Source organism: Camellia sinensis, chromosome 10, assembly GCF_055761805.1.
Source record: "Camellia sinensis isolate YWXY chromosome 10, ASM5576180v1, whole genome shotgun sequence".
Lineage (NCBI taxonomy): Eukaryota > Viridiplantae > Streptophyta > Magnoliopsida > Ericales > Theaceae > Camellia > Camellia sinensis.
In genome coordinates, this window is record NC_138970.1 from 23,903,587 (window position 1) to 23,975,675 (window position 72,089).

Genomic DNA, 72,089 nt, shown 5'->3' on the forward strand with positions numbered 1-72,089 from the left:
TCAAATCTCCAATCGCAATCATACACGTGGCAGTTAGCATTAGTTATTGTGGATCTGCATAGCACTGGATCAGCGAAGAGATGCAAGATGACGTGGCTTAACGGTTATTCATACATTTAAATTCAAAATCAGGAGGAAAGCCTAACTGTAAAGGGTGGCGTAATGGCATTGACTATGAGGCGACATGTTCAACAATCATGGGAGGATTGTTCAACGATTGGAAGCCTACTTCGACGGTTACTATGGGACAGTATAAATAGCAAAGAAGGCTTCAGAGTAGAGATCTAGATTCAAATCCAAAAATCAGTTTTATCTACTTTATTTTCCTTTCAATTTTTACAGTTCTTTACATTTCTGTCTTTCAAATTCTTGTATTGCATTTCATTCATAGGAGTAGTTTCAAATAGTTTGTTACTGGAAACCTCTACGAGACTGGGTCAGATCATTATAAGTTTTTCATTTTTACTTAATGAAATGCTGCAATTATTCTTTACTTAATTGTTGTTTACTGAATTCTCCTAAACAAGTCACCAGTAAAAGTCCTCTTCATTGAGGCTGAAAGAACTAAAACACAGTCGTCTGATAATTGGTTGGCAATTAATCTTTTGTAAGGACTTATTGATCCTTGCTGGCACGCTTAAAATTACAATATTAACCTTCGAAAGCCAAAAAATCAACATATATTTTTGGCACACCCAGTGGGACTAATTGAAATGGCTAGATGTAGAAGACAGAGAGAAAATGAATGCCTAGAAGAAGGTGTGAAATGAGAGGTAGAGGTACCTGATCCACAAGATAATGGGATAACACATCCTATGGAAGCACCTATCTCATTAGAGCCTATGGTCGAACAGACCAGTAATGCAAAACATGCATCACGTATCCAGAATAGTGCACGAGACCATGGAATTGGACCATCCACTGTTTCATCTGCTCAGCCAATGAATCTGTGGGGAGGCCTAGTAGATGCCATGGGACAACAGTTAATGAACACAATGGAAAGATGGGCAATATCCTTTATGGATCGGATGAATACCCATCAACCAATTAACATAAGGCATATGGAGGAAATTTCAAATGTCCCTCAGCAAAGATTGGCTAGAGATAAACAACCTATACAAAGTAATGGATATAGTAATGGTCAAACTAGTAATTAAAATTATGAAAGACCATCACCTCAGTCTTGGTATAAACCTCTTTCGAGGCCTATGGTAAATCAAAATGCCTTATTACTTAATAGTGAAGCCATGCAAATTGGTGGATCTAGGCCAACAGAAGAAAATGGCATGAGAATGTTTCCAAATCCCGTGTTCGAAACCATACCGGGCACAAAAAGGTTCACTAATCCTTTGTTCGAATTCGTACCCGGGGGGTTGGAAGGGCTTCCTGCGGTTGGAAGAGAAACAACACCTGTTCCTCTTATTGCACCACCTTTCGCAGGTCCTTTCGCAAGACAGGCTTAGAGAGGTCAACCATACCTTCAATAGCAGCCAGCACCACAAGGACAGCCAGTCCCAAATATACCTTCTTATGGACCAAGAGAACCTCAGGCATAAGGTTTTCCACCAAATCCTATGTTTGTTCCTCCAGTGGTAGTCCAACAAGCACCAAATATGGTTCATAGGGACCAAATTGCTGATATTGTCAGAGAAATGTGTGGACCTATGGCTCGAGGGGTTCAAACTTCTTTGTATAGGAAGCCGAAGCCATATCCAGAATGGATAGATAGGGTGCATGAATACCCAAGAGGGTTTAGAATACCAAACTTTGCCCTCTTCTATGGGAATGGAAACCAGTCAACAGTAGAGCACATTACTAGGTTCGCAACCCTATGTGGTGAATTTACTAATAATGATTACATGAAGTTAAGACTTTTTCCAAATTCTCTAACTGTGGCAGCTTTTGTATGATATATTAATCTTACACCTGGCTCCATCCAAACCTGGCAGTAAATAGAGGAGGCATTTCATGCCCAATTCTTCCAAACAGAACTAGAGGTCTCCATTGCAGACTTGGCAAGGTTGAGTCAAAGGCCTGATGAAAAGGCTACTCAATTTATTGCTAGATTTAAAAGAGCACGAAACAAGTGTAGGGTCATTCTACCAGAGCCTAAATTTGTGAGATTGGCTCAAAATGGTCTAGAGTTTAGGCTTCGAAAGAAGTTTGACTCAACTTAGTTTCGAGATTTAGTAGAATTAACCTATAAAGTGTCTAGATATGAATCATTACTTGAGAAAGAATAAGATCGAAGTAATGTAACATACAAAACTTATTATAGAAACCCTAACTATGACATTGATGTAGCAGAGATCGTAGGGAAAGAGCCTATGACCTATGAGGCATTAATTCATAAGGATACTACAATCGACCAGCAGTTTAAAAAAAAAGACCTTCATAGAAAATATTCTTTTGATTTAACAAAGGCAGATGACATTTTTAATCATTTGCTTGTTGCAAATTTCCTAAAGCTACCAAAGGGGGTTAAGATTCCTTTCCCAGAAGAACTTAAAGGAAAGATGTATTGTAAATGGCACAATTCTTGGTCTCATTCAACTAAAAACTGTATTGTTTTTCGGGACAAGATCCAAGAACAAATTCGAAAGGGGAGTTTGAAATTCCCAACCAAAGCAAAAAAAGCTATGGGGATTGACACTAACCCATTCCCAGAGATTGGCGAAGCTGCAGCCAATGTTGGAATGCCTGACTTCCAAAACCTATCCCTGAAAAAATTGGAGGAGGTAAATGTGCAAATGCATGTTACCAACCAGACTGTTGTGAAGAAAGATATCAGAAGTTCACTAGCAAATAGATAGACCTTTGCGGATCAAAAAGAGGACTCTAGTGAAAAGGCACTGGATGATGATTCTTTCAAGGCGACTATCATGCAAAGGATGCGTCTCAGATGTAGATTAAGTTATAAATGGTTGAAGGGCCTTCCAATAGATGGGAAACAGTACTATAGGGATGTGCAGAGATGCCCTAAACTAACTAATGCCTACAATAAGAGGCCATACCCAACTAGTCCCAAACAATATCCATTCTTGGCTAGACCATCAGTTACTAAAGCGCATTCTAAGGGTAAGAGACCTATGAATGAGGTTAAGCCGCCCAACTATTATAGGATGGAAGGCAATTATCCTAAGAAGAGGCTTGAAGTGGGATTAAGTCATGGAACTAGAGCCAAAGATTGGCCCCAAAGATCAGCCTCAAACAAGATGCAAGGTAATCACCCTGACAGAAGGCTTGAATTAGGCTCAAGACAAGGAATCAGAATTAAGCAGTGGCCTCCACAAGCAGCTTCAAAGCCAGCTTCGGGGACAGAAAGAGCTAGTTCAGCAACTGAACTAGTAGGTTCATGGGTACCTGGGGTTTGAGATTGGTTCGTCATGCAGAATAAACCTAAAGAAATACCTACCCCGAAAAATGCTTTTGGAGAGCAGGGTAGAATGATTAAACCTCCCCTGACGACTTCAAAACAATTGGGTATTGCTAAAACACCCAAAAACAAAGGAACCAGATATGGTTCCAGTGATCTCCAGGTCTCAAAGAAAGAAGATCCAACGAAGCTATACCCAGTACTAGAGGGACCAGAAAGAAAGTGGAGAAAGTTCTTCATTGGCTCAATCAAAAGGCTAGGTACAAGGAAAAAAAAGTCCAAAATTGGCTCCTCAAAACAAAAAAAGTGCCAGTAGGGAACAGTTGGCTACAGTTCACACTGAATTGAAAGCCAAAGAAAGATCCACCTTAGCAAATCTTGAAAAGGCCTTGATGGAAAGCGACAGTGAGACAAAGGGAGAAGTTAACCTAGGCCAAAGGAAAGAGATGGTTGAGGAAGAAATATTTGAACCCTTTATGGCTGAACATACCTTTTTGGTCAAAAAACTAGCAGGTGTGGAACACTCGAAGGAAATCACCAGTATTGAAGTGCTAGAGTGCAACATGGAAGATGCTTCCGAAGTAACTGAACAAGTTAGTTTAGAAAAGCAACAAGTGGAGCCACAGGTTCAGTTTGGCTCATTTTCTCCAGTGTCAGTAAACATGGTGCACATGCTGCTATAGGAGTTCCAAGCTAAAGATGGAACCAAGAAGGTCAGGAAATTGACCATATCCTAGTTTCTAATGAAGATTCATAGGTTAGTATCGTCCAAGATGAGTATGAAGTGGCCACGCCAATGGAAACTGAAGATGAGAGTGAAGAAGTAAGTATCAATCTCTTATATCCTTTTGAGTATCCTACAACGTCCATAACACAGCATGTCAAGCCCTTGTATATCAAAGCTTTCTTTGATGGGATACAAATGAATAGGGTATTGGTGGATAATGGGGCAGCAATGAACTTGCTTCCGAAATCCTCCTTAAAGAAACTGCGAAAAAGAAACCCCAGATTAATACCAACCAACACAACCATTACTGGCATTGCTGGAGATAAATAGATAGCTCAGGGTATTTTGCCCATCAATCTGAGTGTAGGAACCAAAGATTACATGACGGCATTCTTTGTTATTAATAACAATGCTAAGTATAATGCTTTACTTGGCAGGGATTGGATTCACACCAACAAATGTGTGCCTTCCTCTCTACATCAGAAAATAATGATGGCCTTGTGCAATGAGGAGTAACATCACTTAGTATATTAAGAAAACCTGATGGTTCAGCCAAAGTGACAGCTGATGAGGAAGTAACACACCTGAAAAACTTGGTACAGGAGACTGCTGATGAAGAATTCGTCATCAAAGATGATAATGACGCCTGGTTGTAGGCAATAAGATGAAACCCAAGAAGTCAGACCCTTGGCTTTAGTCAAGTTTTCAGCATTGGACTTAAAAACAATAGTCCAAAAAATTCAGGAACAAGAGAAAGAAGCCATGGCAGTTGGCTATAAGCATAAACAGCAATAGGTCAAACCTTTGACCTTTGATAAATACTGTGCATTGGACATCGAAACAAAAGTCTAGGAAATACAGGAAGAAGAAACCTTATAGACAGACTTTGTCTATGAAAAAAAAGGCAAAGATGTTGAACCAAAGAAAGTGGGAGTAGGACAAAACCAAGGAATTGCCTCGAGGACAGAAGAAGTCAGGAAAGAAGCATTAGTAGATGCTCAAGTACAAGACCCCTTGGAAGAAGTCAATTTAGGGAAAGGTTCTGCACAACAACCTATTTATATGAGTCTTTAGTTAAGTTCTTTTGATAGGAGCCAGTTATTGGCTGTCTTAAAGAATTATAAAGATTGCTTTACATGGTCTTATAATGAATTGCCAAGATTGGATAGGTCATTGGTAGAAAATAGACTCCCCATGAAGCCTAACTTCAGACCACACAAGCAGAAACCAAGACGGATGAGTCCTAAAGTGGTTCAGAAAATGAAGAAGGAAATTCTCAGGCTCCTTAAAGCAGGCTTCATTAGAACAGCCAGGTATGTTGAATGGTTGTCTAATATTGTGCCTGTAGTTAAAAAGAACGGCAAGATGAGGGTGTGCATTGACTTTAGAAATCTGAATTTGGCACTCCAAAAGATGAATACCCCATGCCCATAGTAAACTTATTGGTAGACAGTTCAGCAGAATGCAGGATTTTATCTATGATGGATGGGCATTCTGGTTATAACTAGATTTGCATTGCAAAGGAAGATGTTCACAAGACAGCATTCAGATGTCCAAGGAATATTGGCACCTTCGAATGCGTAAAAATGCCATTTGGTTTAAAGAATGCTGGGACAACATATCATAAGGCAATGAATACCATCTTCCATGATCTCATTGGAGAATACCTGGAGTGTTACATTGATGATATTGTTGTGAAGCCTCAGTCTATGGAGGAGCATTTGGCTCATTTAACAGCAATTTTCGAGAGAATGAGAAAGTTCAAGTTGAAACTTAATCCTCTCAAATGTGCTTTTGGTGTATCAGTTGAAAACTTCTTGGGGTATGTAGTGCACAAGAAGGAAATACAGATTGATCAAAATAAAGCCAAAGCCATCATAGAAGCCAAGCCTCCATCAAATAAGAAAGAGTTGCAAAGATTCCTGGCCAAGTTAATTTTCTTTGAAGATTTATTTCTAACATTGTAGGGAAAAATAAAGTATTTTCTTCTTTGTTAAAGCTAAGGAATGAGGAAAGCTTTGTGTGGATAGCAGAACATCAAGCTGTTTTCGAAGGAATTAAAGCCTACTTGGCTAAGCCTCCGGTGTTGATGCCACAAAAAAGTAATAAGCACTTGAAGTTATACATTGCTGCAGCAGAAGATTCATTGGGAGTTTTCTTGGCATAGGACAATGAAGAAGACAAAAAACAAGCAGTTTATTACCTTAATAGGTTTTTAAATTCTTGTGAATGTAAATATTCAGCTGTAGAAAAGCTGTGCCTTGCATTTGTATTTTGCTGTAATGAAATTAAGATACTATCTGCTGCCTACAATTGTCTTGGTAATTGCAACTACAAATTTGGTTAAATATATGTTATCTAGACCCATGTTGAGAGGTAGAATTGGCAAATGGATACTAGCCTTATCAGAATTTCATCTAGAATATGTCCCCTAAAATGCAGTAAAATGACAAGTTTTGGCTAACTTCCTGGCAGACCATCCATGTCAAACAGAAAACCAAGAAATAATGGATCTTGGTATGGTCAATATTGAGCCATGGAAAATGAGATTTGATGGATCAAAAGTCAATGGTCTGATTGGAATTGGTGTGGTGATTAAGTCACCACAGGGGATAGAAACCATGCATGGTTTTAGAGTTGATGAAATTACTTGTTTCAATAAACAAGCTGAATATGAAGCTTTAATAATGGGACTGGAAATGCTAATTGGATTACAAGCTCATGCAGTGGACATATTTGGAAATTCTCAATTGGTGGTCAACCAAGTGAAAGGAATTTTTAAATGTCAAAATGCAAGCATGTTGCCATATTATGTTGCTACATTACATTTGCTTTCTCGGTTTCAGATAGCAAATGTGACTTACATCCCAAGATTCATGAATAACAAAGCCAATGATGTAGCTCAGAAGGTTTCGAATTTTAGAAGAAGTGATGACACTCAATTAAACATAAGTCAAGCAACATATCAGAAGTTGATACCACCTCTAGCAAAAAGGGATTTTGTGTTGGAGGTTAATCATAATGGCTTACAACATCAAGATTAGAGGCACCCAATCATGCAATACTTAACGGGTCCATCTTCAAAAGCTAGTAGAAAAATTAAGTTACAATCTATGCAATACATAGTATATGATAATGCTCTTTACAAAAGAGGAGCAGATGGGTTGTTTTTGGAATTTCTAGGGCCAAAAGAAGCATTAACAGGCATGGCTGAAGTTCATGAAGGCATCTGTGGTGCTCATCAGCCTAGTGTGAAGATGAGATGGCTGCTTCGAAGGCATTCTTACTATTGGCCTACCATCCTTAAAGATTGTATAGAATATATTAGAGGATGCCAAGCATGCCAAAAGCATGGCATGATAAGACATGTACCAATAACTGACTTGCATGCAGTTGTAAAGCCTTAGCCATTTAGAGGTTGGGCTATGGATATGATAGGGAAAATACATCCACCTTCTTCGAAGCACCATTGTTTTATTTTAATGGCCACAAACTACTTCACTAAGTGGGTCAAAGCTAAGCCATATAAGGCTATGGACCAAACTGAAATTATTGGATTTATTAAAGATCTGATTCACAAGTTTGGCATCCCGCAGACCATAACTGTGGATAATGGGACTGTATTTGATGGAAAGATGGTAAAGTCTTTTGTAGCAGAGTTTTGAATTAGTCTTGTTAATTCCACACCTTATTATGCACAAGCGAATGGTCAGGCAGAATCATCCAATAAGTCTTTGAAAAAAAGAATACAGAAAGTTATGGAAGACAATCCTAGGGATTGGCATAATTTGCTGTTGGATGTTTTGTGGGCTTATAGAACTTTTCCAAGGTCAAACATAGGAGTTACTCCTTATGCCTTGGTATATAGGCATGATATAGTGTTACCGGTAGAAATTAACATAAAGTCTTTAAGGGTAAAATGCCAGGACCAGTTAGCTTCTAAGCAGTATCATCAACGTATGTTCTTGGAATTGGAAAGTGTGGATGAAGCTAGAATTCTGACATTAAATAACATTCTCTTTCAAAAGAAGAAAGTAGCAAAAAATTATAATAAGAAAGTCAAGCACATTGCCTTTGATGAAGGTGATTTGGTATGAAAGATAATACTCCCAATAGGAATTAAAAGCCATAAATTTGGCAAATAGTCACCTAACTGGGAAGGACCATATCAAGTTCATAGAGTTTTTCCTTGGAGAGCATACCATTTGAAAATTTTGAATGGTTATGTACACCCTAAGAAAATTAATGGCAGATACTTGAAGCCTTATTATCCAACTTTGTGGGAAACACAAGGAGTATAGTAAATGCTAAACAAGAAAAGCATAAAAATACTCAAATAATAAATAAAGAATTCATTTCATAAGGAATTAAGTACATGCAGCCATAGGTTGGCCCAAAAGTCAGTACAATGTTTCAGTTATTCCTTTATAATTGATTCTCTACTCTTAAGGGATGGAAACAACTGAATAGTTGTAGTCATCTCCTGCCTTCGATCAGTCAGTCCTTATTTGGTTATTTGCAGCTTTGTAACGGTTCGATCCAAAGCCAGGTTAACTGCTGATAACTTTTTCTCTAATTGAGCTTTCTTCTCTAAAAGTTGGGCTCGAAATTGGAAGACAGAGGAATGTTGTTCTTTCAATTTAGATACCTCAGCATGTATATGGGAAATAAATTCCTGGTTTCTCAACAATTGCTCCTCTATAGCTTTGGCAACATGACAGATGTTGACATTAAAGTCAATAGTAGCTGCTGCCTGAGACAAGTGACTTGAAATAGCTATGTTGGATTGCTCAATGATTTTGTAGCACTGGAGGAAACCATTTTTGATAATAGGTCTTTGCAAGGCTTCGAATGGGATCCTCGAGAACAAAGTTAGCAACTCTAAACAGATGCCCAAATCAAGTGAAAGTGGAGAAGCCTTACTAATGGTTGAGGAGCTCTCAAAATTTCTAAAAAAGAATCATCCAAAACCAATGGCTCAGTTTCATTACTGGCTGTTGGAATGGTAGAAGGCATGTCAAAAAGGCTAACCAGTCTAGCTTCGAAAATGTCTATCTCTTCCATTGACATTAGTGGTGCAGAAAAGGCTCTAGTGGTAGGAAGAGATGGCTGCATAGGGATAGGAGAAGAGGAAGAAGTGTCCCTAGTGATTTCCATAGTCCTGGCTACCAGTAGGTCAAGAGAAGAAGGGCTGGAGCTGGATAGTGATTGTAGACAAAGAATTGGTGAACTATCAGTATCTTCTCTGAGGGGATCAGTTATCACTGGAGGTAGAGTAGTAACTAGGATCTCTTTAGGAGAAGAAGAAGCAGCAAGGATTGTAGGGAAAGAAAATTGGGCTGAATTAAATGTTAGATAGGGAACATATGGAGTTAGGCTAAAAGATAAAGATATAAGAATGCTTTGCCTCAAAAAAGCTGTGGAAAATATAGAATGAGGAAGTGAGAGTATTGCCTGAATAGGTTTTACGCGTAAAGGCACTCTAGTGTCAATTTCCTTCCTCCTTTTCGAGGGTGTTTCTAATGGTCTTTCGACTTCAAACAAGATTGGAGAAACCCTTATTGAAGGAGGGGATAGAGTTATTGTTGCTGCACAAGAAGAAATATAAAGCAAGGTTAAGTTTCAGTATTAAAAACTTGAGAAAAGAAATTAGAGACACAAAATGAAATTACCAGTTTCAAAAGAGGTAGCAATGGTTAGAAAACTACGAAGGGTATAATGTTCAGCAGTTTGTTGCCTTCTTGCAGTTTCTCTTTGGGTTGCATCAGCAGCAGCAACTTCATCCTTTAGTATTTGCTGCTACCTCCTTTTTCTCAACCCTCTGGAAAACAATGATCTTTTTAAAGTGTTCCTTCTCCACTGTTTTGGCAGCTGCCTCATGAGTAGGATCCCCGTCCAAGTCAGAAGGAGAGACTGTTGTCTTCTTTTTCTTCTTTCTCTGTAGTGGTGTTTCTTGCGCTTTCTCTGTCTCTTCCTCTGTAATCTGAGACTCAGACTCTTCATGAATGAGTAGTAGTTTTCTTTTCTTTCTCTGCTGGTGTTTGTCCTTGAGAACAGCCAGAGCTTTAGCTCTCTTGGGAGATTTTTCTTGTGGAGACCCTGCACTAAGTAGTATGAATATGAAAGAAACAAACAAAATATTATGAAATGAAGGAAGCCTAAAAATGCATACCCTTTTTCGAAGCAACTCTGGTAACTCTGGAAGAAAAAAGTGGGACTGCAAGAATAGTCTTGGTAGCAATAGAAGGAGAAGGAGTGGTCCCAGTTTCTTTAGATTGAACCTAAGAAGGCATACCTAGCCCTACTAGTACATCATGAGGATGTATTGCTAGATGCACTTCCATATTGGTTGTCCACCAATTTTGAAATCTTTTTAAAACTAAGCCAGATGGAAGGAAGTAAGTAAATTTAAACTCACTCAAATCTTCCAACAGTTTAAATGTTGCCTCATCCAGCTTAGGTTTGGGTACCCTCAGGTCTCTGACTGTGAGATGAGTATTTGAAAGATTGCAGAGTGGAATAGGAATTGCTTGAGTAAGCCCAAATTGTCTGGCAAACTGGGAGGGACAGTATACCTCAGATATGTACTTATAAGCTCGAAAGTTTAAAGTACCAATGAAAAACTCCCTCAGCAACAAGATAGAGGCCCATTTATCCTTGTGTAATGGATTGGAACACTATCTATCAGCCAAAAATGTCTTTAGCCAAGTTGGTCCTTTATTGGCATCAAAAGGGTAAAAGAAGGTAACAGATGGGGAAATAGAAAGCTGGTGAAAAAAAGTAAGATAGTAGGCAAAAGAAGCAGGATAAAGGGCAATTCTAGCATACTTTTCCCCATAAGTGCTAGGATCTTGAACTAGGAGCTTCAAACACTTGGAATGTAAACCAGTGAAGTATACAAAGAGCCAGAATTGAAGCACCCAGAGGGGACCTCCCTGGTTAACATCAAGAGGTTTCTTACAGAATTGGGAACATGCTCTATAAACATGGCCTAAAATATAAGGGGCCAAGGCTATCTGCTTCTTCAAAACAAGAGCCTTGGCGAGTAGGGCAAACTCAGACATGATTCGTTGAGATGATGTACAAAAGAGAAATTTACACAACCAATATAAAATGAAGGAGAAAAACTCTTGGTCACTCACAAGGCCCTCCTGCTTATTCTCAGCTTTTACAAAGTCACTGAAGGAATAATTCAAAGGTAGAAGATAAAAATCAACTGAAAGGTCTGGATAGCTAGGTGTAAAGTGAGTACCAAGTGGTGAGAGCCCTAAGAGATGACAAATATCAAGAATGGTGGGAGCCATCATACTACACAGAAACTGGAAAAAATTAAAGGCCATATTCCAAAGACAAAGAGCGGTAGGAATTAAAAAAATGATCTTCAGGAATGATAAACCTGGAAAGACGAAGGGCATTGAGAATACAGAGCTCTTGTAGGTCCCATTCTCTGGCAGGCACTACCCTGTTATACCATTCCTCACACTCAACCCTCAATGTTGGCCAGCAACGGTGAGGTCGATTCATCCTCAAATTTCCCCAGTCAAGCCCCCCTCCACAGAGAAGAAAGTGATCCTCCAAAGAAGGATACAAAGCGGAAAGTTGAACAGGAACCTCTTGAAAGATAGGACCTAAGACGTATTCTTGTTTTTCGCTGTGGCAAGGAATAAAGAGGCATCCATCTATGGTACTTGGGCTACCAGCTTTAAATTTAGTAACTTCTTCCTCAATACATCTCTTCAAAGCTATTGTTGGACTTACACATTCAACAGCCAGTACTTTCAAGGAGGAAGACTCCATTAGTAAGGAACAGTAAGAAAGAGGAGTGTGAAAATATTAAGGGTTTGAGAATCAACAGCAATGAAGGTAAGCAGAGTGAATAAGCAGACACGAAGAAGAAGGGTTTTAAACCTTTTGTCTAAAAGTTACCCGAACAAATTGAGTGGGTCAGGTGAATCCGAAAGGATTATGATATTATTTGAATCCACGTGGAATAAAAACCCTTAGTATAAAATATGGAAGTGTCCCAAAAGAAAGAGTCTTTGTTCAAGAGAGAGCTTTTGGAGGGAAACATGAGTTGAATACTCAGCTCAGCTTTTGAAGCATGGGGTTGGCTTCGAAGCCGCCTTTAAAGTAAGAAGTTGACTTTGAAGCTTGATAGTTAAACATTTGAAGCAAGTAATTAACTTCGAAACAAGTGTTACATCCCAAATTCAAGAGTAACCAGGATTAGTGTGGTTCGAAGGACTCAAAGGCGTGCTTTTAGGCTTTATATGAAGCATGACACCCTTCGAAGGAGTCTCTAACACATTCTGTAATCTAAATATGGTTCATGCCTGTTATGTTAGACTTTGAAGTAGGCAAACATTACAAAATCAATATTTGGATAAGTAATTCGAACTTCTAAGAAAACATTCCACACTTTAAAGCACGCAGGTTGTGTTTTGAAGCAAAGTTGGTTAATTCGAAGTTGTTAGCTAAACAAGAACAAGTTATGTTAGCCATAGAATTGGAATGTAAAATAAAGATTGTCTTTCTTAATAGAAATTATCACACTTTGGAAGTATTAGAGTTAGGCTTCAGGACAAAATTGGTTGATTCAAAGTTTTCTTTGAACAAAATAAGGAGTTAAAGCACATCAACCATACAGTCAAACTTACAATTGGAATATAAAGCCAGAGAAAATGAAATTTAGAAAGCCCGATTTTATTGATAGGTAATATTTACATTGGGAATCATTTGATTACATTCTCAATTTCATACAAAAATAGAATGGACAAAGTTACAAGATCATGGAACTTAATCCAACAAAATTCAATAAATGAATACTCTTTTCCTACTCTATCCTCTATCTTGTCTAAGTTCGGTTTATCTAAATGGTGAGCCCTTAATTGGAAAAAGAGTTGTTGGGCCTTCATTTCAAATGCTGTCTGTTTTAGAGCTTTCTCTATTGCATCCATCTCCTCTTTTCCATACACTTCATCCATAGTAGCATCCTCCCTAAGCTCGGAATCCTGGTTCCTGAAGATCTTATACTTATCAAGGAGGTTCTCTGCCTCATACTGAACCTGAATTCGAGCAGAGAAGGCTTCATCCAGAACTTCATTGGTAATAGAAGCATTAAGATGCCAGTTGAGCATAAGGGGAAGTTGGTCCAAAAAGGTATAAAGCTCTGTTTGAGCCACAGGGTTGAGAAGATGACTTCGAGACATAATGTCACAAGCCCATAGAAAGTTTTTGTGGGGAATGTCACTTTGAAGGACTTCAAAGGATAAGTGGGAGAAAGCAGCAAGCAAGGTCTGAGACCTATATTGCTGATAAGCGGTTGGAGGCATTAGAGCTTGGTAAGGAGTGAAGTATTGGCTTTCAGAGAGAGTGAGCCTCAATTCGTCAATCCAATTTGGATTGGAAGGCAGAGGATGAGCAGTTGGAATTTCTTTGAACGAAGCTGGGAACTCAAGTCTGGTCACACACTCCAGCCAATCGGAGGAACAAAGTTTTTCTTTTTTGGCTAAAAGTGCAGGATTGATCCCTAAAGCTTCATCAGGACGTGGAGCACTTCGCACCATTCGGGATGGAAAATTAGAAGTATACCATGCTGAAAGCAAATTGTCCTCAAGACTAAATAAATGGTCAAAAAGAACATACGTGTATACTATGGAACTGCGTCTGGAAGGGGGGACCGCAAGAGGGTCATCGAATTCAGGAAATCGATGATGAATGCATTTCCTTATCTGAGGTTGAGTAGGGGTAGGCCAAATCCCCCAGTCAGAAGTCTTAGAAGAAGAAGAAGAAGCAGCAGCCTCATCCCATATGAAAGGCTTTGCTGCAGAAGAAAAGCTTCCAATATCCATGGTTGCAAATTTTTGGTCCAAAGAATTGTAAGCAATAGGTTCTTGGTTCAAAGGTTGATGATTTGCAAAAGCTTCCATGAATTGTATAAATGGAGGCGGATAAGGTTGGCTAATCAATGCATGAAGTTCTTTCGAGGACGAACAACATTATTAAACAATTCTTCGTATGCTTGATCGATATAAGAAAAGGTTTGCTTGGCCATGAGAGCTATATCAGTCTTTTCGAATACTCAGATAGTGGGAAATATTCGAGGAATAAAAGAGAATTTAATGTGATGCAAATGCTTCATTGATGAACGACAGTTACATTTTTGAAAAGATGCAAAGCTCATGCACGTCCTAAGACATGGATAAAATGCCTTGATCTATTAATATCACCAAGTATTGGGTATATTAGTGTAGGGGGTAATGTTGGCTACATATTTTGTACAGGCCAATCACAGTTTAACACGTGGCAAGATGAGGGCAATACGAGAAGTTAATTTAAATCTCCAATCGCAATCATACACGTGGCAGTTAGCATTGGTTATTGTGGATCTGCATAGTACTGGATCAGCAAAAAGATGCAAGATGACGTGGCTTAACGGTTACTCATTGTAGACACCCCATTTTTGACCGACCTTAAGACTCAGACGTCACCGATTGAGCGCTTGGTGATGTTGCATTTTGTGCTCGTTCAGAAGTTTCAGAGTCTCGGTTGCGAGCCTTGCCTCCGAACTTCCAGACTCTTTCATGCTTTGCCTCGGTTTGCGAACCAGGCTCTGTTTTCTCTGTTTTCTCTTTCCGAATGGAGGGAGAGGTCTCGTAGATCATCTCTCAGTGGCCGTAGGCTACGTTTCGTAGTCATAGGCCATTTTGCCCGTTTTGAGTCCGGTTTCCGATTTTTCGGAGCCGTTGGCCATGTGCCTCGGTTCGGGACCGCTTAACCACCTCCATTTGCCCCGGATTTTGGCGTGCATCTTATTTTCTCCATTTTGAGGGACACTGCGGTCTGAAAAACCAACTTCGTTGTCGAACACCACTTCCGATGCCTAACAGTCAGTTTTCGGGGCCTCGGGCTGCGCGTTTCGGCCCTCGAACCTTCATTTTGCATCGGTTTGGGTTCATTTTTGGCAGGGACCTCTGTTTCATTGCTGAGAAGGTCGTAGAAGGGTGAGAGGCCAGTAATTATTTTGACAACCAGTTTTATTCCTTCATCGCCCTCCGCCCCCCGTTTTTCTCACTTGAAAGCCAATGTTGACCACCCTAAGGCCACTTTTTCCAGCCCTAAACCACATATTTGTGTTGTACACACCTGGGAGGCCACCAATATCATATGGCTGGCCAGTAATTGTGTGTGACCCTTTTGAACCCCTCCTAAAAGTGGCCTTTTCTCTATCCTGGTTCACTTTCTTCAGTTTTTGACCACATGGTTGTGTTGTGCACACATGGGAGGCCACCAATCTGGGGTGGCCGGCCACTAATCATGATTGACCCTTTTGACCCTTGGCCGGCCGGCCATGGGGAAGGCCGACCGGCCACCTGCAACTTCAAGGCCGGCCGGCCACCTGCAACTTCAATAACCGGCCGGCCATGATCCTCTCATCTGGTATATTACAAATATGTATTCTGTTTCCCCCCAGGTTGTGTATCCGGGGGGCTGCACTTTTGGGGGGAAACTTGAATTCCTTCCCCCCCCTTTTTCCCCCATTTTCTCCACTCCTTTGCCTATATAACCAGCACCCCCAGCTGCATTTTAGAGGGCTAGAAAAATTGCTTTGGGCTCTTGCATTGATCCTCCCTCTCATTCTCTTCCAAGCACCAAAACCTCTCAAGTCCTACACCATTTCTACACCATCTCCAAGCCAACCAATCCACACTCCATTCCAGCAGCTTCAAGGCCATTTCCAGAGGTCAAGGGCTCCCAAACTTGGTCCAAGAGTTGTTGAAGACATAGGCTACAAGGGTAAGTCTCCTTCTCCCTCTTTCTTGCCTATTTTTGCTCAATATATTAGCTCCTCTTGCTTGCATATTTGGGCTCCGAACCTAACTGAAAATAGCATTATTTTGAGCTCCTTTTCATGTTTGTCTAAGGGCCTCTCCCTGTTTGAGGCTTCCTTTTTACATTTGCTTCTTTACCTCTCTTGTATGCCTCTTCCTTGTGTAGTATTTTAGGCCTATTTGTAAACTGTTTGAGCTTGGTTATAAACTGTAAAGTGGCTTATTTTGAGCCCTTCTTCAACATTGTTGAAGGGATCTTCACTGTTTGAGCCTTCCTTTTGTCACTTGCCTCTTTATCCCCCTTTTGGCCTTACTTTTGCATGTTTTGTTATCCCCTTGTTCTTGCATTTTTGGGTTCTGGTCCAAACTGTAAATAGCCTTATTTTGACCCCCTCTTCATGTTTTATCAAGGGACTTTTGCTTTTTGAAGCTCCCTTTTTGCTCTTTGTGTTTAAACCTCTTTTTAGGCCTTATTTTGCATAGTATTTTAAGCTTGCATGTGCACTGTTTTGGGTTTGGTCACTAACTGTAAAATATCATATTTTGGGCCCCTCTTCAACTTTGTTGAAGGGTCCTTCTCTATTTGAGGCCAGAAACCATCACTTGCTTCTTTGTCTCCCTTTTGGCCCATTTCTTGCACATTGTTTTAGGCCTGTTTGTGTTTAGATCCGTGGCTTGTTGTAAACTGTAAAGTGCTTCATTTTCAGCCCATATTCAACTTTGTTGAAGGGATCTTGGCCATTTAGAGCCAGAATCTGCTACTTTCTTCATTACCTCTCTTACGGGGCCATTTTTACATGCTAGCTTAGTCCTATTTGCGTCCATTTTTTGGCCTTACTTAAAACTGTAAATATGCTTTTTTTGGGACTTTCTTGATTCTGTCTTCACCCTTCATATTCAAATAATGCATGCTTTGTATAGATATAGGCCATTGCGTGTGCCTAGTTTTGCGTTTTGGGTTTCATTTCATGCATCGGGTGCCATATTGCCGTGTTTCGGGGCTGTTTTGCATCATATTTTGGTGCTGAAATTTGCATGCTAGTATGCCATATTCCATGCCTTGCCATGTCTTGTTAGAGTGGCATTTTGTGCCTTAGGTTCGGTCATCGGTTTGCGTGCACGTGTGCATGCATTTCGAGTGTCTCATTTTCATCTCATGGCCTCCTATGTGAGTGTGGCTGAGGTCCACTCATGTTGGTGTAAGCCCATATTGCATTGTGTATGCCATTTCATTTCATAGCATTGTGTATGCTAGGTTGCATGTTAGCGCATTGTGTATGCCATGTTACATCGTGCATTGTGTATGCCATTTCATAGCATTGTGTATGTTAGGTTGTATCTTAGTTGCATTTCATGCATATCATGCATATTGCATTGTGCTTGGGATAGGAGTTAGCCCGAGCACGGGAAACGAGGGACGTTTCGTACTTCAAGTGACGGAACGTGTCTCAATTCCCAATCACCGACACTCCAGATTATCCATGATGGATTTAGGTTTTGCTGTGTTTATATGTGCATTCATTTCATATTGAGTTGCACAATTCGACTCCTCGGCCATCATGCATCGAGATGCGTGATTGGTGGCACGAGGATCGAGGCATGTATACATTTGTGAAAATACATCGCCATGCCCCTTTCCTGCTCTCTGTTGCAGCAAATCAAGAATCAGTAGTCTTCCGGAGCTTGGCGCGCTTTCCAAAAAGTTATTGCAAAACAGAGGCTAATTGGGGCATCGCAGTGGATTTCCGTGCCAAGCAACCCGGACATGCATCATTCATCATCCGAAGCAGCGTCGAGGCAGTCCCTAGCTTGCATGCTAGTTTACATCTTACCTAGTTTAATTTGTTAATTAATTAGGGTTTTGTAATTATTTGAATTGTAATTATTTGTTCGGGCCTGTATTATTTATTCGAACCCTCCAAGCGAGGGCACAACTGTAATAAGTGTGCGTGTGTGTGATGTATGTCTTCCAACCCCACGTCTTTCTCCCTTTTATTTACCCGCTTATGATGGTTAGATTAAGGCATGTTTCAATTAACATACAGTATGATAGCATGTTTGCATTCATTCATCTGTCTTGCATGCACCGGGCTCGGCGCATCATACTAATTGCATTGTATTTTCAATTCCAAGTTGAATACATGTTAGCTGTAGCATTTCATATGCCATGTTTAGAATAGCCGAGCCTGCTATAGTTGCATTTTTGCATGTGTTGCATTAGGCATTTCTGTATAGTTAGGATCATGCATGGATTTCTAATAAGCTTCTGTTTTGGCTTGGAGTACTCGGTAAGTTTTATGCTTTAGCATCCCTGCATGCGTGTGAGTGACTGCCATGAATAGCACGCTTACCATGAGGCTAATTGCTTATGTGATATAACTGCCTGAATGCCTGTGGGTGAAGGTTGGGTTATTTGAATTGGGACAATTCATCAAATGTGTGTTTTAAGCCCACTAGATAGTGGCAAAATCATGTTTTCTAAGCCCACCCGAGGGTGGCAAATCCACGTCTTAGCCTACTTGCGGGTAGCACCATCAAACTATTTTCAAAATAAACAAACATGAAATGTTTTGTTCCAATTCAGACGATCCAATCTATACTTGTATGCTGTGCGCATCACATAGTAAATCTAGACTAATAACCGGAATAAGAACGCATAAAGTTTTCAAAACTAGATATCATGGTTAGTAGAGGCCGATCTTTGATCGGGCGAGCGGGGGTGCTCACGAAGTGACCTTCTCCAATCGTACCCAAGTTCCCGAGCCGAGGCAACTTTGGTAATGACGGACACGTGGCCTTAGGCAAACGAGTCAGGGTTTCCTAAATTTCTCCAAAATAAAATATTTAGGTGGCGACTCTGTATCTGACAAAGCAGTCCATGTTTGACACTTCTTTTAAAAATCTGTTTTCTCAAAACGATTTGCCGGACTTGGACTCTTTGGTTTAGACTTAGAACTGTGACAATTTGAGAGTCCGAACTGTAGTGAGTCCAATATCGAACGGAATGGGGGACCTCGTCCTCTCGGGGCGTTCGGGGACGTCTACACTCATACATTTAAATTCAAAATCATGAGGGAAGCCTAACTGTAAAGGGTGGCATAGTGGCATTGACTATGAGACGGCATGCTCAGGAATCATCGGAGGACTGTTCGACGGTTGGAAGACCACTTCGATGGTTACTATGAGACAGTATAAATAGCAAAGAAGGCTTCAGAGTAGAGATCCAGACTCCGATCCAAAAACCAATTTTATCTACTTCATTTTCCTTCCAGTTCTTTACATTTCTGTACTTCAAATTCCTGTATTGCACTTCATTCATAGGAGTAGTTTCAAATAGCTTGTTGCTGTAAACCTCTACGAGGCTGGGTCAGATCATTGTAACTTTTTCATTTTTACTTAATGAAATATTGCAATTATTCTTCACTTAATTATTGTTTACTAAATTCTCCTAAACAAGCCACCAGTAAAAGTCCTCTTCATTGAGGCTGAAAGAACTAAAACATAATCGGCTGATAATTGGTTGGCAATTAATCTTCTGTAAAGACTGATTGATCCTTGCTAGCACGATTAAAATTACAATACTAACCTTCGAAAGACAAAAAGCCAACAAATATAATAAGCACAAATTAATTTGTACTCTAAACTTATCAAAATAATAAATAAATAATTAGTTTAATACATCAATAATTTGCCCAACAATGTTTTTATCGATAAGACCTTCCATAGTTTGGGGTTGATCATTAGGATTCATTAGGGTCATATTTGGACCAACATTACTTTAGAATTGAATTAATATCTAATAAAATGTATAATTAGATGAAAATCATAAAACTAACATATAAAATTTAAGTGCGATAGGATGAGTTTTTCTCTCCCCATCTAGTCCTATCCCGATCTTATTTCAATTATATTTATTAAATATATTTATATATAATATATAAATATTTTTTTAATATAATAAGACTAAAACACAAAAGGGAATTTTTTTTTAAAGTCCCCGATATTAAGATTTTATAGCATAAAAGACACTCAATATTTTTATAATGTTTGAGGTGCCTCAATATCGATCCCGAGAATTTTTCTGGACTTTTCAAAGAAAATTCGATCTAGAGAAAATTTTACACATCTCCGACACCAATTTTCTCTGGGTACATCACAATTTTTTTTTTTTACATATCACAGAAAAAATTCTCTGGACACATTACAGAGAAAAATTTACGCATCTCCAACACCAAATTTCTCTGGACACATCACAGAGAAAATTTAATACATCTTCAACACCAAATTTCTCTGGATACATCACAGAGAAAATTTTACACATCACCAATACCAAATTTCTCTGGACACATCGCAGAGAAAATTTTACACATCACCAACACCAAATTTCTTTGGATACATCATAGAGAAAATTTTACACATCTCCAAAACCAAATTTCTCTGGATACATCACAGAGAAAATTTTACATATCATCGATACCAAATTTCTCTGAACACATTACGGAGAAAATTTTGCACATCACCGATACCAAATTTATCTGGACACATCACAAAGAAAATTTTACACATCTCCAATACTAAATTTCTCTAGACACATCACAAATAAATTTTACACATTTCCAACACCAAATTTCTCTGGACACATCACAGAGAAAATTTTACACATCTCCAACACCAAATTTTTCTAGACACATCATAAAGAAAATTTTACACATCACCAACACCAAATTTCTTTGGATTAATTTTCTCTGGACTCAAGTAAAAATTCAAAGAAATTCACTTTCAAGATCACAAAAAACAAAAACACATATTCAAGTAAGGGAGGTGATTCAATCCTTTGGGCAGATGTATTGAAGTATTTTGGTGAACTTGGAGAAGATTGCTCAAAAGAAGTCAAGGAAATCTGTTTGGTCGCTGAGAAAGTGCAGGAAAACTAATAGAAGCTAAAATTCAAAAAAAAATTCAAATTTTCCACGAACACTACTTCGGTTAGTGAATCTAAAACGACAAACATTAAGCTCGAAGATTTTTCCTTTTTCTTTTTTCTTTTCTTTGCAACAAAACACAAACCAAAGCTGAATTCCCCAAGGAGAAATGTTAACCTAAGCAGCTCGAAGATCAATGTGAATAGCCTCATTCGATTCCGATTCTCGGTAAAATCGAAGTTTTACAACCTCAAAATCGAAGCTGAATCGAGCAACAACTGGCGAAGCATAATCCACCGAAGAAGTAGAAAATGAAGACGAAGAGAGCGGAGAGGCAGAGGCTATAACAAACTCAAGCTGTTTGTGCTTTTGCTCCACTGCATCTTCCATTGCTACGTTCTTCAAGCTCAGACCTGAAATTGCTATATGCATATATATAGAGAGAGAGGTGGAGTGAGGAGATAGAGTAAATTAAGGTTTTTGTAAAGAAAGAAGAAAAGCAGCGAGTTTTGAAAAAAAAAGAGCAGAGAGAGAGAGGAAGAGAGAGAGAGAGGAGGGTTTGATTTGAGATAACCAAATTTCTTTGTGATACATGAGTGTTAGGGGTGAGGGACCTTATACATCACAAAATAATATTGTGGATATTTTTCATTACTAAAAATGGGAGATGAATCTTAGACTAATTTTCTCAACACAAAAGTATCATTTTACTTTTTTATTTTTCATTTTGCATCTTTTTAACTCTCATTATTTATAAAAATATTATCAATAATATACCTATATCTAATCTTTATTAATACCATTATTCTTAAAATTACAAAATTAACCGGTCATGCCACCTCCCCAACTTGCCCTACCTTTGATTTGATACTAGGATCAATGATTGTAAAATAACCACATTGATTTGATACTAGGATCAATGATTGTAAAATAACCACATAAATAGTAGTAGACTCAGAAAATTAAATTAGAGGGGCACTTATTAGTTATAACTTTAAAAAATTTTACACAAATATTTTGCATAAGGTTTTACGATTGATTTTGAAAAAGATCGAAAAGATAATGTTATTTGTAACTAGTGTATCATAGATAATATAAAAAAAATGTCATGTATATAAGTCTTAAAATAAATTATATAATCATAGAGTAATTTTTTTTGGGTACAAAATTTAAGTAAAATTTCAATATAATGGTGATACCACATATCACCAACAACATATAGAAGGTGAGCCCCATATATAAAATGTAACTAACAATTCAGTAAATTCTATATATTCATAGTAAGATTAATTATATTTACATATCAATAATGATGGACATCACCGTTACATTAAAAAAATTTCATAAAATCTTAATACATAATAACATGACTTGTTATGATATCTTCATTTTCAATCAAAACAACTATTAGTGTTCTCATAATTGTAAAAATATCATTAACATCCCACTCTAAATATTATTTTTGCATAATATTTTTATTTAAAATATAATTTTATAAACAATGTTTTAAAAAAAAAAATTGAAATCCGAGAGCACGCGACTCATGGTCTCTCTTATTGACATCTCACTCTAAATATTATTTTTGCATAATATTTTTATTTAAAATATATTTTTATAAACATATGCTTAAAACAAAAAAAATTTGAAATCCAAGGACACGTGACTCACGGTCTCTCTTTGCATCGCCCTGCACATAAATATATATTTATTTTAAAATTAAAATAATTCACAAGTTAAATTAACATAATAATAACAAATCAAAATATTACATAATAATTTTATGATAATAAAGATTTTAATTATTATATATATATATATATATTGGCAATAAAATTAGGTATTCATCCTAGCCAGGGGAGGGTATTTAAAATGTAAAAAAAAAATAATGCTTGGGGCCCCTTTTGGGGGTCACCCCTCACCCCCTTTGTCACGTGGTGGGTGGTGATTGAAGGAGCAGGAAAAAAAAGAAAAGAAAAAGAAAATGTAATCAATGAGAGAGAGAGAGGGGTCAAAGGGGTGGAGGGAAAAGGGGGATGAATCATTGTTGTAAAAAAAATATACCATTGGTAGGGTACTCTTTTTTCTTTTTCTTTTTCTTTTTTTACCATTAAAAGGACAAAGAAATCTTTCCTTTATAAATCTCAACCTCATTGTCTGTTCCTTCTCTCTCTTTGGCTTTGGGGATAAGAAAGAAGAGAAGAAAAAACACAGAGGGAGAGGCTTCCCATTCTATAAAACGCTCAGAAAGAGGAAAGTTTCTTCTTCTTGAACCTTCCCCTCGGAAGAGGAGGAAGAGAGAGAAGAAGATTCTTACACTTTCTAGAGAGAGAAAAACTGACCCACACATCTATACATATATACATACATATATATATATACATATATATAGACGAAGCCATGGATTCAATTCCTCCAATCACCATCACTGATGGCGTGGTCGTCGCTTCTTCAATGATCGATCCCTTCCTGGTTGAGGCTCTCCAAAACCCTCGTCATCGTCTCACCAGTTAGTTCCCCATTTTTTACTTTTCGCATTTTGCCCTAATTTTATCTTAAATTTGTAATTTTTTGCTTCTAGATTCGGTTGTATCTTTTAGATTTTTCTGGGTTTTGTTTTTACGCCTTGAATTTTTGGTCAACTGGTGATTATTGGGGTGAATTAGGGTTAGGGCTTTGGTGGAGATCGAATTAGGGTTTAATTTCTGGTGGGTTAATAGGGCCGGCTTAGATCTGGTGCGATTTGTAGTGGAAATTGTGATTTTGATTTTAAGTGGTTATGATGAATTGTTTAAATTGAAAATCATACTAGATCTAAGGATCATGACAAGAGTTTATATGGTGAATATATGCACATGCATACCAGCTCACACTGGTTTGGTTGGATTAGTCTAATGTAAGTTTGGATTATATCCTTGTGCAAAACAGCAAGTCATGACATAATTTTGACTTTTTTCATGTAAGGAAAATGAAAATTGCCTCTCTTTTTTCCTTTTTTTTTCTTTTTCGAATGTATATGTACAAATATACACCAGTGTGTGCGGCGTTATATGTAAGCAGTGGTTAGTAATGGAAGAAAGGGTGGTATTTAAAGTGAGGGTGAGTGAGGGGACAGTTAAATAGAGAGTAGGAATTCATTAGTGGATAATCTTGCAACAGATCCGATGTAAATAAAAAGAACAATATCGCGAGGGCAAGTTTTTATGTTCTCATGTCACGCTTCTAGTGTACACAACATAGTTGTCAAATCGAGATTCGTATTGTGAATCGAAATGACCTTGTACCGAATCGTGAATCGAATCGAATCGTGAATCGTAAAGATTCGGTCACTTTTTTAAAATTACTTAAAAATATATATTTACACATTTAGATGTTAAATATATCTTATGAATATGAAATATTTAGACTTAAATCAATGAAAATGTTATTTTGAATAATAATCACGTATTTTAATAGGTAAGAAGTTAACAAAATTCTTATGTAAGATCACTATCATACTTTTTTTCTTTTTAGATATTTCTTATCAACCATTCTTAATAAAGATAATAACCAAATAAAAAAATTATCAATTTCCAAAATAACAATAATTAACAATGATATTGATATTTGGACAATAAGCATACATACTTTTCTAAGTAATAGTGAACAAATAATAAGAAAGAATTATTTAGAATATTTTATTGTAAAGCCTAAAACATTTTCAAAGGTATAACTGACTTCACATATGTAATATTCAATTATATTCAATTTAATAAAATAGCAATAGATAATTCATAGTGTAACTTTAATCTTAAATATGTTTACAAGATATATTATGATTTTTTAAAGGGAAAAAAAATGAGAAGAAATGTTAAAAATATGTTGGGTCTGAGTTAATCTGATTGGATTTTATTGAAAACTTCATGATCTCTAAAATAATAACAAATTATGTATATCTGTTGGTTATTTTGGTATTAAACGCTATTAGCCGTTGTATTATGTCATTTTCACTAAAAATATGGAGAAATAAATAGTTGAAAATATGTCGGACACAATAATTTAAAAAATTAAATGAATCGTAAAAAGTGAATTGAATCGTGAATCGATTGTGAAATTGTGCGATTCATTAGAGATTTACTTCCAAAATGGTCGTATCAATTTTGCAAAAAATTCGAATCGAATCGTGAATCGAATCGCGAATCGTAAGATTTTGATAACAGAGAGATTCACCTATAGATTCGTATCGATTTTGCAAAAATTATGAATCGAACCGCGAATCAAATCGCGAATCTTAAGATTCTGATAACAGAGGTACACAATATATATGTATGTATTCATAAATAAATGAACAAAGACACATCGTGTTAGATGTGTTCAAGCTGTTTTAGCTAATTGGCCTTTGAAAATGGTTGGGAAGCATGTTAAAGTAATTTACCACAGTAACACTTATGTTCCCAAAATGCCTTTTTGTTTCACTTTTGCTGCCAAATGTTATGCATAACTGCTTTTATTATGTTACAGATTATAACCTACACAAAAGAGCTTATTTTAAGTGTAGTATTGGTATTTTTTATACATGATCCTATTAACATCTTTTCTGAGGATTTTTTTTTTTCTTTGTGAAACTCCATTTTTAATACGGAGTCTTTATGGCTGCTTCAGCCTAGAATTGGAGAGCTTTTGGTAGTCCGGGAAACCTTGGATTATAGGGTAGTGAATGCATAAACGGTATGTTCTTTATAATCTTACTTTTAATAATTTATGCTCTTTGTCTTTGTCAGTTCTGCGGATGGAACTTGATATTCAGAAGTTCTTACATAATTCTGAGCAGCATCAGTTTGAGTTCCAGCATTTCCCTACTTCCTACCTTCGTCTTGCGGCACACCGTGTTGCTCAACACTATGGTCTGCAGACTATGGTTCAGGATAATGTCTTGGATGGTCTTGGTACTAGAATCGTGGTTAAAAAGTTGGCAGAAAGCAGATTTCCTGCTGTCTGTTTATCAGAAATACCTGCTAAACAGTTGGAACATGATAAACATGAGAAGATTAAAATTGTCATGAGACCAAGGCCTAATAAAGCTTTCTCAAGTGAAGCCGGTGAAAAAGGAGTTAAACGCAGTCCTGTGAGGACCGTGGAAGAGAGGAAGGAGGAGTATGACAGGGCACGAGCTCGCATTTTCAGCAGCCCCAATAGCCCTGAGCCAGAAGTTTCTGTGTCTCAGGCTCCATTTGATGGGAAGAATATGTATCCAAGTGGAGATGATAATGAAGTTTGCAAGAATTCCATGATTGATTCAGAGAAAACCCTCACCATTGGGGATGGTGGTACTTCTTCCCGAGTTGCCATTCTCAGAGATAGGGAGAAGGATCGTATTGACCCAGATTATGACCGGAGTTATGAAAGGTACGTATTCATTTATGTATCTGAACTGGAATGGGGTGAGTTATTTGGGTGATAGGTATCAATGTCTTCTAGATATCTTTATTTTACATTCTTGTTTTTCAATGGTATCTTTATGAAATCTGTCAAACTAGCCTTTACCCACATTGCATATACAAGGGTTGGAATTTATTGCTTTAATAATCGGATTTTACCTTTCTTGAAGAACCTCCATATAGGTGAGGTGCATTTGAGTCTCCTTTAGAGCAGGCATGTCATTATAACAGCATTTTAGATTTATTTTGTAGTTATTTTTTTCTACTCTTTATCTTTCGGAGTTATTTGGTTAAAAACTCAACTATATTGTTATTTTATCCTAGTGATGTTATTCATTGGTTTATATCATATTTGAAAATTTTAAATGCTGTTTTTGAAGTAGAATACATCTTTTCTAATTAACATTTGAAATTTGCCAATTGGGGAATGAATGGATTTTGGGTTTGTTGCTTACTTTTAACTGGGCCAGTTGAGGATTTGAGCTTCACAATTCATGTGTTATGGACTGCGCTCTTTTGTTTTACCAAGTCATCTGGCTTGTTTTTGACCTGGTCCATTTTTACTACCCATTTTTTGAATTCATCATCTTGGCTCTCACTATATCAAGAAAAGTAGATTTTTTGATAGCCCAAGCTAATTTAATTCTTTAATTACTGCAGGTACGTGAAGAATAGTACAGTTAATCAAAGCTTTAGCTTGGCACCCTTTAGTATGCAGAAATTTCAGCCTCCATTTTTGCAGTATGATACCGTTGTTCCTCAGTTGGGTCAGATGCCAAGAACCCAAGCCTCCCTGAGCTACAGCACCCCAATCATGAGCCCTTTCTGTGCCACAGGATTCAATCAGACATCTAGGGATACCACCTATATGCAGTGGCCAACTTCTGCTATGATGTATGCGCAGTCATATGATCAATTCAGACATGCTGTTTTTCAGGTTAGCTGCATTTCTTAGATTCTTTTTTTTAGCACCTTCCTTCCTCCGTGAAAATTCCCTAGTGTCATTGCTTTTACTTTCAAGAAATAGATTGGTCGAATACCTAAATTTTAGTTGCAGCATTCTGACATCACTTGTCGGATCATAGTTCTTTTTAGATTTACTGCTAGCTGAAGAGTGTGTGTCAGCTTTTCAGCTTTTCTAGGTTACGACTTAGTTGAACATCTGGAGAGACCAGCATGATGAGAAATGCTCTGCCATGAGAACTTGTATCTTGTGGCATATATAGTTTTACAAACCTATGTTCAATACTGACGTGTATTGGGTGTGGATACCTGTCCGGATATTAGATCTCCCAGAAATCCAAAGTCCCTGGGGAGGACTAGTGAATTTTCTGGAAGTTGGGTGTGGTCAAAAGCATAGTTTGAATAAATGATGCAATTAGTAATGTAATTATCATTTAAAGACGGGTTTGAATACAATAGTAATTGGATGGAATTAGTAGAAAAAAGTGGTTTCTAGGTGTCTCGCCATGTGACTTGAGCAACTGCTTCTTTTACTTGGTGAAGAATTAGTGTCCAATGCGGCCAGTGTTTTGACACTGTTCAGATGACATTCCCGTCTGTGTACCTCTTTATCACGTTGTATTATGAGAATCATGTAATCCAGTATGAAACCTGTAGTTGCATTTTTTTATTTTTATGGGATTATCACATGCATGCATTTTGGATTTTGTGAGCGTTTTGCTTTCCTTGTCTATTCGTTTGTGCAACTTCTGTATCTAATATTCACTTAATTTGATCATTGTGCAGGCCCCTTACTGTCAACAGCCTCTGAGCTTCGATTACTCTCAAAACCATTGATTGACGACTTTTAGATGGGAAATGTCTGTATAACAGAATTCAAGAACCAAATACAGTTTTATTCTCTCCTATTAAGAATTTTCGTTATTTTAGGTTTTAGTTGTTGTGCAAGGACTTATCTTTAAAACTTCTGTTTTTGAAACCAGTGTCTTGATTTTCTTTCTTGGTATGTTTAATGTTAGAATGTGTAGTATATTGTTAGTTCTAATCAACTTTTGCTTTCAGTGGATTTTTATAGACGCATGCTTGCTTGGGACTCTCTCTCTCTCTCTCTCTCTCCTCGCTAATTGCTTTCGAGCCCCCTTTTTTTTTCTATTTTTTTTTAAATTTCTTTTTGATGATTTAATTAATCAATGATAAATAAATTAAATCAGCCTCTCTGTGGCTTAAATAAATTCAACGATGATAACTGACACTGACCTTTTCAGAGGTTTATGGCTAATGAATTTTTGAAAATTATACATACTAAGCATGGCAATTATATCAAATGGTCAGCAATTTCAACAAATGTGCCAATTTCTTCTGATTAATCATCTACTTTCGGAAGAAATCAATTTTTTTTGTGGTTTATGGCTAATGAATTTTTGAAAATTATACATACTAAGCATGGCAATTATATCAAATGGTCAGCAATTTCAACAAATGTTTCAATTTCTTCTGATTAATCATCTACTTTCAGAAGAAATCAAATTTTTTTGTTTTTCTGTTTTTTGCTGGGAATCCTACAAGATAGCATTAGTCAGGTTAATTAACTGAGTTGGACTAAAGTTATCAGTTACATTTTTTATAAGGGTAATGTTACATATTCCTAAATGTCGCCTTCAAATATATCAGAATTGGGTTATTTTTGCCAGGATTGACTTTTTTCAAATTGAACATTTAATTAAGAAAGAAGTTGTTCAACACACAATTACAAATATCCAACTCGTTTGGGAGTGGCTATTTTAGTCAAAAAATCAAAAAGTTACTAAAAGTTGTCACATCACTTTTTTACTTTTCTGCACATTTTTTCATAAAAAGTCAAAAAGTTACTACAATAGGCTGTTCCCAAACGAGTCAACAAACATTTATAAAAAAAAAAAAAAAAAAAAAAAAGGGACATGTACAGATTCTTGGTCAATGGCCTAGCTTCATAGACATTTTTTATTTTTTTTTTATAATAAAATGTGCTACACAAAAAGATTGTTTAAAATTTTGACGAAGTGGACTGAAATTAACAGCTCATGATGTTCCGAATTTATTTATTTTTCAAAGCGTCACAAAGGTATGCCAAAAAAATAAAATAAAATAAAAGAAAGTAAATTACAAATATATCCTCTAAAATTTACTTAAAACACGAATCAGTGTGTTTGGTTTGAGTTTTTTGGATTAAATTTTTTGAAAATTCAGTTTTTTGATTTTTGTGTTTTTTATTTTTAGTGAATATTTTTAAAATTTTAAATATTTTTTTTACCTTTTTAGATGCACTTTACTTAGATGTATCTAAAAAGTAAAAAAATTGTGAAAAAATATTTTAAAATTTTAATAAATACATAAAAATACAAAAATTGTACTGAATTCTCGTATTTTATTTTAAATTTTTGGTATTTAGTGAATTTTTAAAAGATTTTTTTCACAAATTTTTTATTTTTTAGGTATATTTATGTTAGGTATGTCTGAAAAGTAAAAAAAATTACTTAAAATATTAAAAAAATTCAATAAAAACAAACAAATACGAAAAACAAAAAAGTAAAATTTTTTGAAAAATGTTTTTAAAAAAACACAACCAAGCAAGCTGAATAATCTTCTACTTCTAAAAATTATATCTTGCCTTTTTAATCACATAACAAATGAATCCTTTTATAAATCACATAACAAATGAACATTTTTATTAATAAATCATCAAATCAATTAATAATTTTTAATGATTTTTGAAATATATTTCAATTAACAATTCGAGTAATTTTATTATTGTATAGAAAATAAGTTAGGAATTTTCTTTTTTTTTGTTAGTTAAATAAAAAATTATGACAAGAGAATATTTGTAATTTTCAAAATTATAGAAAACAATCTGTATTTTAAACAAATTTTAAAAGATATATTTATAATTTACTTAAAAAATAAAATAAGAAGTGACAAGTGGTACCTGGAGAATCCAAACGCTACCAAAAAGTTACAAAAAGTGAACAAATGTCATCCAAAATATTAGATATCCTTTTATTTAGCTCACAATATATCAACATCCTATTATTCCATGAAAGCAAAACAGAGAGGCAGGAGGGGACTCAAACAAATGCAAGGTTGACATAGTCAGGCACGTTGGCAGAAATTAATACTATGTTTAGTTGGGGGATTTGAGAAGGAATTTAGAAAGAAAAATAAAAAAAATAAGTGAAATGTGAACAAAACATATCTATATTTCACCTAGTTTCACACACTTTCCCCTTTTCCTTTCCAAATCCCTCCCCAAATCTCCCAACCAAACACAGCGTAAATGACCAAAATTCTATCAAGCTAACATATGGAAAGATTTGGCTATTTTTTTTACTCCAAGATGACATACTAATGATCGTTTATCACTAATAAATGCATATCTCAAAATTGTAATAACATTTCGCAATTCTTAAGTATGCAAATGCATACCATATGCACTTACGCAAATTCTTACAAATATATGCAAGCTACCTCACAAAATCGCATAAGTTTTCATAAATATATGTAAGTTAATCCATAAAAATTTGAAAAATCACAATTTAAGTATATTTGTGAAAACTTAAGTGATTTTATGAGGTAACTTATATATATATTTGTGAGAACTGACGCAAGGTGCATATCATATGCACTTGCGCACCCAAACACTTCTCACATTGATCCTAAACCCTATAACATTAAAATAAACTATTACAATCATGTTTAGAGTTGGATCACTATTGACCTTTTCCGATCCATAAGAATGAACACAACAAAATAAAACGAACAAGCGATTGTGATTCAATTATGATGGCAAATGCTAAGTAAGAGAATAGGTTGAAAGAAGTGGAGGTACAACAATGGGGCAATTTGACACAAATATAATAAAAGCAATGAAAATATTAAAACAGAACCTTCATACTTCATAAAACAATGAAACTCATGAAGCATTTGATCATAGGAAAATGGAGGAAAAATCACAATGCAAACATCAGCAATCACACTGCAACAACTGGCTTGTAACATATTCAATTTTTCATCTCCTTCCTTTTCTTATCTATCGAATAAAACAAAACTTTTGCATATAGATTTCTGATGAAGCGAAACATGTTAAGAGAACTACATAATGTATTAGAAGAAATGACACAAGTCACGCAATGTGTTTGGCCAATTCAACGTTGAATTAGCCTTTCAAAAAGTATCTTTTATAAAAATTATTGAAATGAAAACATATGAATCCTTAGCAATCTTTGGTACGGGAATTTTATGGAATCTAACTAAGTTGGAAGAGCAAGGCAAGAGCCACCATGCACGGTTCAAAGCTCAAACCATCACTGTGGCAACATAATGGATTCTAGATGAAACAACATTGCAATTACCAGTTCATTAATGAAATTAAGAATGTATAACTACTATCAACGTTTACAAACTCAGTTTTTTTCCACATTCAGACTGCCAATAGAGATGACATTTAATTTTGATACTTTCATTTGACTCTAGAAAATAATACAGTTCAAGCAATTAAATACAACTTTTAAATGGAAATAATACAGTTCAGTGCATGCTCTCATTAAGAGGAAATTCTTGGCAATATTTCTAACTTAGAGAACCGAAAATCATGATTGATACCCTGAGATTCTAGAATCTTCTAAGAGACAATTACCAAGAGGAGGTAGCACTCCATACTAGGTTTAGTTGCCAAGAAGTCCTGGGGAACTAGAATTATAATTTGGAATTGAAACCTATGTTTTCGAGTATCGAGTGCAGGTGCCCCTCCTAGCATCATATCTTTCTAAATCTAAATCTTAGGATACTAGGATATGCATTAAAGTCGGGTATGGGTACAAGAATGCGTCTTGAACACATATATATATTGTATATTGTATAATATTCTTAGATAAGAATCTAAGACGGCATACATTATTTAGAAACGTGCTTCAATTTAAATGGGACTTAGGAAAAATATGGAATTTATATCTCCATTCGAGTGAAAAGCTAGAAATATTTCTTTACTAACAAATGTGATGTTGTCTTCTTCAAATGTCATATAAAATTAGAGAATCCAAGTATCTTAAATAGGTATGAGGGTGAGACACATATCTCACAACCAACCCTTGTCACATCCGGCAGACACGGGTATAATAGGGGAAGTGGAAGAGTCCATGTAACACAAACCAAAACAAATGCTCAGCATTGAATAGTCTAAGGTTTTCAAAGTATTCTTTCCTTGTGTTTTCGCAGAACCTGAAGGAATAACAGCTGGAGTTTGGCTTATTGATTCTGTATGTCATTTTTGGATAAGCAATTAAAGGAGTTATTGTTACCTTCTGATAAACCAACTCAAATCCATTAAAAGGTTCAACTAAGTATTAGCATAATTGGATGCCTAACACATAACTTGGATGGGATTGCATTCTCTATTAAAGTAGCCAATTGACACAATTTAAATTGTTCGCACCGCACTTGTTATTTTGCCTCCGGTTTCCGAATGTTTTAAGTTTTGTTAGGGAAAAAAATGTCAAGATAATAATACTAATTGTCAGAAAAAATGAAGATCACAATTTCGATGCAGTTGCATCCATTGATAATGAAGAATTTTCCACTTCATGAAAGATATGGTACATAAGGAAAGAACCATACTTCTCAACAAAAGCAACACAGAGAAGTATTCAAAAACCGAGCAAATTTCAGGAAACCAAGCTAACATTGATCAATGTTCATAGAGCATTTAAGTAAAATTAAGATTCCAATAACATCATATTTTAATATTTATCAAAATCCCTTGGAACTATTAACAGTCATAAGTCCTCTTTGACATCACACAATTTACAAGAAGCAGAGCTCACCTCTACACGACACTAACAAAGAAATACAGGAACTAAATTCCTACACAGAAGATTCCTGGAAATTGCCAACGAAATACAGTTACAACTTACAAGTATGCTGTCCATGATGCAAATTCCATTCTTAAATCTCTAGAGAATATATAAAGTGCTCACCAGCATTATTCACCACTTCCTGCAAGCTCAAGATGTAATAAATCTTGCTTGAGCCACAAATATCACCACCACCAATAAGAAACCTCCCTGACAAAGAAGACTGCAATGTAAGACAACCCATCCACTTAAACTAGCATGAAACACAACAACCACCTCTAAAGAAGCAATCTTGACCCGTAAACAAAACACCACCATGACTACAACCTTTGATTATCTCAGATCATTATTTGCAGCTCAGGGTGACATCATGATCTATTTCAGTCACCAGAAGCCAATATTGGGAAAATAGACTGCTACCCATAACTTAATTGCACACGTAGTAATCCTAAGACCTGAACTCTACCCATCCAACACTAGTTATAATGAAACTAACAAAATTGGCAATTGGGGTTGCTGTATCTGCGTTTAACTCATTCAATTGCACAAAAACCCCAAATGCCAATTACTACCATTAACACTGCTAACCATCTAGAACAACACAAGAACAAAAACAACACCTACTGCTAAACTCTGAGAAGTTAAACCCAGAATCCAAATTGACAAGGGAAGGCAAGAATTACCCAAATTCAATCATCCCCAGTTGGAAACAGAGTGAGTACTTTCCTCCCATTAGCCGCAGTCCCCGATTCCATATCCTCCACATACGATGACGCATGACTCTGCAGCGGTGCTCCCATTCGATGAACACTCTGCGACTGCCTCGCCAAAAACGAATGCTCAAATTGCCCATTTGGCTGCGACCCAAAATGCCCCATATGCCGATACTGATTCTGCAACTGCGAATGTCCACCCACAGCCACCGCCGCTGCCGCCATCTGGTGGTGGTGCTGCAAGGCGGAGACAGGCACAAATGGCAAGAAATGCTCGGAATTCGATCGACCCGGGTGGAGAAAATGAGGCGGCACTGGCGAGCTAGCGAACAAATGATCGGTGGCGGGATCACTCCCACCGCCGCCGCCTCCGCCGCCACCGGCGGAGATCCCCTGCATACGCTTCAAGTAAAGGCGGTATTTTTGGAGATGACTCGCTACGTTCTCGCGAGTCAACCCGTCAACACTCATGAGTTGCATTATGGTTTTGGGTACTGCGTTCTTGATACCCAAATGAGCCACGGCGTCTACGAACCTCTTGTGGAGCTGTGGAGTCCACACGAGCCGAGGACGTTTGAGGGTCCGAGCAGGCTCGTCGCCGGCAGACCCAGCTCCCAACTCGGCCAACTCGGCCGAAGCGGAATCGAATTCGGCCGAGTTGGGTTGGGAAGAAGGGGTTTGAAGTGGCGGTGGAGGTGGTGGTTGTGGAGTATTGTTAGGGTTTCGGATATCAAAAGCAATAGCGAGATCAGGGGTGATTAGGGTTTGGGATAAGGGCATGAGTTCATCAGGAGATGGGAGTTCATCTTCCCATTTTGAGAACCAATTGGAGTCATCTTCCCTCATATTTTCTTGATCAAAACCCTAGTTGAGGAATTTTGTTTGAGAGTGGTGTGAATTGGGTAGAAGTTTCTTTCTGGGTTTTTGATTTTGGTAATCTTTATGGGTTCAAAATCTGTGAGGTTTGTGTAATTGATGAAGAAGAAGAAGGAGAAGAAGAAGAAAAGGGTGGGTCAATAAACATGGTAGGTGTGGGGAAGAAAGATTGAAGATTGTTGATATGGGTTTCTATGTTTCTCACTCTCTCTCTCTAAAGATTAAAAAAGATTTGATTTGCAGAGGGGGAGAGAGAGAAGGGGGAGATGGAATGGATGGAGGAGGGAGGGAGGGGGATTCGAGGTGGATCTTGTTTTTCTTTCTATTTGTTCAGCTTTTATTATTACTACAATGGTGGTTTTTGCAGGATGACTTTTCTTATGATTTTTATGAGGGTTTTATTACAGTTACTTTTGACTTGAGAGTGACATGTTAATAATGTGGTGTTGAATAGAAAAAAGGGATATTGCAAATGGGAGCAGTTTTTCTCTGGTTCAGTTGTTTAATTGGAGCGTTTTATTAGGCATAACGTTTAATATTTAAAATTTATTGAGTATTATAAAAATATTAATTATTATTTAATCAGATTATATTTGTATTAATAATTTATTTTTAAAATTACAGTTACAATTGACATATATTTATTCTGATCAAACGACTATCGATATTTAATTATTGTGATTTCTTATTCGAATAAAATACTTTACGAATCTTAAATATTGAATGATTTGAATTATTAATGTGGATTTTGTAATAGACCCACTGAGTCTAATAATACACTCTAGTCTAATTTCAATTCGAAAACGAGCCTCCACATTGCAAATCTAACTGGTAAGATTAAATGGTTCTAAAAGTAAAAAATAAAAATCTGCTAAGATTAAAAGATAATAATTGCAAACAAGAAAAGTATAAATATATTACAAAAATGAAAAAATAAAAATAAAAAACTAGAATTTGATCTTTTGATAAAAATGTATTTCAAGTTTTTAATTCTATTATGATTCAACTTGACAAGATAAAAAACACATGAAGTCATGATTTATTTTTATTACCATGCACAAACTTTTTGTTTTTGTTTTTGTAAATTTCTCCTAGAAAGTATTGAAAAAACTCAAAAAAAAAAAAAAAAAAAAATGGGCAAATTACAAACACCCCTGGAGGTTTGGTGAAAATACAGATCCCTCCCCGAGGTTTAAGAAATTACATCCCGCCCCCTGAGGTTTATATTTTCATAACAAATTGCCTCCTGAGATTTTTATTTTCATACAGATTCCTCCATAATTTTTCCTAATTTGTTATGAAAATTTGACTCTCAAAGGGCAATTTGTAATTTCTCAAACCTCAGGAGGGAATTTATATTTTTACCAAACCTCGAGGGGGTGTTTGTAATTTGCCCAAAAAAATTAAATTAAAGATTTGATTCCGATAACAAATAAAAAGCTCTAACTTTTCAATTATGTTAACTAGTCTATCATTCGTGCTATGCACGAAATAATTATAGATATTTATATACGTTTTAGATTTTAATATACAATTTTTTTTTATAGATTTTTTATAAAAATAATTTAACAATGTTATCACTAACCATAGTGTATGGGAGAAGTTGAAAAGGGTGATGCAATAACTATACACGGGTTGTATCTATAATTATTTGTATAAGGGGATTTTGACCAAAGCTCTCAAAAGGCATATGGATTGAAAAAAGTTAATAAATGTTGATCAAGGGATTTTGAAAAACTCAATAAATGCAGGCATTTGGAAATTCATGTGGATTGAAAAAAGATCAAGGGATTTTAACCAAATCAATAAATGCTGAGATTTTTTTTTTAAATCAAAAATTTTAAAAATTAAGATTAGGATATTAAACATCCCACGAGACTGGGGGACTAGAAACCATTTTTTCCCCCTATATATAGATAGATTTTAAAAGGCTAATAAGTGCTTTTCATACATTAATTGTTTAATATTGAGATTAGTATAAGTGGGTGTTTGGGAAGTGAGTTTTTTTGTAAATTTTTTTAATTGTAAGATATTATTGGAGAATTTTTTTTTTGTGTTTGGAAAGATAGTTGGGTTTTTTGTGGTTGGATGTGATACTTGTGAGAGAAAAAGTGAAATGATTATGGGGTTTTATGTGATATTTTGTTTGAATTTGTTTTATTTATTTATTTTGTAACTAATTTGTCTTTTAGTGAAAAAAAAAAAAAACCAAAAAAACTCATTCCCAAACAGCGCTTAAGTGTTTTAGAAATAGTTAAAAAGTTAGAATAATGCTATATGTATTAATTAATGTACTAACTAGTATACTAATAGATGATATGACATATTTTAGAGGTTTTAGATATTTGTAATTTGTATAATAGGTTGGGTCAGTAGTAATGGCATAACACTAGTTGGTACACTGGTGTGTACATTAATTGGTGCATGTACCATCACTGAAAAAGTTAAGACGTATTTTAGAAGGTGGTGTTACATGTATCAATTAATATATTAATTAATTTACCAACATAAGTTATTGCATTGTGATTTTAAAACTATGATCTCACTCATTATATAAATTATATATATTTAAAACTTCTAAAATTATGTCATATCATTCGTTATCAATTAGTGTATATAAGATTATTTATATTAAAATGACTAAAAATTATTACGTAACGAATGAAAAGTACATTGAATTCTACATTTATTATGTATTTATTTTTTTGGCAATGGTTTACCTCCAATCCGTGATCGGATTGGAGGGTATTATTAGGCTCGTAGAGGCCCACTATGGGTCACGTTTTAATAATCCGAACCGTTGAATGTGTAAGACTTGTCGAATACTATATATCTATAAAAAATTACATTGATCGGATATCCATAACTATGTGATCAAATCAGATTTTTGTAAGCTCTTTATTTTTCACCATCAATTTTTTTTTTTTTATACAAAACTGATTTGATCACATTGTTATCAATATTCAATCAATGTGATTATTTACAGGCATATAATACTCGACAAGTTCTATATATTAAATGATTTGAATTATCAAAATAAAATCCATAATAAATCTCTATAAATTTAATAGTACCATCTAATCCAACCGCGAACTAAAGAGAAGTCATTCCTTATTTTTTATAACACTTGTTAACCAGAAAACGGCGTCACTGCCGTGACCCCTCGCTGGTGTGCACTTGCTCTGCCTAAAACAACACAATTTCACTTTCTTTTTTTTTGGTTTTCTTTTTGTGTTTTTTTTTTTTTTAAATTTTTTATTCTGATCACCTTCTCGCTATTTAAGTATGTTACAGTATTGTTTAAAAATCACGTGTAACGTTTTTTTAATTATTTTACAGTTAAATTATTTTTAAAAGGGTCAAATTATTTATAAAAAAAAAAAATAGAGTTTGACTTCTGTAATAAAATTAAAGTTTTAAATTTAATTTTGTTAATTTAAATCATAATATTTTTATTTGCTATCAATCCAAATCATGCACCTATTTTTATTACAAAAAATTGATGAAAAAAAGATTATTTTAGTTATTAAATTTAATATAGATATACATAAAATATATAAAAATATCATTTTTTGTTGAGTATAATGACTAAAATATAATTTTTTGGGAGTTTTACTTAACAAAAATAGTTAAAATAGTTTAGATTGAAAATAAATTAAAATAGCATGATTTAAATTATAAAATTAAAAGATTAAGATTATTTTGTTTATAGGGATCAAACCATGTTTTTTTCTTTTCTTTTTTTTTTTTGTAATTTTTTCTAAAGGAAGTTAATATAATATAATTTTATGTCTATATATATAGACATACTTATAAATAAATAAATTTAAATTATCAGTCACATTAATTTGACGTACACTTTTTTACATTGTCAATATCACAACATATTTTTAATATAATTTTATATGTATGTATATATAGAAATACATATAAATAATTTAATTAATATTATCATATATATTTATTTAATTAAGAAAGTGCCTATAATCTTTTCGTAACGTATATTTTTACTAAATGACAGGGTGCTTGTGATTTAACAAAGCCTTTGTTTGGTTTTTCTCCCAGGCTAGATAATTACAAAAGACAAAAAAAAAAGTTACAAAAAGATAAAAAAATTACAAAAGTACCAAAATATCCTATATATAAACAAAAAGTCAAAAAAGTATCATTCTATACTAAGGGCAATTTTGTCATTCTAAAGCTAAAAAGTCAAAAAAGCCAAATAAGAATACCAAACGACTAAAAAAACCCTAGGCTAAAAAAATCAAAAAAACCAAAAAATTAACTAAAAAAGGCAAAACCAAACGACACCTAAAATGTCAAAGATGTTTGTAATATAAGTTCCAAATGTCAAGGGGCATTTGTGATATATTCAAAATATATTTTTCTATTGATTTTGCTTAATGAAAATATGTAAATGGTTTACATTAAAAATAAATTAAAAATTTAAAGTTTAAATTAATAAAATTAAAAATTTATAATTTATTTTGTTATAAAGGTTAAACTTTAGAGTGATAATAAACAAAAACGTTACATATTATTCTCAAATATAACTCCAACCCGTAAAAAAAATAAAAAAAAAGAAGGAAGAAGAAAAAAAAGATAGTGAGATTGTGCCGTTTTAGGCACAAGAATGGGGGTCACTCGTATCTTGTTAACAATATTTTTTTTTAAAATGGTATCAATACTAACAATTTGTTTGTTTCTCGTAACTAATGTAGAATAAATAATTTAGACAACTTAATTACTTTTCTCCCTTCATTATGGGTCACGTCTCCCATTCTTACCGTTGTCTATCACTACCTCCAGGGCCAACTCTAAGGCTACATCTGGTCCCTGAATTTTGTCTAAAAAGGTCCCCAAATAAGTTTCAATCTTCAGTTATATTTGGTTCATTGAAATAAAATAAAATAAAATAAAATAAAATGAAAATACTCCGACATAATGTCCATTCTTGTGTTTGATTTACTGAAAAAAAAAAAAATATATTACAAAAGAAATTATCATTACTATTATTAGGAAATTGTTATTCTATAAAGAGACTAATAAATGATTAATTATTCCATTTAATTTAATTTAATTTCAGGGAGCCAAACACTATATAATAGTGTTAGTAGTTTAAAAATTAAGTTTTACAAAAATATTTTAAACAATTGAATTGGTGAATTATTTAAAAGTAATGAATAATTATTTGTCAAATGTATGAATTACTTATAAAATATTATTTGATTATACCAATTACAATTATATTTGAATAAATATATATATATTTTTTGAGCTGAAATTTATCAAATTTTACAACTCAATCTATCATATATGGAAAAAGTATGAACAAACTAATAACGTTAACAATCGAAGGTATTTAAAATTTATCTCCATATTAAAATATTTATGAGAGTTGGATCTTATTTTTTGAGTTCACTTTGGCCCCGAAAAAATTAGGGCTAGCCCTGACTACCTCTCTTTGGCGATGTAAATCTGGCCCATGAGCCCGCAGCTCATCAGAAGCTTGCCCAAGGCTCGATTAGGCTTGGCTAGGCTCAAGCCCGAGCCTAGTTTGAGACATTAGGCCTGGGCCTCGGTTGTGTGTTATGGAGCTCGACCTATTGTTTCGCGCAATGCCCATTCAAGACCCGACTGAGGCCTAACCCCCGCCGAGGTCCGGTGTCATTTTTTGTAGAAAAAATAAAATCTTGATGAAAAATGACCCGACCCGACCCGACCCGACCAAGGCACGAATAGTCCTGAGTCTGAGTCTAATTTTTTAATTTGTAGACCGACCCAAATCAGGATGGGCCAGAACAAACCAAATTTAGATCCCTACTTCTTTTCTTCATAGATTCACTGCCATTCCTTCATCTTTTTTTTCATCAACTGTTACTCCTCTCATTTGCTAATTCACTGTCACTCATTTTCTTCCTTCTGTGGTCCGTAGCCACTGCCATCATCCAACATTATTGGCAAAAATTAGTTAAAATATCTATTCTCCATTAATTATAATTTACAGATTATTAGGATTAATACCACCTTAAAAGTTAAAAAAATAAATTAATAAATGAATTCAAAAAAATTTGATAAAAAAATTAGAGTAGTTGATATTAAATTTTTTACTCAAATTTAAAATTAAATTAAATGAAAAAAATTAGTTTCACAAAATAAAATTCCACTCTCTCTCTTCCAGGTAAACCCCCCATCCGCAACAAAACCCCACACCGATTCGACGACATCTCGAAGTGGCTTCGCCTACTGCTTCCTCTCGGATGCGATGAAAGCTTGTGAAGATAGCGTTGTCAAAAGGTTCCTGAGGTTGTGTTGATCCTATTTCCATTCAAAATTGCTGATTAAGGTACTCTTCTCACATGTATACACTATACATACATGCAATTCTTATATAGTTGAATCATATGTCCATCCCTATAATTGGGTATTGTGAAGAAAGTGGAATAATTGAAAAAATAAGAGGAATTGATGCAATGTGGAAAGGAATAAAGCATACTGCACATGTCTTTCATCTAATGTACTTGAAATTAAATATATATATATATATATATATATATGATCATGGAATACCTCTTTCACATTGATAGACCTTTTATATAGAAGATGCCTTTCTTTGATACTTGATGTGAGCACAAATACCACTTGTTAACTTCTTAATTTGGATCACCTTGATACCTATTAATTACTTATATAATCATATCATGGATTTGGATAGTAATTTGGAAATGAAAAGGGGGAAAGGTAGGTGAAATGCTAATGAAATATAGCTACATTTCACCCATTTTTTCCCCTTTTCCCAATCCAAATCTTTACCCAAATCCATGTTCAAAACACAGACTTTAGGAACTGTTTGTTTAGCAGGATTAATAGTGAGAGGATAATAATCTATGAGATTAGTGTATGATTGGTTATCTAGCTGGATTAGTGGGATAAATAATTCCTTATTTTCCACGTTTGTTTTGCAATGGATATGAAAATATATAATTCCAATTATATGTTTGTTTTGAAATATTAATTATAAGATTAAAAAATCTGCCAATTTTTGTTAGATGGAATGTTATTGGAATCTAATCTGAATAATAAAAATTGCAACCAAATACTAGAATGTGAGTCCTATGGATTAATAATCTCAATACTATGTTATAATCCACCCAATTAAACATGCCCTTAAGGTACTAGGGTATATTAGGAATGTCATGGGTACTTTTAACTTCTTAGTACTATGGAAAACGCTAAAGAATATATTCATAAACAGACTTATAACTTAAAAGATTTAAAGAAAGTAGAAAAGAAGAGAGGAAGGAATGAAGTGCAACTCATTGTAAGAAAAAGAATGAATGCTATCCATAGACAAGTTTGTTTTGAAAATATTCAAGATTCAATGTTGTCCTCTCTTTCGAGGGAAAGAAAATGGAAAAGGTAAATATTTTTTTACACACTTTGCATCTAAAATGGTTTGAGAATCTTACAGTCTTACAATTACTTGTTTTCATCATTGCTGTCATGGCCTCATCAAAATGAAAAGCTCCTCATTGTTATCTTTGTTGTCGCTATCATTCTTGTAATTGGTGTGGAACCATCACCATTATCATCATCATTACCACCATTTTTGTCTTCTACTTTTTCATCCTAAATGAATACACAACAGTGAAGTAGAAAATTTGTTTGTGAACAAAATATTTCTTCAAAGGAGCTAGAAATCTATAATGGGCATAAAACTTACATATTGTTGTTGTTGTGGTTGCGGTTGCGGTTGTTGTTGTTGTTGTTGTTGTTGTTCTTCTTCTTCTTCTTCTTCTTCTTCTTCTTCTTCTTCTTCTTCTTGCTATTGTGAAAATAACAGTATAAGATATGTTGATAAGTAACAAACACAAGAACTTACCTAAAAGTGTTAACCAAGGATGTCTAAAACTTGCAAAAAGAAATCCCAAAAGAAAGCCTTATTTTGAATTTTTTGATAGGTTTTTGTTACTCCCGTCAAATATTTTGAAAATAGCTTTTCTCGCTCATAGAGGAAGAGTACATGCTAGTGTCCTCTTCACTTTCGATGTGAGACTTAGAACATGCCTAGCAGTAGCCAAGGTTGTTGCAATCTTCTATCGCCACAATTAATTCTTTTTAGTTATGTCTAAGTACCATGACTGCCTCCTGGTTAACCATGAAATGCTGCAGGGCTCTCGAGCCCACATGTTCATGTACACAAGTCAGTTCTCGCAATAATTCTCTCTGGAGCTGCTACAACCCCTTGACTCCTGCAGGCTACGTTGGAACTAGCCAAGAGTATGGCTTTCTTCTCAAGAGAGCAGAGAAACGCATACAATCACCCAAGGTGTGACCATTGAGACTTGTTGGACAACACAAATCTAGAATGCAACAATCCAATTGAGAATTAACCTAAAAATGCAAATTCTTAATACATAGGCTTGTAAAGTTTGAGGCCCAAATATGACACGAACGTGTCCAGAAACAAACATGACCGCCTAAGGTGACCATTGTGACTTATTAGATGATACGAATCTAGAATGCTATAAACGAATTGAGAATTAGCCTAAAAATGCAAATTCTTCGTACATAGGCTTGTAAAGTTTAGTGTCCAAATATGGCATGAACGTGTCTAGAAATGCAGGCGATCACCTAGGGTGTGACCATCAAGACTTCTTAGGTGACACAACTCTATAACGTGGCAATCCAATTGAGAATTAGCCAAAAAATGTAAATTCTTAACGCATAGATTTGTAAAGTTTGAGATGATACTAGAAGTAACATTGTGGGAACTCAAGTCACCCATAACCCTCATCACAAAATTCTGACGTGGGATCAACATATGTCAATTCAGGTTGGTGTTGTTACAAAAAGTTTAAGTCAATTATGAAAATTGTGTGGGTTTAGACTTATATGGCTTTTGGTATATGGATGTGTGCATGTGTGTGTGTTCTTTACATGTAACTAAGAAAAACGATTCTTGTACCACAAGGAATCTGTGGCACCCCAATGAACCTTTTGAATTGTCATTACTCTTCTAAAATTAAGCCATTTAGAAAAGAAGTGTGTACTTTAGAATTTATTTGGCCTTGGGGTGTAGGTGTAATGTAACCAATTGCAAACTTTCGATGTAGGACTCAACACATGCCCATCTAGGCCAGTGTTGTGAAAAACTCCTTCCCCCAACCATGTTATCGTCGACATCCTTGCCATAGGTCCAAGTTAACTCCACTACAATGGTGCGTAAACATTTTTTAATGATAAAATTTACCTTAAAGTATATAATGGAACGAAAAGGTGAGTGGTCATCATGTGTAGCTAGAGTTGTTGAGTGTTTAGAGCATACCTTTCCTTGGGTGAAGAGGTAATGAATGGTGTCATTGAGCTCGCCCCTCCAGTCTCCTGTTTCTGTTTCTGTCTCTTCCCAGTCCGACACATCTGTCCATAAATCTGTTTCTCTTACATAAATTAGGAGCCACGGCTGCCCCTCTTTCAGTTTCACTTCCCTTAACTTTGGGGTGCTTAAGTATTCTTGAGAGAAAGTCTCCATTTTGGGGCATTTAAGGACAGCTACACGTTCTAGCATTGGCAATTCTAAAGTACAAGAGATGCTGCAAAAACTCCTCAGCCTCAGTAAACTTTTGAGTTTCAAATATTTTAACCTGGGGAACAAAATTTTATCTATCTTTCCTTCGCCTCCTTCCTCTTTAACTATTTCTTCCATCTTAAAACAACGATATATTGTTAGTTCTTGAAGATACACAAGAGCTTTGACCATGGATTGAGAGAACAGATTTGTCAAACTGCTACAATCTTTAACAATCAACGACGATAATTTTTTAAAGAGAACTCCGCGGTGATCGTTCTTGCATATTTGTGTGAGTCCATAAAGTTGGATTAAAGTGAGCTTTCTCAACTGTGTAGTTGTTAGCTCCCCTACCTCTCCAAATACATCTTCCACCGAACCACAGTACCATATAGTGACATCTTCAAGATTTGGCATCAATATAAGCATTTGAGATGGAATTACATTTCTTAATTTGCTACAAAACTTCACATTTAGTGCTTTTAGTTTGCCAAAGGAGCCAATCAGAAGTTGGTTGGACCATATCTCCTTTATGATCTGTAGTCCACAGAGCTCCAAGTTCTCCAAGTTAGGAAATGTAACCTGTAGACATCTCTATGTTAAAGATACACTGAAAAGTAGTATAAAAAGAGAGTTCAAGTTTGACTAACATTTAATTTCTACTTACGTTTTCATTGAAGAGAGGTTGAATGGGATTTTGAAGGTTGTCACCTGAGAGCTCCTCTCTAGATCCTTCATCAATCACCTTCACTTTTGAGTAGAAACTCTCAAGGTTTGGCAGACTTTCAAGCTTCAAGAATTTCAATTTTGGGAACTCAATTTTAACCATTGAACTTTCACCTTGTTCATTCCCCTCTGCGACAATTACTGACATCATCTTACATTCACATATCTCTAGTTCTTCGAGTTGTGCCATACTATTGATCACCATGTCTTGTGAGAACAGATATCTCACATTGTCACATCCATGAACATGTAGAACACGCAGGCCTGGAAAGTACACATATCCCATTGGCTCCCTCTTTGAAATATAGTTCAATTTCGGTAGATTTTTTAATTTCACTGATTTCAATTGAGAGAGCATGACTGAATCTCCTTCTTTAATATGTAGACCCTCCAATTCAAATACCTTTTCCAATAACCTGCAACCTTCTATGATGAGTTCTTCAAGATTTTGCAGCCTTGACAGCAAACATGACGGAATAGCTTTCAACAGCTTGTTGCACTCTTCCACCAGTATTTTTCTTAGTTTAGAGAAGGATCCTGCTGGGAGTTTCTCAGGTACCATCCCTTCCAAGTGGTCAAAGTTCCTGAGTTCTAGTACCTCCAAGCTTGGGAATTGAACCTGCAAACAAGTCATCAGATCAATAGTAGTTATATCGTCTCCAGGGATGATTATAATATGTCTCCCTTTCCAGGACATCTACAATATATCAAATTTAATAATGGGAATAAGATTTTGTTGCCTTTTGTTTTGTTATTCATATATCAGATATAGAACTTAAAAAATATTGGATGAGACATTTGATGCATACTTCTGTGGATGCAGATTATGTTCTAAGAACATAATGATCACTTTCTCAATATGAAATGTAGAAACATACCTTTGGTGGGAAGATAGATTGCAAGGCAGCATTGTAATTGTCTCCAGCAGCTAGATTACTATTTCTAGGGCAAAAATTCTTGATCTTTGGTAGACTTTCAAAGTGCAAGGTAGCCAGTTTAGGGAACTCTATCTCATCAATCCCTCTCGAGAAACCATTGAGGCTTGGTAGGTTCTTTAGCTCCAAGAATTCCAATTCGGGGAACACTATCTTGTCGGTTGAATTCCCATATTCTCCCATTTCCTTCCAAACAACTTCTTCCATCATGTCACAACGACCGATGCTGAGTTTTTGGAGTTGCAGCAAACCTCTTGCAATTGACTGTGAAAAGAGATTTCTCAATCTGTCACAAAACAACAATCTAACAGATCTTAGGTTGCTGAGGCAAAAAGTAGTTTGAGTTGGATCTTCCACAAGAAAATGAGTCAAAGCAGGTAAGTGATATAGTGTAATCCCTCTTAGATGCTTTAATGAACCCACTGGAAATTGACCATGACATATCTCTTTCAGGTTAGTCAGGTTTTGCAATTCCAGTGACTCGAGGACTGGGAAAACAGCACTAGGTGAGTCCCAATACATTGTGTTCGCAAGACATTCAGGCGTGTCACAAGAAACAAGGGTTAAATCCCTCAAGTTTTGAAGCTGACCATCTTGAAGTAACTCTTGTACTGCGGTCTCTGAACCCTCCCCTTCTAAATGCAGAAGTTCAGCACTCTTTAGCAGCTTATCAATCCCACTCTCTAAAGGAATTGGCATTTGAGGTATCAGTACCAAATGCTTTTCATATCGGAATCGACTACAATCATAGTCATTGTAGTAGTTAAAATCACCTACTGATATCTTGTATTTCACCAGGTTCTCAAAGGATGGATTTCTTGGCAGAAGCGCTGCGTCTGGTATATGAATGTCTACGGTACTCAAATGAGGTAAGGACTTCAGTTCTGTGAGGGTTGCGTTTCTTCTTCCTTTTCCTTCTTCGGCCTCCCAGTGTTTAAAGCTGTCTCTCATATACAGTTCTTGTAATTGGACTAGGCCTGATATGACGCCTGGTGATATTCGTTGAAGATTTTTACATTCTAGCAGATCTAACAACCTTAAATTAGTCAATCGTCCTATTTTTTCTGGCAACACCTCTATGGATGAACCTCGAAAGCTTAGGATTTCTAGATTGACTAACTCTCCAATTATAGCTATGTCTCTCAACTGGCAAGAATGCAGACCTAATGTTTGGAGGTTTCTGAGTAACCAAAGCGATGACGGTAGTAATTGAATAGGCATGCCTGATAATGTTAGAACCTCGAGTTTTCTCATCCCTACAAAAAAATTGTATGATCTTTTTAGTGAATCATTCTTGCATGTTAACATGAGCAACTTGAGCTTTTTGCACTCTAATTCCTGTGGAAACTCATGTATTGTATCTGCTATCACTGAAATTGAATTGTAGTGATTATAAATTCTGTTCTTTGGCCACTCTCTCAATTCAACACCATGTTGTACCATGAACACATGATCATCTTTCGACGCAATTGATATGGCAACATCACGTACTGCATCGTGCATCTTGACATGGTCATCCACATCACTCTTTAACAGTAAATGACAGCTTTCCAGTTTATCAACCAATGCGCACACTCGATCTCTTGCTTCCCCTAATTCATCAATGTTACTGAACAGCCTTAGCCCCATTCCCAATCTTACCAACTCTTCGATTGGAATATCATAATCTTCTTGAAATAAACAGCATAGCAAAAACAATGACTTTGTTTCCTTATTATCTAGAAAATTGTAACTGAGCTCCAGAGAACGATGCACTTTGGCGTTCACTTCTGAGCTGCTTTCTCCACTTGGCCTTCTTAGTTGTCTAAGCGCATCACTCCACACATGCCTGTTTTTATTCCTTAGAGCCTTTCCTATGGTTACAAGTGAGATCGGTAAACCACCGCATTCACTAGCAACCTCTTTAGCTATTTTTTGCAGATCAGGGTTCTCAACAGATTCACCAACCATCTCCTCAAAAAGTTGCCATGCTTCATCATCTGGTAGGGCTTGAATTGCGATATTCTTTTCAGTTCCCATTTCATTGCACACGTCTTGAATTCGCGAAGTCAACACAACTTTGCATCCCTTATGGTCTGTTCCAGAAGGGATGCCTACGTCTGCCAAGTCGAGGCGGGCCCAAACATCATCTAATATCACAAGAACCCTATCGACATCCTTTAGTCTCTCGCGTAGCCGACTTGCTCTTGCAAATTCACTTTCGTCTTCGAGTTTCAGACCCAACAGCTCTGCAAGATTGCGTTGGATCTTCTTCAGGTCTGGCTGTTGGCTAACAGCTGTCATCACAACCTCATCAAATAGATTCCCTGTTTTTACTTTTTGAGCAACATCTTTGACCATCGTTGTCTTCCCGATCCCACCCATCCCACATATCCCAATCATGTGGATGTTATCATCCTTTAAAGCCTCCATAACCTCTCTCATAGTAGATATTCTCGACTCAAAACCGTTATTGCCACCGGTGGATGTCGAGCCCATCCCAACTACAGGAGGTGGTGGTGGTGGTGGTGGTGGTGGTAATGGAGGAGGAGGAGGAGGGTAAGACACCCTCTCAAACTTGCCATCAGCTTGGAGCTCAACAACGGCTTGAATTTTCTTCTTTGCCTTTCTACTGAGAGCGTAACGTGACTTGAGGTTGGGACACAATCCATATACACATCCATTCTGAACTTGGACCGTGTCTTCCAGAATCTTCTCTGCCTCTGTCTTGATCTCGTCCACGCTTGTCAGCCAAGCCACTACATCAGGTCCGATGACTTGTAAATTTCTTCTGTCCGCATCAACCGATAGTTGCAAGCCAACTCTCGTATTTTCCAGCTTCTCAACTTGGTTTCTGAGATTGTCGATGTTGCTGTTGTAGTTGATCATGTAACCGAATCGTCGCCCAATTGGAGTCAATATAAACTCTCCAACTTTCGCTGCGGCATTTAGAGCTCCTCCAAGAATTGCAAAGATTTCCACCATCTCTCCTGTTAATTGACCTGTTTTCTTTTTCCTCTGTCTTTGGTTTATCTTTATCTTTATTATTATTATTTTTTTTGGTGGGTTTCTTGCAGCAATATATATAGGATGACACACTGAAAGAAAGGTTGAAGACAAGTGCAATGCAAAAGAAAGATATGCACAAGAATCTAATTCAAAGGTAACAAAAGAAAGTTTCGGATGCTTACCATTTCTGCTATAATGATAGATGATGAAAGAGGCCTATGATAAATATATTTGTAGAGAGAGAGAGAGACAGAGCAGTGACTCCCAGCCAAACTGACACAGAATGAGGTTCACAAGAGCACATATGAAGTGAAGCAACACCGATAGGGTCTGTGGCCAAGTCTGATATGAGCTCCTATTGATTCAAAATGGTGGATTCGACAATTTTAGATGGGGTCAATATATTTTTTTCGATGAACGGCCCACAGTTTTGGACCAATAAGAGGTTTTGTTTCGTGTGAACAAATTTATTTTTGTCTGTAGCCTTGGTGGTAGATACAAATTGCATTGGTTACAACGGCATTTGCAGGTCAATGGGGTATATATATATATATATATTTATATTATTAATTTAGACTTTTAAGTATAAAAAAATCAGTTAATTAGGTCTCCCACACTTGCAATGAAGTTGCCTTTTCACCTTAGGGGTCTACATTTCATAAAACTGAGGTGTGAAAGCTTTTGTGGGTTGTGGGCAAGTTGACATTCCTTACCAACCATAAATATCTCTGTATGATGTTATTAGAAACATAATAGCAATTTACTCATTCATAGTTTGGAACAATTATGATCTGTTATATATAATTCAGGCATAGCTGCTGAGAATTAAGCCATATATGTGTATGAACTTGTCAAAACATAATTGATTCTGGATCTATTTTACGATGCAGGTAGATTATGAAGACACTGAAGAACTTCTCTAGAAGCGACAAAGCTTTCTCAATTCTTCTTCAAGAAATAGTAAAACCTTGTTTATGTTTTCACTTTGTTCATTTGGGAATTTGGTGATTCATCCCATAATTTGTGACTTGATTACAATTTTCTCTGCGTAATTTCCGTGTGATAAGTTGTAACCCTCCTTGCTGTTGCAAATCATTGACTATATATATTTATTTTATAAGACTGGAGACTTAGCAGAAAGGGTTTTATGGTAAATTCTCCATAAAATTCTCTCCTCTCTGTTTTCACATTTGGATGGTTCCTCGACAGCCGATGTGAACCAATTTTAACTTATAGGGAAAGTCGTTGGTAAAATTGACCATTTTCATCTTCGGCTCTTACGGCCGGCCGGGGGTGGTATTTATATATAGAAAAAGGCTATGGTACAACCTGGTAAAAGGATGCATACCGTATGTATTTTGTAATCACAATGATTTGTAACAAATCACAATGATTTATAATTTTTCTCGCCGTAATAGTTTGTAACTTTTTAATATTCATAATATAATCACAATTGTTCATTACGGAGATTCTCTCTCTTTGATGTTAAAACATTGGTAAGCAATGTGGTGTAATGACTCTCCTTGTGAGAGAGAGTTCATGGATTCCATTCTTAGAAATGAAATGTGTTGAATATGTTTCTAAACTCTTGTTTCTGAATTGCACGAGTAGCCCAATTGTTAAGGATTCTTGGAACAAATCATCATCTTGTATCAAATTTACTCTATACACGTAATTGTCAGGTGATTGCATGTATGTAAGATTTTATTTTGTAATGATAAGTCCAACTTGACTCTACCTCAGAGAGCTTTCTCGTTAGAAATAGAAAAAAGAAAAAAGAAAAAAAAAAAAATGTAAAAACCTTCATCACAATTAACAAACATGATAACACGTATATAATGTAGATAAATAAATTTCCCTAGTGTTTATGTTTTATTTATATAAGTACATATTTATAATTTTTTATTAATTGATGTGACATTTATTATTTTATTTTTTATAAATTTCATTTTTTAACTTAAAGTTTCATTATTAAATATCATATCAATACATATAAAAAATTATTAATCTGTACATAATTTTCAAACTAGTAATCCACCAACAAAGAACCAATTCACAATACCACAATAGCATATTAATAAAAATGAAATACATGAAATCAGAATAAACCAAGTGGCCGGGGAGAGTTTCCTTCCATGTGACTGAAATTTTGTTGGAAAATTATCAATTAGTACTTTCAGAAAATTATTACAGATTTATGAAAAAAATTAAAATTTTAATTATTAATATTTATAAAAATTATTATTTATCTGTAATTTTTTCTTAAGAACTTATACTTAATTGATATTTTTCCAATTTTGTTTAGGTGTTTTTGAGGAATGGTCCTATAGGTCTACCATGGGCTTATGATGTTGGATTTTGTAAAACTCATCATGAGTTTTATTTTGATGATGTAAATAAGTTAAATTATTTGGAAGTTCTATTTAAAAGAGGAGAAATCTATTTTAGTCTCACAATTTTTTAGATACTCTCAAAAGTCTACTACGTATTTTTTTTTCTTCATTTTTCTTTGTGCATTCATTCTTATCTGTCTCTTTCTTTTCCTTTCCAGTGATTGACAATCATGCCTTACTTTTGTTCTTTCTCTTTCTACATGAGAACAGATTAGATTTAAACTAAAAATAGTTATCGGAGTACAATCTTCTCTATATATTTGTTTCTTTCTTTCGATCTCTCAATTTTTTTACATTTTCTCTGTTACACACTTCTATTTTCTTGTTTTAATGGAGAAATTTCTCAAATTCTGAATAAATTATTTTCGAGTTTTAGTTACAGACGGTAAAACAGTAAAATTTTAAAGTTTTAATTTTTTTGGTGCTGAAATGAATCATGTTTTAAAGCTGTAAAATTTTACAGTTTCATAACATGTTTTTTAGTTTGATTAATAAGAATAAATGATTAATAAAATCATGCTTTAAAATTGTAACATTTTATAGTTTCAAAGCTTGCCTTTTAGTTTGATCAATATTAGAGATTATTTACTTAAACCCTACAAAAATTAAAAAATAATATATATTTTTCCTATTGTTGTTGTTTATTGTTTTTTTTTTCAAGTTATCAATATTTAACACATTTTGTTATATTTTTTCACTACAATTTCTTCATTTTTTTTTCCAGTAATATTCTGGACATTCCGGTGAATATCCGATGATTTTTTTGATGTCCAGCGAACATTTTGGACATTCCGACAACTTCTAGTGATGTTCAGAACACTCCGGCGAGACTCCGATGAACTTCCCGGTGATGTTGAACATTCCGGCGAGTCTCTGGTAACCATTTGACAGAAGTTCAGCGATGGTAAGATGTAATAGCATTTTTAAATTTATATTAAAAAAAAGAGATTTTTTTTGTTGTTGTAATAATTAAAATTATATAGGATTAATTTGTGCAAGTGTTTTGTTTTTGAATTATATGAATTTTAAACTTTGTATATGAGGCTTACTAGTAAGTGTCCCTTTATTTTATAAGACTTTGTATGTAGATCATTTATAACAAATACTGAATCAATATTTATAGCCATATAATATTATCATATTTATTTTAAAAAATAAATAATTTATTCTTAATAAAATCATATAATTATAAATAAATTTTTTCATTATTACAAAATCAATGATCCAACAGCAGCTCAATCTTTATCCCATTGTGGTATTATTGTCTAGTTATTTTATGGAATTGAATTATTTGAAGCTGGTTATCTAATTTGAGAGATCATTTAAGCTTAGCGGGTTTATTTTAGAGTCAATTTTAGTAATTTGAATTATTCACTTTTTAAAATTTATTGAGTAAAAATATTCATTCAAAAAATTAATACAACAATGATAGAAGGCCCTAATTTCTGTGGCTCAAATGGCTCGAATTTGTCAAAACGACGTCGTTTTGAGTACAAAACAACATCAAAATTGCCAAAACGACGTCGTTTTGACAAATTTGAGCCATTTGAGCCACAGAAATTAGGGCCCTCAAACATTTTCCAAATTAATATGATTGAATGTTATAAAAAAATAAACAACAATTATAATTTTAAGAGTAACTATTCATATTTTGTAATATAAATATGATTCAAATACATAACTATCGATATTCAATCATCTTAATTTTTACTATTGATATTTGATCATCATAATTTTTTACATAAATATTTTACTAAACAAGTATTAAAAAAGGAACAATTCAAATTACTGGAGACTCAATCAATTCAACGACTTTCTCAAATTGAAATGCCTAGTGACGGGGAATTCTATTTACACTCAAAAAATATTTAAATGAATCTAATTTTTTTAATACACCTTATTAAATTTTTAGGGTAATAATTTATTCTTAGTACACCCCTTTTTTTTCCCCTCCAAATTACTCTTTTGAGGTACACTCAAATTCGTTCAAAAAAAAAAAAGAAAAAGGTACACTTAAATAAACCTCAAACCCTAAACCTCAAACCCCAAACTCCAAACCTAAAACCCTAAATCCTAAAAACCCTAAAACTCTAAAACCTAAATCCTAAACCCTAAATCATCAACCAATCATATGACTTACAGGTCCAGAAAATGGATCTAAAAAGTGGGCTTAGATATCATTTTCCATTTGAAAAATACTAACTTCCTTAACTAGAAGAAGAGAATGAGGGCTTCTCATGTATGGAGAAGTATGCTGAAAACTAGAAACACCTAAACCACTAAACCACTGAAACACCCACACCATTAACATCTAAAATGAAATCAACAGCATGTGAGGAAGTTGTCCCAACTTCTCCGTTAAGAAAGAAGACAAAAAGAGAAATCAAAGCCACCAGAGGATAATCCAAAAATGCTGTGATCTAGAAATTTTCAATTACACCAAAATTTTAAGATTATTATGCTTGTTCTGTATTAGTGAAAAAGATCATTAAAAATGTTAACTCAATCAAACTTTAATTACACATGAAAAAATCAGCAAGACAAAAAAAAAAAAAAAAAAAAATTGCAAACAAGTCGCTCATATGCAAAGAACAAAAACAGGAAAAAAATCCTCTAATTATATGATAGATTGATCCTAGGATGCACAAAGCTTCTCCTTGCCAAGAATGGGAGATAGTAACGTGATATTTAGAAAATATAACATCTTAAATAACATATGTGTGTAAATGTAGAAATATGTATATCAATTGATATTCATCTATCAAGAACTGAAATCAAGAATTCTGTAGAAAACTTCAAGAAGCAGAGTCATGAATATTCAAGGGGAAAAAAATTTGGTAAATATATGATAGATTGATTCCAGAATGCACAGAGCTTCGCCTTCCAATATTGCGAGAAAACACAATTTAAACTTGGCGTTTGTTAAATTCCCAAACACATAAATTATTGAGTGATAATCTCAGACGAACAATGTATATCTAAGAAGCATGGACACGACACATGACACGACACGAATACGACATGGACACGCTAACACGTTGATTTTAAAAAAATACAGGACACGACACGTAGGGGACACGCATGAAATATATAAATTTATATATTTACTATATGTTACATATATGAATATATCATTCAAAAATAATAAAAAATGGAATATAACACTAATTCCTATAAATTTATATAGTTTTTGTTTTATTAGTATTGTATCTTAAGTTATTTTGTTCGAATTTATAATTAGTTTCACATATGTCTAACCGATAGACACGTGTGTCCTCCAAGTGTCCAAAGAGTGTCCAGGACTTTAAAAAAATTTAAAAAATAAGACACGTTTTGAAGAGCGTCGGACATGTGTCCTAAGAGTGTCCAAAGAGTGTTGGTGTCTGACACGGATACGACACGGATACGGCACGGATACGACACCTTCTTAGAAGTGTTCGTGCTTCTTAGATGTATATGTAGAGAATTTTATATATATGTATTGAAAAACAGTTTCAATTCTGTTCTATTAGGAAAGTGATTCAGAGTCAGAGCAATTCTAGAGAGAGAGAGACAGAGATAGAGACAGAGAGATTGAATTTTAAAACTGAACTAGCTGTTCTTGAAGTAAATTGAATTTGGTAAATACAGAAGTACCAAGAAATATATATGTATTGAAATATGCATATATCTCCATCAAGGATTTATGAAAAAACATCAAAAAAATAAAATAAAATTGAAAACAATAGTTTCAAAGAGAGAGAGAGAGAGAGAGAGAGAGAGAGAGAGAGGGAGCTTATTTGATGAAATTGCTTCTCTAGCTCTGTTTGTAGTTGAGTTTCAAATTGTGTAATATATATATATATATAGAGAGAGAGAGAGACAGAGAGAGAGAGAGAGAGAGAGAAAGAGAGAGAGGATGTTGGTTAGAGATAGAGAGTAAAAGTTGAGATTATTTCTACAGTAGTGATTGGTACCACTAGACCACCACTAATGAGGTAAAAAATCAAAAAAAAAAAAAAAAAAAAACAAGGCACAACAAACACTGTGGCAGTGGGTAGGACCCACTACCACATCATTGGTGGCACAACTAATTAGTGGTCTCAAGCATTATTGTTATTTCTATGCATAGATACTGAGTTACAAAACTAAGGTACAAAACTAGACATCATCAAAGAGCTCTATAGAACCAAATCATTGACAGAGTGGAATAACCAAATCATAATGACAAAGCCATTGACAGAGCGAAACGAGAATGACATATTAAATGAATGGTGTATTAAATGAATGGCATATATATATATATATATATATTACTTTCATTGACCTACTATATAGAGCCAAATCATCATGACAAAGCCATTGACAAAGCGGCATGAGAATGGCGTATTAAATGAATGGCCTATTACCTTCATTAACCTACTATTAAAGGTAAGAGATTATTTACATAAATGAATGGCGTATTACCTCCATTGACCTACTATAGCTTTAGGTGACACGAGCTGTAGTGCACGGCCATTTTTTTCAACTGAGCAATGGTGTTGAATCAATGACATTGCAACATGTCTTCTCAAACTACTTGAACTCGACAGTTGGAACAAGCAAAAGGGTAAAAGATCAATACCAACTACGAAGGACCATCATTGAAGACTTAAAGAGTTCCATGGCACAAAAAGAATAAAATCATAAATCTCTTGGATTGGAACATAAGATCACAAATCAAAACCTAGTGATTTTACAGACATGGAGAAATGAACTATATTTTGGATTACAGACAAGTCATCATAACAACCAATCAGTAGACCAATGAAGCAAACAACTCAAATCAGCCAAAGACAATAATCTAGTAACCTATATGAACACATATATCAAACAACAAAAATGTATGGGAACCAAGTATGTGGGAAAATAGGGTAGACGTTGTAGATGTCCCCGAACGCCCCGGGAGGGAACGAGTCCCCCGTTCCGTTCGATATTGGGCTCACTACAGTTCAGGACTCTCAAATTGTCACGGTTCTAAATCTGAACCAAAGAGTCCAAATCCGGCAAATCGTTTTGAGAAAACGAATTTTGAAAGAAGTGCCAAACATAGACTGCTTTGCCAGATACAGAGTCGCCACCTAAATGTTTTATTTTGGAAAAATTTAGGAAACCCTGACTCGTTTGCCTAAGGCCACGTGTCCGTCATCACCAAAGTTGCCTCGGCTCGGGAACTTGGGTACGATTGGGGAAGGTCACTTCATGAGCACCCCCGCTCGCCAGATCAAAGATCAGCCTCTACTAACCATGATATCTATTTTTGAAAACATTATGCGTTCTTATTCCGGTTATTAGCCTAGATTTACTATGTGATGCGCACAGCATACAAGTATAGACTGGATCGTCTGAATTGGAACAAAACATTTCATGTTTGTTTATTTGAAAATGGTTTGATGGTGCTACCGGCAGGTAGGCTAAGACGTGGATTTGCCACCCTCGGGTGGGCTTAGAAAACATGATTTTACCATTATCTAAGTGGGCTTAAAACACACATTTGGTGAATTGTTCCAATCCAAATAACCTAACCTTCACCCACAGGCATTCAGGCAGATATATCACATAAGCAATTAGCCTCATGGTAAGCATGCTATCATGGCAGTCACTCACACGCATGCAAGGATGCTAAAGCATAAAACTTACCGAGTACTCCAAGCTAAAACAAAAACTAATTAGAAATCCATGCATGATCCTAATTATACGGAAATGCCTAATGCAACACATGCAAAAATGCAACTATAGCAGGCCCGGCTATTCTAAACATGGCATATGAAATGCTACCGCTAACATGTATTCAACTTGGAATTGAAAATACAATGCAGTTAGTATGATGCGCCGAGCCCGGTGCATGCAAAATAGATGAATGAATGCAAACATGCTATCATACTGTATGCTAATTGAAACATGCCCAAATCTAACCATCATAAGCGGGTAAATAAAAAGGAGAAAGACGTGGGTTGGAAGACATACATCACACACACACACACTTATTACAGTTATGCCCTCGCTCGGAGGGTCCGAAAGAATAATACAGTCCCAAATAATACAATCTGAATAAATAATACAGTCCAAATATGTACAAAAATCCTAATTAATTACCAAATTAACTAAGAAAACAATAAACTGACATGCAAGCCAGGGACTGCCTTGACTCTTCTTCAGATGATGAATAATGCATATCCGGGTTGCCTTTGCACGGAAATCCACTATGATGCCCCAATTAGCCTCTGTTTTGCAATAATTTTTTGGAAAGCGTGCCAAACCCCGGAAGACTGCTGATTCTTGATTTGCTGCAACAGAGAGCAGGAAAGGGGCATGGCAATGTATTTTCATAAATGTATGCATGCTTCGATCCTCGTGCCACCAATTACGCATCTCGATGCATGATGGCCGAGGAGTCGAATTGCACAACTCAATATGAAATGAATGCACATATAAACACAGCAAAACCTAAACTCTATCATGGATAACCCGGAGTGTCGGTGACTGGGAATTGAGACACGTTCCGTCACTCGAAGTACGAAACGTTTCTCGTTTCCCGTGCTCGGACTAACTCCTATCCCAAGCACAATGCAACATGCATGACATTCATGAATGCAACTAATATACAACCTAGCATGCACAATGCTATGAGATGGCATACACAATGCACGATGTAACATGGCATACACGATGCTCTAACATGCAACCTAGCATACACAATGCTATGAAATGAAATGACATACGCGATGCACAATGGGCTTACACCAACATGAGTGGACCTCAGCCACACTCACATCAGTAGCCATGAGATGAAAATGAGACACTCGAAATGCGTGCACACATGCACGCAAACCGAGGACCGATCCTAAGGTACAAATGCCACTCTAACAAGACATGGTAAGGCATGGAATATGGCATACTAGCATGCAAATTTCAGTAGCAAAATATGATGCAAAACAGCCCCAGAACATGAAAACATGGCACTCGATACATGGAATGAGACCCGAAACATGAAATTAGGTACATGGAATGACCTATGGCTATGCAAAGCATGCATTATTTGAATATGAAGTGTGAAGACAGAATCAAGACAGTACCAAAACAAGCATATTTACAGTTTTAAGCAAGGCCAAACAATGGACACAAATAGGACTAAGCTAGCATGCAAAAATGGCCCTAAAAGAGAGATAAAGAAGCAAGTAGTAGCTTCTGGCCCTAAATGTCCAAGAGCCCTTCAACAAAGTTGAATAGGGGCTCAAAACATGGTACTTTACAGTTTATAACAAGCCACGAAAACAAACAAAAGTATGGCTAAACTATTGTGCAAGAAATGGGCCAAAAAGGAGATAAAGAAGCAAGTGATGGTTGCTGGCCTCAAACAAAGGAGGGCCCTTCAACAAAGTTTAAGAGGGGCCCAAAACATGATTTTTTACAGTTAGTGACCAAACCCAAAATAGTACACATGCAAGCTCAAAATACTATGCAAAATAAGGCCTAAAAAGAGGTTTAAACACAAAGAGCAAAAAGGGAGCTTCAAACAGAAAAATTCCCTTGATAAAACATGAATAGGGGGTCAAAATAAGGCTATTTATAGTTTGGACCAGAGCCCAAAAATACAAGCACAAGGGGCTAGCAAAACATACAAAAATAAGGCCAAAAGAGGGATAAAGAGGCAAGTGACAAAAGGAAGCCTCAAACAGTGAAGAGCTCTTCAACAATATTGAATAAGGGCTCAAAATAAGCTACTTTACAGTTTATAACCAAGCTCAAAACAGTTTACAAATGAGCCTAAAATACTATGCAAGAAAGAGGCATACAAGAGAGGTAAAGAAGCAAGTGTAAAAAGGAAGTCTCAAACAGGGAGAGGCCCTTAAACAAACATGAAAAGGAGCTCAAAAAAATACTATTTTCAGTTAGGGTCAGAGCCCAAATATGCAAGAAAGTATGTCTTAGAAAGCATGCAAAAGAAGCTCAAAAAGAGGGAAAGTGTGGCTCACCCTTGTAGACCAAACTTCAACAGCCTCTTGGCTTGAGAAAAGGTGCTCCTTGCCTCTGGAAAACCAGCTCCAAGTGTTGGAAAGGATAGTGGTGGTGTGGTGCTATGTGGTGGTGTAGAAATGGTGTAGGGTTTGGAAGATTTTGAGGGTTGGAGTGTAGGGAGAGAGAGATACAATATATGAGGCTTAGAGAAAATTTTGTAACCCTCCAGATGGGAGCTGGAGGTGCTGTTATATAGGCAAAAGAGGGGGAAAAGAGGGGGGAAAAAAGGAGGGGAAAGGAATTCAAGTTTCCCCCCAAAAGTGCAGCCTCCCGGATACACAATCTGGGGGGAAACAAAATACATATCTGTAATGTACCTGGAGAGAGGATCAAGGCCGACTGGTTTGCTAGGGTTTAGGTGGCCGGTCGGCCTTCCCCATGGCCGGTCGGCCAGGGGTCAAAAGGGTCAAGCAGTATTAGTGGCCGGCCACCCCAGATTGGTGGCCTCCCATGTGTGCACAACACAACTATGTAGTCAAAAACTGGAGAGAATGAACCAGGAGAGAGAAAAGACCACTTTTAGGAGGGGTTCAAAAGGGTCACACACAATTGCTGGCCGGCCATGTGATATTGGTGGCCTCCCAGGTGTGTACAACAGAAATATGTGGTTTAGGACTGGAAAAAGTGGCCTTAGGGTGGTCAACATTGGCTTTCAAGTGGGAAAAAACAGGCGACGGAGGGCGATAGAGGAATAAAACTGGTTGTCAGAACAATTGCTGGCCTCCCACCCTTCTACGACCTTCCTAACAATGAAACAGAGGTCCCTGCCAAAAATGAACCCAAACCGATGCAAAAAGAAGGTTCGGGGGCCGAAACGCGCAGCCCTAGGCCCCGAAAATTGACTGTTAGGCACCGGAAGTGGTGTTCGACCACGAAGTTGGTCTCTCGAGCCACAGTGTCCCTCAAAAGGGAGCAAATAAGATGTATGCCAAAAACTGGAGCAAACGGAAGTGGTTAAGCGGTCCCGAACCGAGGCACACAGCCAATGGCTCCGAAAAAAAAAATCAGAAACCGGACTCCAAACGGGCAAAATGGCCTACGACCACGAAACGTAGCCCACGGCCACTGAGAGATGATCTACAAGGCCTCTCCCTCCCTTCGGGAAGAGAAAACAGAGAAAACAGAGCCTGATTCGCAAACCGAGGCAAAACATGAAAGAGTCCGGAAGTCCGGAGGCAAGGCTCGCAGCCGAGACTCTGAAACTTCTGAACGAGCACAATATGCACCATCACCGAGCGCTCAATCGGTGACGTCTGAGTCTTAAGGTCGGTCAAAAATGGGGTGTCTACAGACGTAGATTTCACTCTTATTAGATGACATATGAATCTTATAACCCAAAAAACAATATGAAGATGGCATGAATTTGAAGAGGCAACCTTTTTCAATATGACTTGAGATGAGATCCCCAAAATTGGAAGAGATTTATTATGGAAATTCCATCGAAGTATCATGATGAAGACAATAAATTATAAAAACTACAAATGCAATTAAAATTTATGAAGCTAAAAAATAAGCAAAGTAATTAAATAAAAACATCATATATAAATAAATAAATAAAAGGAAACAAACATGAATGCTTTTCTCTTGAATGATAATTGCAAAAATTATGAAAAACTCAAGCAAATAAATTACTAAAATAAAATATAAAAAAATAAAACAAAAATCCTCCAAGAACATGTTTTGAAAACCACGTTATGATTTCAATTAATCATAATTTTTTTTGAAGTATTTCAAAAACACGATGTCAAGTCTGAAGTTATGTTTTCAAAACATGACTTCATGAATAAATAGGGAAATAAGTTATTAACAACCTACATTTGAGGAATAAATTTCAACATCTAACAATAAATTTTTTTGAAGTATTTGAAAGCACAATTTCAAGTCTAAAATTATGTTTTCCAAAACTCGAATTCATGCATGAATAGGGAGAGAAGTTATTAACAACCAACATTTGAAAAATAAATTTCAACATCTTGTTGTGATGATTCCTAATTAAACACATCATCCAAAAACAGCTAACAACTCACAAAACAGTCACTGACCAAATGAAATATACAACACATAACACAACACAGCTCCACTCGGGTAAAAATGAACCGTTTCATGCTTAAATAATTCGAATTGACCAAAACTCAAAGAACAAAAGTTGTACAGAATAAAATTTCCTAACAGGTTGTGAGGACGAATTTAGTAGAAACTGAACAAGTTGAGAGAAAAACTTGATAGCAAAACCTAGACGGAATTCAACCGAAAAATCTGAAACTGAAAATGAAAAGAAACTACCCTAAGATGATTTTTTTCGAAAAAAGTTAAAAACACAAAATTTTTTCAAAATAATGTTTTACTTCAGTTTACGCGAAACCAATAAAAATGAGCTTATTCCGTGGGTTAAAACAACCTCTAAAATCTGCATTGCTAAAATGAATCAAAACTACAATAACCAAGGTCATTCGATTATAAGTTCTAATCAATCTTTGTAATAAAATGTTAAAACACAAAAGTTGTCTAGAATCACATATAAATGCCTCTGCTCAAATTTCATAATTTATCGAGGTCGTTTACTATTTTTCAAGATGTATAAATCAATATAATTCACATTATAACAATAAACTCATAATTAAATTCTTTGTACCTTAACTCCACCACTCTGGCCTCCACTTCCGGCCTACACATATATCCCATGTGCCTTCTGTATATCTAACACCGCTCCGAAGCCAAACTTGCACGAGGATATCGTCCCGAGTTTGACTCACACTCCCCAGATGGTTAGCATATACATAAGCGCGTAAATCAAAGCACTCGTCTATTCTTGAGAACGAGGCAACAATATACATATACAAAACATCTCACTCATGAGAACAAACATAACAATGTCAAGCCTAAGGCATTCAAATAAATCTCATAATCCTCACCTTTTTTTTTATACACTCTTTCTCATCAATACTCAAATAAAATAACAATTCATGGAGTCATGGTGGAGTATAAGGAATTTGTCTATGGGTTCCTAATTAATTTTAATTTCATATAACCATGAGTGTGATTACAACCATAAAATAAATCCATATAAAAACCCTAAACTTGACATGCACAACTAATCAAAATAATTAAAATCAATCGATCAACTAAAACCTCTAAACTTTACATACACAACTAAACAAAATAATTAAAATCAATCAATCATCAAAAAATCCTAAACCTTACTTGCATAACTAATCAGGATAATTAAAATCAATCAATCATTTACATGCAAATATGAAATCAATTCAACATCAAATAAATAAAAATAAATAAATAAAAGGAAATGAGTTTGGTACTCACAATAATTTTTTAAAGATCAAAGAAATATTTAAAGTATTGATGGAGCTACCAAAACAAAACCCTAACCCTTTCTTCTTTCTCTTTTTTCTCTCTTTGCAGCCGTCTCTCTGTTCTCTCTCAATTCCACTCCCGATTTTGATCACTCTCTCTCTCTCTCTCTTTTCTTTTTCTTTTTTTTTCTTCCCGTGGCTGCTCCTCTCTTTTTGATCCTATTTGTTTTGTTATAACCTAATAATATTATATTATATTATATTATATAAATATTCCATATAAGATCAATATAAATAACTTCTATTTTTATATATACAAATATATATATATATAAATATTTGAATTAATTATTTATAATTAACTAACACATTAAATTCTCATGTAACCACAAAATTAATAAAGCCAAAAATAAACTAGAGTACTAATAAACATAATAATAAATAATGACTTACGAAAAATTAGGGTCGCTACAATATACACACTTCAAAAGAATCTTACTCGAGATTCGATAGGAAAGAGTACTACGCAAAAAGTTGTGGGTGCATATGCTGAACTTTCTCTTCTAACTCTCAAGTAATATCGTTCTCATCCTCGCTCCATTGCACTTTAACCGAGTTCACTTTCTTGCGTTGCAACTGCTTTACATCCCGATCTAGAATAGTAACCGGTCGCACCACATACGCTAGATCATCACTAATCTCTAACACTTCTGGTGATATTACTTGGGAAGGGTCTTGCACACACTTCCGCAATAAAGATACATGGAATACATTGTAAATCATAGCTAAAGCAGGTGGTAGGGCTAATTTGTAAGCCACATTACCAATCTTCTCAGTGATCTCATATGGTTCCACAAATCTAAGTGCCAACTTTCCCTTCTTTCCGAACCGCATGATACCCTTTATCGGCGAAACCTTCAAAAATACAAAATCTCTGACATTCAACTCAATTCCTTTACGTTTTCTATTAGCATAACTCTTCTGACGGCTTTGTGCAGTCTTAATACGTTCTCGAATAATGTTCACCTTCACCGTAGTCTCTTTTACCAACTCTGGCCCTAACAACGGCGCATCTCTTACTTCCATCCAACAAGCAGGTGATCAACATGGCCTCCCATACAAAGTCTCAAAAGGTGCCATCCCGATACTGGAGTGATAGCTATTATTATAAGCAAACTCCACCAATGGCAAGTGTTCTTCCCAACTACCACCAAGATCGAGGACACAAGCTCTCAACATATCCTCCAAGATCTGATTTACTCGCTCAGTTTGCCCATCTGTCTGAGGATGATAAGCCGTGCTTAGGTCTAACCTAGCACCCAAAGCATGCTGAAAGCTCTCTCAAAACTCTGCTACAAACAACAGATCAGGATCTGAAACTATCAAAACTGGCTCGCCAAGAAGTCGCACCACCTCTCGAATATACAGCCTAGCTAATTTATTCGCAGTTCGGTAAACACTGATAGGGATAAAATGAGCAGACTTAGTGAGTCGATCCACTATCACCCAAATAGATTCATTGCCTCGCTTAGACCACGACAATCCATTCACGAAGTCCATAGAGATGTACTTCCATTTCCAAGTAGGGATCTCAAGAGGCTGTAAAAACCCAAACGGTCGTTGGTGTTCTGCCTTAACCTGTTGACACACATAACATCGAGAAACATACTCTCCTACGTCTTTCTTCATATCTTTCCACCAAAACGTCCTCTTCAGGTCATGATACATCTTAGCCCCACCAAGGTGAATAGTATATCGGGACCTATGGGTATCATCCATAAACTCTTTTCTTAATTCAACAATATTAGGTACACACAACCTGCCATTGAATCACAATCCCCCATCTGAGTCTACTGACCAATCAGTAGGACAATCATCAATCAAATCCACTACAAGGTCATTGAGCTTGCTGACGAGAAACCCATCTAAATTCTGTATGTGACGAATTTTACCCAGTAACGTCGGTTGCACAGTCAAACTACCAATGTATTCCCTCTCAATACTCTCTATTAGTTGAACATCATGCATTGAAATTAACTCCAAGGACTTCCATTCCTGAATCATCAAAGAAGCTATAATCCCATGTTGTCGACTAAGTGCATCTGCAACCACATTTCCTTTTCCCGGGTGGTAAAGGATCTCGAAATCATAACTACTGACGAATTCAACCCACCTCTGTTACCTCATGTTCAACTCTTTTTAAGAAAAAATATATTTGAGGCTCTTGTGATCTGTGTACAACTCAAAGTGCTCCCCAAACAAGTAGTGTCGCCACACTTTCAACGCAAAAACAACGGCTGCCAACTCTAAGTCATGAGTAGGGTATCGTCTCTCATGAGGTTTTAAGTATCGAGAAGCATAAGATACAACCTTCTGATGCTGCATCAACACACATCCCAATCTAATTCCACTCGCATCAGTAAACACTACTAACTTTTCCCCTTGTACCGGTATAGTTAACACCGGAGCTGTAGTTAACCGTTGCTTTAACTCCTAGAAAGCTTTCTCACATTCATCTGTCCATAAGAACTTAACATTCTTGCTTGTCAACTTGGTCATGGGTACTGCAATAGTGGAAAACTTCTCTATAAATCTCCTGTAATAACCGACTAGTCCTAAAAAAAACTTCTCACCTCTGTAGGGTTCGTAGGCTGCTTCCATTATTTGACCGCAACAACTTTCTCAAGATCTACCACTATCCCTTAATTGGATACAACATGTCCCAAAAATCAAACTTCTTTCTCCCAAAAGTGACACTTACTGAACTTAGCGTATAACTGCTGCTCCCTCAAAGTCTGCACTACAACTTTCAAGTGTTCTCTGTGTTCCTTTTCATTCTTAGAATACACCAGGATATCATCTATGAAGATAATCACTAACTTATCTAGATACGATTGAAAAATTATGTTCATCAAGTCCATGAAATAGGCAGGAGCATTGGTCAAACCAAAATGCATTACAGGAAATTCGTACAACCTATACCGGGTCTGAAAAGCAGTAAGCGGTATACTTTTTTTTGACACAACCATCTGATGGTAACCCGTTCTGAGATCAAACTGAGAGAACATGGCTGCCCTCTTCAATTGATCAAACAAGTCATCAATTCTAGGTAGCGGATACTTGTTCTTGATAGTCACCTTGTTTAGCTCTCTATAATCTATGCACATAAGGAGAGTGCCATCTTTTTTGGAGACAAAGATCGCTGGTGCTCTCCACGAAGAGTTACTTGAATGTATGAACCCTTTCTAAAGCATCTCTTCCAACTGCTTCTTCATCTCCACAAGCTCTTTAGGCGCCATTCTGTATGCCGCCTTAGAAATTGGTGCAGTTCCTGGCACTAAGTCAATGCGAAATTCTACTACCCGTCAAGGTGGAGGTCCAGGTATCTTCTAAAATATATCATCAAACTCATGCACCACTTCTACCTCACTAATATCTTGCTTAGGGATTTCTACTGAGCATAGAAAACTCGTCATCACCGACTCTTCTCCATCGCTAGAAGTGTAGGTAAGCTGTGGCATATCGAGAATATCTATATTTACAGTCCTTCCAGCATAATCTAGAGTCAGAAAGTGTTTTTGCAGCCAATCCATACCCAAAATAATTGCAAACCCCTCAAACCCTAACATAATTAGGTTTGCATACAAGACCTTGCCCGCAAAGTCAATCTTAAAATCTTTACACATCAGATAAAGAGTAACTGCCCCTCCCAAAGGGGTCTCAACACGAATAGGTCTAGACAAAGAGGTAGTTACAATATGTTCTCTTTCTACAAACTGTCTAGATATAAAAGAATGAGAGGCACCAATATCAAAAGTACTCTAATGGGCTCTTGAGAAATATTAAAGATACCTTCCAGTGATCACCTTTAAGTTAAACACACAAAAAGAATTCGTTCATAAATATTATTAGCTAACCCATATTTCCACAATCCAAGGATCACCTAAACTCTCACAAGTCTAGGGTAACCTAGAGCTCTGATACCAAACTGTTATGTCCCAAAATTTGGACAATTAAATATTAAATTAAGACTAAACCCTAATCAATATTCCATCATCCAAATCCTAGGGGTGAAACAAAATCTAAACGTTTCTGTCACCACAGGGTTTAAATAAATTTCCATCTTCAAAAGATCACAAGAGATAAAAAAAAAAATGAATAAAACGCCAACCAAACTATCTATCATAAATTCATAACTATCCAATACCTCAACATTAAGGTAGCAACAACTAGTCAAAACAACTTAAATAATGTAAAGTTACAAACCATGCCAAATTATCAAAATACCAAGGTCATAAAAAAAAAATATATAATAAATACATAAACTAATATCAACCCTTAGCTCAAGAAAACAAAAGAAGTCCAAACGACATGTCCTACGATCATAGTTATTTCTTATCACCACCATAACCTTTACTAATCCTGCAAAGGAAGCTCGGTTGCGTTCAAATAGAACGCACCTGAGTTGCCAAGAGACAAAACGGGTTAGTATACAAGTATATTGGTATGAGTACAATATTGAACACCCACGTGCCTACCAGACACAAACAAAAATACATTTAATTCTTGTTACAGGATAAGACAAGTAGTTCCATCCACACCGAGACGAATGAGTAGTTTCCTGAGATATGGTGACATTTAGTTTCTTACCCGTACACAACGAAATATAAATTGAGTATAAAATAAACAAAATAGAAATAAAAATATGGTGGGTCAGCCCTACATAAAAAGTTAGTAAGACCCACCATCCTGCAAAAAAAAAAAAGTTAGTATAATTTAATCCTAAGTAACTTGCTGAAGAAGTATAAAAATGCACCTTTTCGTTCTTAAATAATTCGAATTAACAAAAAATCAAAGAACAAAAGTTGTACAGAATCAAATTTTCTAAAAGGCCTTGCGGACGAATTTAGTAGAAACTGAACAGGTTGAGAGAAAAACTTGATAGAAAAACCTAGACGGAATTCAAAAACTGAAGCTGAAAATGAAAAGAAACTAACCTAAGATGATTTTTTTTGAAAAATTTCAAAACACGAAAAGTGTTCAGAATAATGTTTTACTTCAGTTTACGCGAAACCAATAAAAATGAGCTCGTTCCGTGGGTTAAAACAGCCTCTAAAATTTGCATTGCTAAAATAAATCAAAACTACAATAATCAAGATCATCCGATTATAAGTTCTAATCAATATTTTTAATAAAAATTTAAAAAACAAAAGTAGTCTAGAATCACGTATACATGCCTCTACTCAAATTTCATAATTTATCGAGGTCGTTTACTATTTTTCAAGATGTACAAATCAATACAATTCACACTATAACAATAAACTCATAATTAAATTCTTTGTACCTTAACTCCACCACTTTAGCTTCCACTTCCGGCCTACACATATATCCCATGTGCCTCCCGTATACCTAACACCGCTCCGAAGCCAAACTTGCACGGGGATATCGTCCCGAGTTTGACTCATACTCTCCGGATGGTTAGCATATACGTACGCATGTAAATCAAAGCACTCGTCTACTCTTGAGAACGAGGCAATAATATACATATACAAAACATCTCACTCAGGAGAACAAACATAACAATGCTAAGCCTAAGGTATTCAAATAAATCTCATAATTCTCACTTTATTTTTTTTAATACATTCTTTCTCACCAACACTCAAATAAAATAACAATCCATGGAGTCATGGTGGAGTATAAGGAATTTATCAATGGGTTCCTAATTAATTTTAATTTCATATAACCATGAGTATGATTACAACCATAAAATAAATCCATATAAAAACTCTAAACCTGACATGTACAACTAATCAAAATAATTAAAATAAATCGATCAACTAAAAACCCTAAACCTTACATACACAACTAAACAAAATAATTAAAATCAATCAATCATCTAAAAACCCCAAACCTTATGAGAGGGTAATTTATGTCTAAATTGGGCCGAGCTACGGAGGAGACTTCTTTGGTAATTGGGCCGCACGACGGACCGAGGTAAGAGCAGATTTACTTTGGTCTAAAGGATTAAATGGGTATGGGTCGATATTAGTGGGCTTCACAACTTGGACCTAGTGTCTGATTAGGCCGAACAAGGGCCGAGCTAGCTAGGCACTGTGCTTGGGAGAGCCGAGCTAGCTTGGCATTATGCGTCGGAGCGCTGAGCTAACTCTTACCTCGTACTTGGTTAGCTCGGTATTAAGTAAACAACCCAGTTGGAGTATGTCAAACTAAGGTGCAAGCAGTGAAGGGAAGAACCGAGCTAGTTGGAGTTCGGTCTAGTTTGCGACTTTTACATGGCTATGTTAGCTCGGTCATATTGACATCCAACCGTGGTAAAACCATCTCATTTGGTTTAAGCAGTGAGGGGGGTGTTGAAGGATAAGCATTATCTTTTAGGAGTGTGATTCCTAGGAGGACTCTACGTGGAGGAATAAGAGTCCTATTAGGATTGTGCCACGCGGAACTTATAAAAGCTCATAGCATCACTTATGGAAGAGGTAACACAACTTTGATTCTTGAATATACAGAGCTTTTGTCTATTTGTCTATTTTGCTGACTTAGGCATCGGAGAGGTATCCGACACACACCCCCTGGCTAGCTCACGTTTGTGTTTTTAGGGAGTAAAGCGACGACGTTTGGAGGAGCGCAGATTTGATCAACAGGATTATACGAGAACATTATTTCTTGCTTGTACACCTTACATGCACAACTAATCAGGATAATTAAAATCAATCAATCATCTATATGCAAATATGAAATTAATTCAACATCAAATAAATAAAAATAAATAAATAAAAACAACAAACTAAATATAAATCAGGGGAAGTGGGTTTGGCACTCACAATAATTTTTTGAAGATCAAAGAAATATTTAAAAAATTAATGAAGCCACCAAAACAAAACCCCAACCCTTCATTCCTTCTCATTTTTCTCTCCTTGCAGCCGTTTCTCTGTTCTCTCTCAATTCCACTCCCGATTTTGATCTCTCTCTCTCTCTCTCTCTCTCCTCTTTTCTTTTTCTGTTTTTTTTTCTTCCCGTGGCTGGTCCTCTCTCTTTGATCCTATTTGTTTTGTTATAACCTAATACTATTATAACATAATAATATTATATTATATTACATTATATAAATATTCCATATAAGATCAATGTAAATAACTTCTATTTTTATATATACAAATATATATATAAATATTTGAATTAATTATTTATAATTAACTAACACATTAAATTAACTAAATAACACATTAAATTCTCATGTAACCACAAAATTAATAAAGCCAAAAATAAACTAGAGTAATAATAAATATGATAATAAATAATGACTTACGAAAAATTAGGATCGCTACAATGGGCTTATGATGTTAGATTTTGTAAAATTCATCATGAATATTATTTTGATGATGTAAATAAGTTAAATTATTTGGAAGTTCTATTTAAAAGAGGAGAAATCTATTTATTCTCGCAATTTTTTGGATACTCTCAAAAGTCCACTACGTATTTTTCTTCTTCATTCATTTTTGTGCATTCATTCTTCTCTGTCTCTTTCTTTTCCTTTCTGGTGACTAACAATCATGCCTTACTTCTGCTCTTTCACTTTGTAACATATAGTTACCGGCGACCGACGACCATTATTGATTGAGGTTTACTGGCAATCACCAACCACCGATTCCTTATTTCACTCTCACCGACAGCGAATGAGACAAATTTCTGGTGAAGAAGATGAGTAGATCTACTCAAATCTTATGTAGATCTACATGACAACAGAATAGATTTAAACTAAAAATAGTTGTCGGAGTAGAATCTTCTCTATATATCTGTTTCTTTCTTTCGATCTCTCAATTTTTCTACCTTTTCTTTGTTACACACTTCTATTTTCTTGTTTTAATGGAGAAAATTTTCAAATTCTAAACAAATTGTTTTCAAGTTTTAGATACAGGCAGTAAAATAGTAATATTTTACAGTTTTAGTTTTTTTGGTGCTGAATTGAATCATGCTTTAAAACTGTAAAATTTTACAATTTCATAACATGTTTTTCAGTTTGATTAATAAGGATAAATGCTTAATAGAATTATACTTTGAAATTGTAACATTTTACAGTTTCAAAGCTTACTTTCAGTTTGATCAATATTAGAGATTATTTACTTAAACCCTACAAAAAATTAAAAAATAATATATATTTTTCCTATTGTTGTTGTTTATTTTATTTTTATTTTTTCAAGTTATCAATATTTAGCACATTTTGTTATATTTTTTCACTACAATTTCTTCGTGTTTTTTTTTCTTCGGGTAATATTCTGGACATTCCGGTGAATATCCGATATTTTTTTGATGTCCAGCGAACATTCTGAACATTCCGACGACTTCTAGTGATGTTTAGAACACTCCGGCGATACTTCGACGAACTTCCCGATGATGTTGAACATTCCGGCAAGTCTCCGATGACCATTTGACGGAAGTCCAGCAATGGTAAGATGTAACAGCGTTTTTAAATTTATATTAAAAAAATAGATTTTTTTTTTTGTTGTAATAATTAAAAATATATAGGACTAATTTGTGCAAGTATTTGTTTTTGGATTAGATGGATTTTAAACTTTGTATATGAGGCTTACTGTCACGACCCGCTCCCCGTACCCAAGGGTTAAGCATCGTGATGGCAGTAACTGAGGTTACCTCCGGCCAATTCTTAAACAAATCAATAAACGCGAGCGGAAGTAATATTTAAGTAAGGGTACCAAAATAATTATCAGAGCTTCTATTTTTATTACAAAATGTATTGACCAAAAAGACCGATATTTACATATAAAAATATCATAAAAGTGTTGTGTGTGTCTATTCCGCAGCCCCACATCTAAGACTTCCCAAAAGCTATTTCTGAATTGCATGTTTCCTGAAAATTAGAAAACAGCTATAAGCACATGATAGAGTGAGAAATATTACACCAAGTGTGTAAGGGACACGAAATAACTATGGATAGTTATGTAGCCAAAACATTTAAGATAACTTAGTTGGAACAAATAATTTTTTAAATAGTAAAACTGAGATTATGTAAATAAATAACCATAACTACGATAATTTGGTAAACAAATCATTGAAGTGGCAGAACTGAAATACAGAAATTATATAAGTATATAACCATAACCACGGTACTGAACATAACAGAGGTCACAGAAGTGACAGTCAGAACAGAGATACGGATTCAAGAGGTGGCTCCCACAATAGTGTAGCACTTAGCTCCGCACAGCACTTTGCTCCGTACAAAACAGAGGTCAATGGATTCATGACAAACAGAGGGTCACAAAGTGACCAAACAGAAGTCAATGGTTATTTAAGTCCCCCAAGGCGTAAGACTCCCGTGGTGGTACTTACAAAACATAATTGTATATAAGGTTATAGTCAAATATTCTTTAAAATATAAACAAACGTATCCATG

The 72,089-nt window shown here is 35.6% G+C and overlaps 4 protein-coding genes and 1 long non-coding RNA gene across 8 annotated transcripts; 2 read left to right on the top strand and 3 right to left on the bottom strand.

The window, feature by feature from the left end:
* The first annotated feature begins 22,901 nt into the window (after positions 1 to 22,901).
* Positions 22,902 to 28,329, top strand: LOC114272423 (uncharacterized). Of its 2 annotated transcripts, none has more exons than XM_028214115.2 (4): positions 22,902 to 23,362; positions 25,614 to 26,238; positions 26,931 to 27,207; positions 28,020 to 28,329. In XM_028214115.2, exons 1-4 carry the CDS (start codon positions 23,254 to 23,256, stop codon positions 28,068 to 28,070), a joined length of 1,062 nt encoding a protein of 353 aa, XP_028069916.2. In that variant the 5' UTR covers positions 22,902 to 23,253; the 3' UTR covers positions 28,071 to 28,329. The 2 variants fall into 2 exon arrangements, with proteins under 2 accessions (XP_028069916.2, XP_082747209.1); XM_082891083.1 differs by having other exon boundaries at positions 22,932 to 24,080; positions 25,144 to 26,238.
* Positions 28,330 to 32,966: 4,637 nt separating this feature from the next.
* LOC114272422 (transcription factor MYBC1) lies at positions 32,967 to 35,146 on the bottom strand. The gene is made up of 2 exons (XM_028214112.2): positions 33,799 to 35,146; positions 32,967 to 33,325 (listed from the first exon to the last, which is right to left on the bottom strand). The coding sequence occupies exon 1, from the start codon at positions 34,672 to 34,674 to the stop codon at positions 33,805 to 33,807; it is 870 nt and encodes a 289-aa protein (XP_028069913.1). The 5' UTR covers positions 34,675 to 35,146; the 3' UTR covers positions 32,967 to 33,325; positions 33,799 to 33,804.
* Positions 35,147 to 40,912: 5,766 nt separating this feature from the next.
* On the top strand, positions 40,913 to 50,041 carry LOC145801018 (uncharacterized). 2 transcript variants are annotated; one of them, XR_014341826.1, is made up of 6 exons: positions 40,913 to 41,050; positions 46,387 to 46,439; positions 46,579 to 46,637; positions 46,732 to 46,802; positions 48,990 to 49,075; positions 49,812 to 50,041. It is a non-coding gene; the product is annotated as an uncharacterized LOC145801018 (long non-coding RNA). The 2 variants fall into 2 exon arrangements; XR_014341827.1 differs by lacking the exon at positions 40,913 to 41,050 and adding an exon at positions 46,173 to 46,310.
* On the bottom strand, positions 42,006 to 49,023 carry LOC114272432 (disease resistance protein At4g27190). Of its 2 annotated transcripts, XM_082891084.1 has the most exons (5): positions 45,877 to 49,023; positions 44,940 to 45,617; positions 44,033 to 44,854; positions 42,428 to 42,529; positions 42,006 to 42,333 (listed from the first exon to the last, which is right to left on the bottom strand). In XM_082891084.1, exons 1-5 carry the CDS (start codon positions 48,895 to 48,897, stop codon positions 42,217 to 42,219), a joined length of 4,740 nt encoding a protein of 1,579 aa, XP_082747210.1. In that variant the 5' UTR covers positions 48,898 to 49,023; the 3' UTR covers positions 42,006 to 42,216. The 2 variants fall into 2 exon arrangements, with proteins under 2 accessions (XP_082747210.1, XP_028069928.2); XM_028214127.2 differs by lacking the exons at positions 42,006 to 42,333; positions 42,428 to 42,529 and having other exon boundaries at positions 42,820 to 44,854.
* A 13,188-nt stretch (positions 50,042 to 63,229) lies between the features above and the next one.
* LOC145800225 (uncharacterized) lies at positions 63,230 to 63,745 on the bottom strand. Its single transcript, XM_082889882.1, has one exon. It carries the CDS (start codon positions 63,743 to 63,745, stop codon positions 63,230 to 63,232), a length of 516 nt encoding a protein of 171 aa, XP_082746008.1.
* Between the last annotated feature and the right edge of the window lie 8,344 nt (positions 63,746 to 72,089).

Bases quoted from the DNA above. Each gene is read 5' to 3' on its own strand.
- LOC114272423 (XM_028214115.2), top strand. From the start codon at position 23,254: ATGGATTCAATTCCTCCAATCACCATCACTGATGGCGTGGTCGTCGCT. The intron at 26,239-26,930 runs GTACGTATTCAT...TAATTACTGCAG, and splicing joins TATGACCGGAGTTATGAAAG to GTACGTGAAGAATAGTACAG. The intron at 27,208-28,019 runs GTTAGCTGCATT...ATCATTGTGCAG, and splicing joins TCAGACATGCTGTTTTTCAG to GCCCCTTACTGTCAACAGCC.
- LOC114272422 (XM_028214112.2), bottom strand. From the start codon at position 34,674: ATGAGGGAAGATGACTCCAATTGGTTCTCAAAATGGGAAGATGAACTC.
- LOC114272432 (XM_028214127.2), bottom strand. From the start codon at position 48,897: ATGGTGGAAATCTTTGCAATTCTTGGAGGAGCTCTAAATGCCGCAGCG. The intron at 45,618-45,876 runs GTATGTTTCTAC...ACTTGTTTGCAG, and splicing joins AATCTATCTTCCCACCAAAG to GTTCAATTCCCAAGCTTGGA. The intron at 44,855-44,939 runs GTAAGTAGAAAT...AGATGTCTACAG, and splicing joins AACCTCTCTTCAATGAAAAC to GTTACATTTCCTAACTTGGA.
- LOC145800225 (XM_082889882.1), bottom strand. From the start codon at position 63,745: ATGGAAGTAAGAGATGCGCCGTTGTTAGGGCCAGAGTTGGTAAAAGAG.